This window comes from Equus caballus, chromosome 12, assembly GCF_041296265.1.
Source record: "Equus caballus isolate H_3958 breed thoroughbred chromosome 12, TB-T2T, whole genome shotgun sequence".
In the NCBI taxonomy this organism is placed as follows: Eukaryota; Metazoa; Chordata; class Mammalia; order Perissodactyla; family Equidae; genus Equus; species Equus caballus.
The window spans coordinates 18059218-18131306 of NC_091695.1; the positions used below are offsets into that span (position 1 = coordinate 18059218).

Genomic DNA, 72089 nt, shown 5'->3' on the forward strand with positions numbered 1-72089 from the left:
AATCTCTCTCTTCTCTGACACAGGATGGAGCCCCCCAGTCAGAGACCATAGGTCATCACAGAGAGGAAACAGGGCCTTCCCTGGAGGGAGGGAGAGGAGCTCCCCTGGACAGGGAACAAGCAAGGCCGGAGAGAAGGGGGACCATGCAGAAGGGCTGCCATGGGCTGGGACAGTGCCACAGCGGTTTAACTACACACACACACACACACACACACAGTTTTTACCCTCTGAGGTAATGGAAGTGTTACCTATCTTTATTACAGAAATGATTCCCAGTATTGATGTATCCTAAAGTATCACATTGTACTCCACAAGCTTAGACAATGTTATGTGTCCATTAAATCTCAATTGAGCTGGAACAATTTCTTAGAAAGGAGAAAAAGGCCACTTACAGAATGACAGAAGATATTTGCAAGTCACATTTCTGCTAAGGGGTGAACATCTAGAATATGTGAGAAACTCATGCAACCCAAAACCCGATGAAATAAATTTACCTCACTGAAAAATGGGCAAAGCAACTTGAACAGAGGATTCTCCAAAGAAGACAGGTCAGTGGCCAAAGTTTAGGAAAAGATGTTGAACGTCCATCACCCACCATAAACAAGTGCAAAACGAGATGTCACGTCACACCTGTTACCATGGCTCTCATCACACACTCACGCAAAAGATAGTGTTGGTGAGCATGTGAAGACATTGGAACCCTGGTGTATCCTGTCGTGCTAAAGGTAACATTGTGCAGCTGCTATAGGAAACTCTATGGAGATTCCCCAAAAGGATTCAACCTGGAAATAATATACACTCCACTAATTCCATTCTTAGGTATATATCCTCCAAATTCCAAGCAGGAACCTGAAGGGACACAGGCACTCCCATGTTCTTGGCAGTGTCATTCACAAGAGCCAAGCTGTAGAAACGACCTAAGTGTCTGTCCACGGATGAAGGGGTACAGAAACTGTGGCATACACTTACAAGGTGTAGCTGCCCCTGACGTAGGAAGGGTTAATAATCACTGGAAAAGGCTTGCCAAGAAACTGTGACCCGGAGGTGAGAAGGCCAGTTAGCCAATGACGGGTAAGACCTCCAGGAGGAGGCAACATAAGCCAGCCACCAGTCGCCCGGGGGCACAGATGGAGACACGATATCAGGAGCAGGAGGGGCCGTTGCCTAGGAGGACTTGCATGCTCCGAGATAAAATATAGGAGCACAGCAATAACATGATAATATCAAAACAGAGGCTGAGGGAGGGCTCCTTGAGAAATCACTAAGAATTCTTGGCATTCGCTAATTACATTGTTCAGAACATCTGTGTATGTTTAACAGATGTAAGCTATGTATATATTGAAACACTGGTTATAATAAACTCAGAGTGGCCGTCAGCCCTCTCCGCATCTATCCTAATGTGTACATTGGATTGCAACATCGACACAAGGCAATATTATTTCGCCCTTGTAAAGAAGGAAATTCTGCCATAGGACACGACATGGATGAATCCAGATGACATCATGTTAATGGAAGAAGACAGTGACAGAGGGACAAAGAATGCATGGTTCCACTTCTGAGGGCTATCTAAAACAATCAAACTCACAGAGGCAGAGACTACGACGGTGCTTGTCAGGGAGTGGTGGAGGAGAAAAAGGGTGAGCCACGTTTCCACGGCTCATACAGTACACAAAGTGTACTGAGGAAATCCTTTCATGACATGAACAACAGAACATTTTATAAAGCAGAAAGCTGCCTAACACTGTTGCCCTGCCCTGGCCCTGGTCTTGCCCTCCACTCTCCTCATATTTATATACTCAAAATATTTATACTTGAATCCAAATTTACAGAGTTATTCTAAAGACAGGATCACCCTAACCGGCGCAGTCACTTTGCACTGAACATGAATAATTCTCCCTGCCCTTTCCAATGTTTGAGGGGATGATTTCAATGGCTGCCTAGTGTTCCTTATCATGTCTCGTACATAACTAGCTGCTTCCATTGTCCCTGTCATCATCTTCCTCTATCAAACATCTCTGGATGGTGTCTGGAAGTGGAGTTCAATTGATCGCAGCTCTAGACAGCTTCCAAATCTAGAATGCTTCACGGAGCTTCTCGAGCACTTTCACTTTCTCCTTTGCACTTCGGGTGGCAGGCATTGACATCAAAACTCATCTCCCCCTCTACATTGGGAGCTCCTTCCAGGGAAAGATGCCTCTCCATCACTTCTGCCACCAACTCTTTGCACAGTGCCTGACATATGGGAAAACCTCAACAAAGATTCAAAACACACAACAAATCTAGACAGGTGACTCATTGTTGCAGAGAACTTCAACTGTCCATCAAAATCCATCCTCCACTTCTTGGGGCACGGGGCTGCATGCCGTGGTCCAGCCTCCGTGGTGGCTGATGACCACTTCTTTGCCGAGGGAAGAGAAAAGGAACTGACTGGTGCAGTTCTGGACCCGGCTGATAACATCCTCCTGCGTGAATTTCCTTCTGTTCTTTCCAATCATGCTGATGGATGCAGATAAGGATCATGTCCTAGGGAGGGAGAAGGCACACAATGGAAGAACGATGGGTTCCTGAAGGCCATGTGAAAGATTGTGGTCCCTCCAGTCGGAACACCCACCATGCACTGGTATCTGGGAAAATAGTGCTATGCTCCTGTAATTTGGGCTGTGTTTCAATAACTCATCACATGCCACCAAAAGTCTCAGTCACAGGACTAACTTTAGTTGTGATCCACCTAGCACATTCCAAATGATGGAAGTCTATTTGGCTCTAAGGACAGAGCCGGTCAGTGGTGGGATGGATCTTCGTTCCACACCTGTGCCCCAAGTACTCAAGAGCGCTGCTGCTGAAAAGACCCAACAAGCTCGTGCCCCCCAAATAAAGATCTGGAAGGGTAGCTGGACAAAACCACGAAATGAAAACCACAGGAATGAAAGGAGCAGATACCACCAGGAAAACAAGCCAATGCTGCTATGGAGCACCGGGTCCAGAAGGAGAGGGGCCTGGAAGGACTGCCACGAGGTGACATTCATATTTGCAGCAGCATGACAAGGAGCCAGCCCTACCTCAATCCAGGGCTCCGTAGCCTGTAGGAACGCCCAGCAGTGCACACTCTTGGAGGCACAAGTGAGGTTGGCCAGAGAGGAGGTTAGAGAGAAGGGCAGCATGGCTAGAAGGAGCTTGGCAGCAGAGTCAAGGAAGAAGGAGGGGAGAGGAGGGCAAGACCAGGACCAGGGGCAGGGCAACAGTGTTAGGCAGCTATCGTTATTGCTGTGTGACAACCTTTCCCCATCTTTACGGGCTTAACCAATGAACGTTGATTATGTGACAGTGGCACTGGACCAGGAATCCAGCAGTGCTCAGCTGGGAGCCTCTGCCAGATGATCTCAGGAAGTCAGGCTGTGCTCTGAACTGAGGCAGGATCTGCTTCCCTCCCCCTCTGAGTGCACTCTGGGTCCTGGAAGGACCCCTTGCAACTGGAGGCCTGAGTGCCCCTCTGTCGGTGGGTCTCCTTCAGGGCCAGGCCTCAGCAGCCTCTCTAGAGCACAACCCAGAACACACAGGCCTGTTCCCCAGAGTGAGGGATCAGAGAGAGAGAGAGAACAGCTGAGAGTGAGCAGGAGGAGAGCCCTGGACTGTTTGGGACCCAGTCTCAGAACTGGCTTCACATCACTCTGCCCTGTTCCACGGAGTAGAAGGGAATCACGAACTTCAGGCCACACTCAAGGGGAGTGGATTCCAGCAGCATGTGTAGACCGAGCAGAGGGGATCACAGGAGGCCATTGAGGGAGAAGGAGAAGATCTCACAGGCTCAATGCCCTGGACAGAATCACAGTCTAGTTCAAGGTGAAGCCAGGTGTAAACCCAGCTCGGCATCCTCAAGGATGGGGCCCTGGCTGCTCCCAGGCTTCTTCAGGGTGCTGTGAAAATGCGGTGCTGCTCTAACTGCAGTCAGACATGGAGAGGGCAGGAGGCTGAGACTGAGAAGTCGGCAGCCTGGTCGTGCATTTGGCAAGTTTCTGCCTGAGGATGAGCCCAGGGCAGGCGAACACTTGAGTGTTCCCCATCCATGTCATGCCTAGGGTGGAGGGAGCAGGGGCCACCTTTGCTGAGCTCATGCTTATGCACTTCTGAACTCAATCCCACACTGGAGAATTGGGAAACTGAGGCCCATAAACAGGTAAGCACTGGCCCACGGCACATGACAGACAAGAGTCCAAGCAGAAGGAAGTATTCTGATATTCTAGGGCAAGACTCGAACCCTTCCCATAGGCTTTGCGGTGGACAACAGAAACCATCAGTTCTTGGGAAGCTCTTGCCCATCCCTTCCTCTGTGGAAGCTGTTTCCTCCTGGGCATCCAGGACGTGAGCCGTGACACACACGTACACACAGAGACCTTAGATGGAAGGGCGGACTATGGGGTGGGCTCAGAAGAGAGGCAGACACAGGGGAGGAGAGGAGAGGAAGAAAAAAGCGGTTAGAGGCATTCCCTACATGGGACACCGCTCCTCCAATTTCACAGGTATTTTCCCACTCGGGCCTGAGGGCATCTCCAAGAACTATGGGCTAGGATAATCCCCCCCATGCAGACTGGAGGCAGAATGGCCCCGCGAGGCACCATGGCTTCTCCAGGATGAGAAACAGGGAAGAAGGAGCACTTGTGTCTGCGTCTGTCTCAAAGCTGGGACCCTGGCTGCACCCAGACCTTCTCGGAGGCCTGTGGAGACAGGTGGTTTGGGGATCCTGGGGACACATATGATACTGCATGGAAAAGGGGGTGAGCAGTGCCCTGTCCAGAAGACTGCTTGCATGGGTGGTATGAGAGGAGGTGGCTCAGATCACCATGGTTTCCAGGCAATGATGTAACCTTTTTCACAACAATGACCACAGTGCAGGGGCCTCCTGTAAACAGGCACCCAGATCCTCACACTCAGCTCACTTGGCTGGAGACAGCTGCTACAGAAAGATGTTTTCCTGCTGTATCCTGCCTTACCACGCCTATGGTCCCCAGAAGACCTGGAGCCAAAACCTTTTTACTCGTTTTAAAGGGTGGCTCACCTCTCATATGCCACACCTATGGCCGTTTGCCAGGAGGTCATCAAAGGTAACACGAGGGGGCCTACATCGAGCTATCCAGCTCAGGCCACTTCTGTGAGCCCCCACTGAACAGCCCCCACCTTCTCCCTTCCGTGGGGGAGATCCTCACTTGGTGGGAACTGCTGGGTGTACAGCTGATCACCTGGTGCTGCTGCCATCTTCACATCCCAGGCCAGGGCTGGCACCATGGAAAGGGGATTCCCAAGTTGCCTCTTAACTGCGCCAAGTTTCCTTCAATTCTTTTTCTGATGGGAGTAACCTTCGTTTATAGCATTATGTAGTTTCAGGGGTTCATCGTTATATTGAGATTTCTGTGTAGATGACATTGTGTTCACCACATAACGACTAATGACAATCCATCACCACACACATGTGCCTAATCACCCCTTTCACCCTCCTCCCTCTGCACTTCCTCTCTGGAACCCCCAATCCAATGCCTATCTTCTGTGATTGTTTGCTGCCGTCATCCCTGATTTATGAGAGTAGTCACAAGGCTATTGGACTTTCTCCCTCGGAATTATTTCACTAAGCATAATACCCTCCATGCCCATCCATGCTGTCACAGAAGGCCAGATCTCCTCCTTTCGGATGACTGAGTAGTATTGCATGGTGTATATATGCCACATTTTCCTCATGGGTAACTAGGTTGCTTCCAAGTCTTGGCTATTGTGAAATATGCTGCAAGTTACACAGGCATGCTGACATCTTTACCCATTCGTGTTTTCACATTCTTGAACACATACCCTGTGGTGGAATAGCTGGGTCATACGGTAGTTCCATTCTTAATTTTCAGAGGAATCTCCATCCTGTTTTTCACACTGGCTGCATGGGTATGCACTCCAACCAGCAGCGTAGGCAGGGTCCCTAGTCTCCACATCCTCTGCAACACATGTTTTGTCCTGTCTTGTTCATTAGAGCCATTCTGATGACTGTGACATGAGATCTCGTGGTAGTTTTGATTTCAACTTCCCTAAGAAGTGGTGAGATTGAACATCTTTTCATGCGCCTGTTGGCCATCTGTCTCTGTGGGTCTGGAGTGGAGAGAGTCACCAAGGTGTGAGTGCCCCCGAAGTCAGTCAGCCAGTGCTCTGAGGCTTCCTGCCTGGCTGCCGGGCACTGTCTCTACAGGTCATTCCTCAGGAGTTTGGAAAGAACAAGACACATCAGTCCTTCCTCTCCCTGACTCTACAGGAAGGGATGATGCGGCACCCGGCCGACACAAGCCAGCGCTGGGCCTGGGTGAGTGCAGGTGCTCAGTACACCCAGAACCCAGGGCCCCAGGACACCAAAGACAACACTAGGTCCTACAAGGCCCTGGTACCAGTCCTGCTCCAGAAGGAATCTGTCTCCCCATCTCTGCCCCCAACCTGCCCGCACTGCCCAGCTCCTGTCTTGGCCACATTCAAAGTCACTGTCACCATAACTCTACGAATCCCAGAAAAGAGACTTTTCTCCCATTTCACCTCATGTTTGGTCAAGGGGATCGTTGCATTTTTCTACACATTTTCCTCTTTCACCCCATCCCCAAGTGTCTATGATGACCTCATAATCCTTCCACACTTTCTCCATGTCTCACACAGCCTCATGATGGACAAGGATGCTTTTCCTCAAAAGGATGTGGGGCTCATTGGAACATGTGTGTTGCTCTGTCTTTTGCCCTCCTGAGGAACACCTGCCCATGGCCCCTCCAGGTCAGGGGCCGGGGCCTCACTGAGCTGCACGACATTTTGGATGGCAGACCGTGGAGGAGACTGATTCAGCCCTTCACTGCTGTGGGACCTCATGTTGTCTTTTCATCAGTGCTGCACTGAACGTCCTGCCTGTCCTCCTGTCCCAATCCATCCCACCGCAGGGAAAGCCCCCATCTTCTCCTCTCTGCAATGGGCTCTTTTGTCAGAAACCCCAGGGCTGATGCTCTTAACACACACAGGTGCTGTCAATTCTCCGCTAACACCTTGATCTGCTACTGGTACTGATACTAACACGTTCGTTCATTCCCCTGTCCGATTCTACCCACAAGACCAGAAGTTTTTCCTACTCTGGGCACTCCTGTCCCACCTCTTGCTAGAAGTCACTGGGAGCTTGAGGCATTGCTCTGACGGCCAGCCCCAAACCTCCTGGTGCCCAGGATGCTGTCTCTGACGCTGAGCCTCTCCTCTGTGCCACCCCAGGCTCTCGACACATCCACAGTGGACAAGAGATCGTTTCCCCGGCTGTGGACGGTTCACAACACTGCACTCGAGCATCTGGTGGCTCACCTTGTGCCCGCCTTCCTGCTGTGCGACACCACTTTTATCCACAGCTTCCTGTTGACATACACAGATGTGGCCACCACACAAGAGGTGCTAGATGAGTTCTTTAATAGGTGAGTGCCCTGCCCCTTCCCAGGACTCTGCGGCTCCAGCTACCTGCATGCTGGGAGTCTTGGGGAGATCCGCGCACCTCTCTGAGCCTCAGTTTGCTCCTCTGAATAATGGGGAGAACAGAGGAACAACCACCAAGGGCTATTGTAGGGACTCAATGAGCTCCTGCCTGGACAGCCCTTTCGAGAAGCTGAGCCCTATGAAAGGTCAGCTGGATCGGCCCTCCAGGGCTCTGTGCTAGGTAGGAGTCAGACAGTCACAAAAGACTCCTCAGGCAGCTGCCATCCAGTACAGCCAATGTGATGCCCTCCTGTCTCCTCTAGTTACAGATTCATCCTCTATTGCAGAATGGATGATGCACCCACCAGCCTATGGAAAAAGTGAGTGGGCACTGGATCAAGTGGGAGAGCCTCCCCTCTCCACACTGTGAGGGGAGTGAGGGGCCTGTGATCGGGTTGCTGGCAGGACCTGCCATCCCAACATCTTGTGATTCCTTCAGGCCGGCAGAGTTCTGATGGCTTCTCAAAGAAGAGAAGACAGCAGACCAGGAGAGCTCTGGAGGGGGCTGTGTGTGCTGTGGGAGCCCAGGGGGGAGTGGAGGAAGCTCCTACAGCACCCAGATGCATCCAATCCCCATCCCAGTCCCGCCTCCACTCCCCATCCTGGGACACAGAACAGGAGGTGTCTGAGCATCCTGCTCACTCATATCGTAGAACCTCCATGGTGGGGGCTCCGCTGTGTCCCAGCGAGCCCACTCCGTGCTCAGGGGCCAAATGACACCCTCCGTGTCAGCCCCTAGCAGGAGGGGAGCGTCACCCACATGGGTCACCTAGTGAATCAGGCAGCACAGAGGCACAGGAGCTAAAGGCTGAGGTGTTTGGAGGGCAGTAGGAAGCATGGGCGGGAGACAAAGGCTGCTGTTCTCTCATCGGTCAGATATTCACTGCACCCTACTGTGAGCCAATGTGTGCAAGAACAGAGCAGATGGCCCCACGCCCTTCCCTCCTGGACTGGCATCCCAGTGGGATGTGCCAGGAGACACTCGAGGACTGTGTCAGGCTTCCCTGAGGAAAAGGATGGGCGATCGCACCAGGGACCGAGTGCTCTCACTTCCCAAGGTGTTATCCCAGCCTCTTCTTGGAGACACGGCCTGTTCTGCCAAGCTGGCCAGGTTGTAGGTGCACAGAAAGTGGGACTGACCCCTGGTGGGCTGGAGTAGGAGGCACTGGAGCCCAGGCCCCCACAGAGGTACCTTGGGAGGGCAGTGTGGAAGGAGAGGCCAGTTCTCTGACTCCGCTGCCCACCTGTCTCTCCTCAGGGCCTTGGCCTTCATTCTTGGCACATGGATGGAATCCTATCCCCAGGACTTTTGCCAGCCCCCACACTTTCCCAGCTTGAGAAGGGTATTGGCCTTCCTCGTGTTCAGCATGCCAGGCTCGCAGGTGGAGCATCAAGTTCGCCTTCTGCTTTCACAGTTGCTGCACCCTGAGCCCAGCGAGGCAGGGAGTCAGGGTGAGCAGGACATGGGCTGTGTGTCACGGGCGTGTGTGGAGGCAATGTGGCCGGGCCGCTCAGCACAGAGCCTTCAGAGGCTGGGGTTAGGCTGGGAGCAATGAGCTGGCTCCCATCACAATTCCCACGGACTCCAGATATGGGAGACCTTCTGGAGGGTGGTTCGTGTACTGAATCTCCCTGATTGGTGAGCCGTTTCCCTTCAGTGGGAGGAACATGGAAAGACAGTCACGTTTGGTTTCCCTGTGTGTGTTTGTCCGTGTGTGTGTGTGTCTGTGTCTGTGTGTGTATGTGTGTGTGGCATGGTTACTTTGGGGTATCTTTTTTTCACCATTCACCCATGTTAATTCTTGATTGCAGTGACAGTACTTTATAACCTTACATAAATATCAAGTGTACAGCGTTATATATTTCGATTTCTGTGTAGATTACAGCAGGTCCCCCCCCCCAAAGACTAATTACAATCCGTCACCACACACATGTGCCTTGTCATGTGGATGTGGTTTTCTCTTCTTGGATCTGCAGCACCAGCTCCTGAGAAAGATCCCAACCCAGATGAACATCGCCCCCCTTCTCCAACTCTAGTGCCGACCACACCTCAGAGCCACAGATCGACGTCCAGTGCCGCAGCCGCCTCGAGTCTCAGCCCGGATTGCACTTCAAGCAATGGAAAGACCATTCACGTCCTCCCAGCAACGAGCCTCAGCCCCTGGACCGTGGCCCCACCACTGATTTCTGCCCCTTCCCCTTTACCGCCAGTTCATTAAAGTTCTATTTTGTCTTGCACATGCTTAATGCTTGCCTTTAATTTTTCTGTTCACTTCAACAGGATGTCATTCCTTGATCCTTTCCAAATGTCCATTTCCCTGGCCAGGAGGATGCTCACAGTGTTGCCCAACCGTCATCCTGACCTCATTCAAGAACACTGTCGTGGAAGGGAAGGCCTCTCCCTGTTTTTCTCTCAGTCCTCCTCCCTCCCACCCCATCCCTGGGGCCCGCTGAGCTTTCTGACTCTATGGACTTACCTCTGATGGGCTGTTCAGCTGAGCGGATGCATCCAAGATGTGGCCTTTTGTGTGTGGCTAAGTAATATTTGAGGAGTATGATTAATCACTTTTTAAATTCAAGAAAACAGTTTTTATTAGGGAGAAAAATTCCTGCTCCATCAAAGCTTATGTATGAAAAATGAAGCCCCCATGTTGACTATTGTCTTTATCTGGGGATAGGCACCACATTTAAAGGGTGACACGAGAGCTGGAAACCAAGAGGGGAATGTGTGAGGCCGGGAGACACCTTTCACATCGTTTCCCTTCCTGGATGGGCCACGGATCAGGTTATGCAATGAGCAAATTACAAAATATGATTATCGCATATTACACGCTTAGATTGATTAAAAATATCTTAAGGAATAAAATACCTTATCTACGTTTTTCAGAATTTGGATTGACGATTGTTTTTCATTTAGTAAAATAATGTTTTAATGTGAGTAAGGAAGAGGGTTCAATCCTCTGACTGGGAAATAAGTGCCCACAACAAGTGCCATCCATCTTTTCACTCTTCGCTCTACAGGGCAATGATCTTTGAGGACCCATGTGCCTGCATGTGTATAGGTGTGTGTGTTAAGCAGTGTGAGTGGGTTTGGCGGGCAGGAGCCCAGGGCTTTCCTATCCTTGGACCTGATGTCCCACAGAGGAACAGGGACACTCAGTCCTGTCCCCTTGTGTGTTCTCAGTGGCCACACATCACCTTCTACCAAGCAGCCCCAGCTTTGAAGGACTGCACCATCTCCAATTGTTCACTCCATAATTGTACTGGAATGTACATCTGTTTTTGTAGAACAGAGCCCTAGAAGCAGACATTCTGCCAACAACTGATACACCCATTTGGTGGGTTGGCTGCCATTTCCGATGTGTAGGCTTGCTTAACAAAATGAGAAACAAAAACCACATGATCATCTCAATAGATGCAGAGAAAGCATTCAACAAGATCCAACATCCATTTATGATAAAAACACTCAATAAAATAGATATAGAAGGAAAGTACCTCAACATAATAAAGGCCATATATGACAAACCAACAGCCAACATCATACTCAACGGACAAAAACTGAAACCCATCCCTTTCAGAACAGAAACAAGACAACGGTGCCCACTTTCACCACTCTTATTCAACATAGTAGTGGAGGTTTTTGCCAGAGCAATTCGGCAGGAAAAAGAAATAAAAGGAATCCAAATAGGCAATGAAGAAGTAAAACTCTCACTGTTTGCAGATGACATGATCTTATATATAGAAAACCCCAAAGAATCCATAGAAAAACTATTAGAAACAATCAACAACTACAGCAAAGTTGCAGGGTATAAAATCAACATACATAAATCAGTATCATTTCTGTATGCTAACAATGAACTAACAGAAAAAGATCTCAAGAACTCAATCCCATTCATGATCGCAACAAAAAGAATAAAATACCTTGGGAGAAATTTAACCAAAGAAGTGAAAGATCTATACAATGAAAACTACAAGACCTTCTTGAAAGAAATCGATGACAACATAAAGAGATAGAAAGACATTCCATGCACATGGATTGGAAGAATAAACATAGTTAAAATGTCCGTACTACCTAAAGCAATCGACAGATTCAATGCTATCCCAATCAGAATTCCAATGTCATTCTTTACAGAAATTGAACAAAGAATGCTAAAATTCATATGGGGCAACAAAAGACCCCTAATTGCTAAAGCAATCCTGAGAAAGAAGAACAAAGCTGGAGGCATCACAATCCCTGACTTCAAAACATACTACAAAGCTACAGTAATCAAAACAGCATGGTACTGGTACAAAAACAGATGCACAGATCAATGGAACAGAATTGAAAACCCAGAGATAAAACCACATATCTATGGACAGCTAATCTTTGACAAAGGAGCTGAGGGCCTACAATGGAGGAAAGAAAGTCTCTTCAGCAAATGGTGCTGGGAAAACTGGACAGCCACATGTAAAAGAATGAAAATCAACCATTCTTTTTCACCATTTACTAAAATAAACTCAAAATGGAGCAATGACCTAAAGATTAGGACTGAAACAGTAAGTCTTCTAGAAGAGAATATCGGCAGTACACTCTTTGACATCAGCTTCAAAAGAATCTTTGTGGACACCACAACCCCTCACATGAGGGAAACAATAGAAAGAATAAACAAATGGGACTTCATCAGACTAAAGAGCTTCTTCAAGGCAAGGGAAAACAGGATTGAAACAAAAAAACAGCCCACTAATTGGGAAAAAATATTCACAAGTTATTTATCTGACAAAGGGTTAATCTCCATAATATACAAAGAACTCACACAACTCAATGATAAAAAATCTAACAACCCAATTACAAAATGGGCAGGGGGCATGAACAGATATTTCTCCAAAGAAGATATACGGATGGCCAATAGACACATGAAAAGATGCTCATCATCACTAATCATCAGGGAAATGCAAATCAAAACTACACTAAGATATCACCTTACACCTGTTAGAATGGCAAAAATATCCAAAACCAAGAGTGACAAATGTTGGAGAGGCTGTGGAGAAAAGGGAACCCTCATACACTGTTCGTGGGAATGCAAACTGGTACAGCCACTATGGAAAACAGTATGGAGATTCCTCAAAAAGTTAAGAATAGAAATACCTTATGACCCAGCCATCCCACTACTGGGTATCTACCCTAAGAACCTGAAATCAGCAATTCCAAAAGTTCCATGCACCCCTATGTTCATTGCAGCATTATTCACAATAGCCAAGTCATGGAACCAACCTAAGTGCCCAGCAACTGATGATTGGATAAAGAAGATGTGGAAGACATATACAATGGAACACTACTCAGCCATAAAAAAGGACAAAATCGTCCCATTCACAACAAAATGGATAGACCTTGAGGGTATTATGTTGAGTGAAATAAGCCAGAGAGAGAAAGATGAACTCTGCATGACTCCCCTCATAGGTGGTAGCTAACATATAGACAAAGAGAATTGATTGGTGGTTGCCAGGGGAAAGGGGGGTGGGGGGAGGGCAATAGGGGTGAAGTGCTGTACCTACAACATGACTAATAATGATGTACAACTGTAATTTCACAAGGATGTTAACTTTCATAACCTTAATAAAAAAAACAAAAAATGTGGCAACAGTGAACAGAAACAACTGATTGAGCTAACAATCAGAGATAGAAAGGGAAATCAGGGAGGACAGCTCACAGAAGAAGTGATTGATTATATTGAAACCCTGAAAAGACAGTTTAATATCAGAACATGTGAGTAGCAAAGAACGTGCTGCTCCCCATGCACATGCTACAACTAGTAGCATGGCACAGAGTTGCTGTGACACAGAAACAGTGTAGAGCAGAGGGTTGCAATGGGCCACAAAGTGGTCATTGGGCATCACAGCAAATAGAATTGATTTAGTCACTACAAATGTGCAAAAGAAAAAGGATTGCACCATACATCTTGAAAATGGAATACTTTTGTCTTCTGCAAGTAGCTTCAGAGCATTGTGGGAACAATGATAGAAGAATAGTAGAAATCCACATAGAGGTGGCTGAGAAAAAAGTACACGGGGGTGTGTAGTTAGGGTTAATTTTGATGATCACAATCATTCCAAGATTCCCTATCACACTGAAGCTGCAAATGGCCAGAAATACCAAGAAGAGGAGAATTTGCAGTGCCGGGTAGTCTGAGAAGCCAAAGAGAGTAAGTATGACCCTACCAGTTATATTTATCTCTGCCAGAAACATGTTTCCTGATGGTAAGATCTGAAAGTCAGTCTTGGAAATAATACATTATGGAAAGCAATTGACAAATGAAGCATACTTCACTCTCCCCTGTGTATAGCATAAGGTGAAACAAAATAGATCTGTGTTATAATCCTGTTAGGTGTTATGTATCCAAGATAGGAATATCTAATGTTTCAGAAAAGAATTACTAGTTAATTTTACTTCCTCAAAACTTATAAAACTTAATTCTGTTCATGTTCTGAAATATGACTTTAAAGACTTACAAATGGAATAATATGAACTCAAGAAAATTAGGTGGTAACATGTAATCAAATCCTCATGTAAGACATTCTTATCGCATTGATTTTGTGCATTGCACAAAGAAAGGCCTAGAAAAATGAAAAGAAAATGTTTTTTATGTCCCACAATTACTAATGACAGGCAAAGCATCTAAAATAACTTCTATAGTTGGAATGAATTTTTATAAAAAGATGTGCATATATTGTGATATAAAGAAAGAATTCTCTGTATACTTAATCATATCCATATTTTAAATATCAGTTTAGCACTTTAATGGCCATTCCTATTTTGACTACATAAGTCAAATATCAAAGTAAATAATTACTTATGTTTTTCAACGAAGAATTTCTATTGAACTGCCTTTTTCTACAGGTAAGCACACAGAAGCCTGAATAAGTCATGACTTCTTCAGTGACAGATAGATATCAGATGATCAACCTACAGGTAGAACTCAGATTCTTAAATTCACAGCCATGTACCCATCACTCTATGCCAGGCTCTGACTTACATGATAAATTGAGATATTCACATTTTTATTTTGTAAAGACCACATTTTCACAATTTTTTGCTAATTCTTTTGACCATTTTAAAGACAATCTTCATACTATAAAACTGTGAAAACCAGTCCAATGAATGTGTTGAGGGCCACAGAGCTGTTCTGAAGATCAACGTCAAGATGAAATGTAGAGAATGGGAGTTAGAGAAACATCCTTGTTCAGGAATAAGTATGATAAGTACCCTTAAACATTGAGAAAGACTCTTCCCTTTTCCAGACCCTTCTTTCCTCTCTCTGTAAGATTCTAAGAATACTCGTTCTGTCTCCCATTACCTGCCAAGAATGTAGATGAGTGTTAAGATGTCTCCACACTCTAAAGACATTTATGATAAAGGAATTCTTAATACAGAGAGAATGGTGGGATTTATCAAATTGGTTACGAGGTAAAACCACCACTTAAATTTTAATCTCATATAGATAACGAATTTTTGCTACAAGTATGGACAGGCTCATACTAAAAAGTCATTCATTGTTTATCTGAAGTTCAAGCTAAATTTAGCATTCTGTATGTTTGTTTGCTAGATCTGGCAATCCTATATCCAGAACAACTCAGAATGTTATGGTCAGGAACACATCCCAGTTCTTCTGGAACTTTCCTCTTTTTGATACTGTAAATCAAAGATGCAAGGAATCCCTTCAACCATAATTCTTTATAATGAAGATTTTTCTCAGACTATCATTTCTGGTAAGGTCATCTCTGTTTCTGCAACTCTAGAACCAGATGGTTCCAGATATTCCATCACTAAAGGTGAGAGGCCCCAGATAACACAGAATTCTCAATGGCCCTGTTTGTTCAGATATCCAAGGATTTAAAAATCAATCAGAAGGCAACGTTTTCATGTCAATGATCAATATTATAAAATTATTTCTTAATTCCCTTTTTCAAGGTTTCTCAGCTAAGCACTATTGACATTTTTCCCTGGACTATTTTTTTGTGATGGGGAGCTACCCTCTGCATTGCACCATGTATAGCAGCATTTCTGGCTTCTATCCACTAGATGACAGTATCACCCTAATCCCCAGTCCCTCCGTTGTGACAATCAAAAATGTTTCCAGACATTCTCAAATGTCCCCTCGGGAACCGAGGATACATAATTGCCTGTAGTTGAGAACTACTGCTTTATTTTCTTGACTCTGGTAAATTTTCACATTTCTTCTGTTTGAATTCAACTTAAAACTAATATGCAAATTAAATATCATGGTTCCTTATCGGTGAAATGATGTTATTTTATGGATTAAACAATTTGCTTTATTTTTGAATCTGTGAAGTGTGGTATTTAAAACCTTCTTCCTTATCCTTTCTTCCCTTTTGTTCTCTTTTTTCCCTTGTGAGCCAGTATTCTTTTTTCACCGTCTAAAATCTTATTTAGAGTAAGTCCTGTTTATTATAGTTCTCCAGAAGGTTCATTTTATTTCTTTCAATTCTATTTTATTTAAATACCTCTTATTCTCCCTTGCACAGCATTTCCAAAAAAATCACAAAAGCTCACGGACATATAACTGAAAACCTTCAGGGCCCTTCTATTCCCCCACTTTCAGGAAACAGTTATTCCAGACACTGCTATGGAGGAGCTCAGCTAAGCCAGGTTCTCCAGACAAAGCTCTGTAAACAGAGGTACTTCCTGTTCCACATACTTAATGTTTACAGTTGGCTGAAAAGTTTCTCCAAATGATTTTTCCTATGAGGAACTGACTGAATCTAAGGCATCTCCTACATACCTCACATGAAAAAAGAATGTCCGTATTTTCTCTGAGCTACAAACCACCTGCTGGTGGAAAAGGCAGGCCCTCTCCTGCCTCTGGAGAGCTAGTCTATGGGAGTTGCTGACTCTTATATCTCCTTCCACTCCCTGTCCCACCAGGACTGTAGAGAAAATTACTTGCCTTATTCTCCAGAGGACTTAAGCAATTAAAATTAACGATTATTTTCTGATGTATTTCTGGTTTCCTGGAAAACCTGAAGAAAAACAACTTAAGCTTAAGAATCATTTTATATAAAAGTTAATTGAAAGTTTAAATGTCTTCTCTTCCTGTTGCATGATAATTCGCATAGTCTCCCCAAATTTTTGTATAACAAATCATAGCAGAAGTTATCTTTTTTATTTACTTGACAAATATTTTTCTCTTTTTTAGTACATTGTTTATTTTCTTCAATTTTTCTAGCTTTTTGAGGTATAATTGACAAATAAAAATTATATGTATTTAAGGAGTACAACCTGATGTTCTGATATACATATACATTGTGAAATAATCACCACAATCAAGCTAATTAACATATCCTTTACTTCAAATTACTATTATCTTCCTTTTTTGGTGAGACTACCTGGATTCTATCCTCTTAGCAAGTTTCAAGTATACAGTAAAATATTGTTAACTTTAATCACCGTGCTATCCATTAGATCTTCAGAATTTTTTCAGCTTGCATAACTGAAACTTTGTACCTCTTGACCAATATGTCTCCATTTCTCCCTCCTTAGCTGCTGACAACCACCATTCTACTTTCTGCTTCTACAAGTTTGTTTTAGATTGCACATACAAGTGAGATCTTGCAGTATTTGTCTTTCGAGAAATATTTCTTAAGTATCTACCGTGTCCCTGGTCTATGTAAGGCTTAACTGCTCCCAGTTACACTAAGTACACTGAAGGAGTGGGACCTGCTCAGGTCCCTCAATTATAATTAGAATAATTGTTATGATCCTGCTAATGGTATTAGGAGCAGAGGATCACCTCATATATATTGCTGATAGGACTAGAAATGGGAATTTGGTTTCTCACTGTCCCAAGACGTAGCTACATCTGGCTAGAACCAGCAGATTAGGGTTTCTAAAGTTATTGCAAACATCCTGGATACCGGATAAACAAATGTATTGTGTACTGTTCACAGTATGATAACATCTTTTCTTCTAATTTGTCATAAAGTTTTTATCCAGAAATCTGCAGTCCTTTAAAATACCACATTGCTGCAAAATTCTTTATCTGCCTCCTCTATCATTGGCATTTCTCTAGATCCTAGTTTTATCATTTCACACTTGTACTGTTCAATAGTCTCCAAGTTGGTCTTTAAGCCTATAGATTCACTCTCTTATATCTGTCTGCCACACTGCCACTAAAACAACTCTTTTCAAAGGAAGTCAACTTACATTTGGATATTTGTTTGACTATGCATAAAATATCTGTGGAGTATGTATTAGGCATTTTTCACATGGTAGCGAGAAAAAAAGTGGACCATGGAAATATATCACTTATTCTAAAAATAGATACATTAAATAAGCGTAAGCGAAATTAAAATAAGTAACTGAAAGTTATAATGAGCAAATCGTTCCCTGGATTGTAAATTTGAGTGACTCATAGTCACTTATAGGTGCATATCCAAGTTCCTAAAATTTCTTCCCAGATTTTCTCTACTAGACTTATCCTTGTCCACTTTCTGTACAAATTTGTCTGCATATGTAATTATATCTATCTATCTACCTCTATCTTTGTCTATCATCTATCTATCTGTATGCTGTTTTACATATCTGCACATTTGTACAATGTCTCATTCATCTAGATATCCTTAACTTACCACTTATCTCATTCATCAACAAAACACTGCTGAGTCATAAAACTTTCCAAAAACTGTTTCTAACTTCTCTAAACAAAAGTCATTATTCTTTGAAAGTCATAATTTCTGTGAGTAATCCTTTAATTATTCATTTTACTACCAATTGGATGTAGTTATGCGTTTATATATTTACACAGGTTTCTCTCCAGCTACAGTGTGGGTTCCAGGATGTCATGAACAATCTCTCTTTCATTTGTGTATCCTCCTCACATATTTCTATGTCTACTCATGAATAAATGCATACATATATATGTATTATTGAAGCAGATCACTTAGCTTTGTTTTCTTTACCTGAAATATTTGGATTAACTCTGATGCTCTTCACATCAGGAGTAAGAATGTGCTCACTGTTCAAGTCCATGTATTAATTGCTGCAGCCAAACATAGATCTCAATTTTATCTTCTAGTCTTCCGATCCTTCTTCTATACCACACTGACCTTTGGCCTTGTAGTGTAAGGATCAAATGGTCATGCACGGGAAAGCCTTGCTTTAGTTATGAAAATTAAATTTAAAATGTGTGATGCCATATGTACTCAATTGTTCATTTTGTTTTGTTTTCCCTAACAGAATTCTAGAGAAGAGCTCTAGCATTTGAATCCCTACTACATTTCATCTGTTTCTTAAGACATATTTTCACCCACTATAACATCTCTGAGTTTGGATTTATCTTACAATTAATGGTAAGAAATCATTGTCTCATAGTTGAACAAGTAAAGATTATTTCCTGGGTATACATTTAGTGATGGTGAATCTTATAATACTTGAACTATGAAATGGTAATGGACATAGAGATGAAGAGTGCATGGTGAGAAACATTTCACAGGTAGCATTTCTGAGAAACTTGGGAACAGTGTCCTCATCTATCCACTTGGGATAATCCTGTCAAATTTGAAAACAAAATGAGACTTATTCCTGTCGAAGTCTTATCTTTCAAAATAAAGTCTGGGGATGAGACTGAGGAGACAGAGTCTAGTGGATTTGCCTAAAATGACAGATAGTGACATAAGTAAAACCAGCAGTACAATAACTTGTAGTGTTTTTGTTGTTATTTGTCTGTTTGCTTGTTTGTTTTGCATATGCCTCAGCTAAATATCATCCCTTAGTGACCTAAGAAAATCAAAACAAACAGACAAATAAATCCTGACATAGACGTTATTAGCTTTAAATGTGTAAAGAATGTTCTGCTGTAGAGCAACAATATCCTGAACAGGCTCTAATTCCTCTATTTTCAAAAATGGTTCTGCTTAGAATCCATATACCAGCAAAGAATTAAACAAGTTGGTAGAGGAGAATTAACTTTCAGAATATGGTTCATTTTAGCCTTTAAATTATTTTCTCAGATCTTAAAATGGTTATTTGTTGAAATGTTAAATTCAATTTTTTAAAATTTCTGAACAATACATTTTTCTGTTTATTGAGTATTCTTTTCAAAAGCCATTTTTCATCTGATATGAGTAAATAGTCATATAATTGAGTTAATTTACTTCTTGGAGTGTGACTACTAAATAAATCAACTATTATAGCAAAACATTTGCAAGGAGCTCTGTATCTTGTTCCCATTAAATGTGATGTTTAATTTTTGTTGCTTTTTATGGACATCCTCCCATCACCAAGGATTCTTGTATACAGCTAAGGGCACAATGCAGTTCTGTCAATGTATTAATATGGCAGTGGCTAATCGATGAGAGATAGTATATTTGAGTCTTGCATAATACCAGCAGTCTCATAGACAAATTTTGTATTTTGAATGTTAAAAAGCATTATAAAATAATGTATCCTTATTCTTTACTAAAGAAGATGGAGTAAGGACTGTAGGATATTTTCCAGGGTCTGGTAGAAGTATCAATGCTAAGAACACAATTTATTAAAATATTTAATTTTTAATATTTAATAGACATATTACATTCATTACAAATTAGATATATTACATACAAGAGAGAAGAAAAGGATACTCAATAAATGGTGCTGTGACATTACTATATAGTTTGGGAAAGGGAGTTGGACAATACCTTTGTAAGCTTTCATTCATTCAGCAAACGTATGCAAAATAAATAAAAATCAATAAATTTAGTACTTATTAAAATTTAAGATAAAAATCATACAACGAAGAGATAAAATATAGAATGGAGCAGGATTCATTTTCACTACATTCTTTTTTAATTTGCTAATAATTGAGTATAACTACATAAAAAATGTAAACTAAATATCAAAAAGAATGCCAAATACATAAAATTAAAAGACATTAACAAATTGTGCAGATATTATCCTCTGAGGTTAATGTTTTTAAATGTAAAATGTCTTGCAAATTATTATGAAGAATATTAACACCCAATGGGAGTAGGAGCAAAGTGAACAGAAACCTCTTGGAGAAGAGTTTAAAAATCATTGAACATTAAATACATCTATTTTTCGAATTATTCTTTTTTTCTAGTCTGTCCCTAAATTTTAGTTTGACACAGAAATAAATTATCCTTTGAATAAATCATTATAATGTTTCCTGTCTAATATAAACATATTATTATAGAGAAGATGTTTCTTTTTACACTTTTTCTTGCTATTTTATGTGCTTTGACTAAATCATTTTATTTGACCCAAGACAAAACATAGAAGTAAAGTTTAATGCTGGATCTACATTTCTATGATTCAGTAATTCATATAATGGACTTCAGTTATTTACGACCATTCCTCACCCCCTTCACAAATACTGAAGGGTGCGTGTGAATAAGGATTGAAAGAAGAAATGTGGTTTAGACACATAGAGAAAAGGAGAAAAAGATCATTTCATCAACAGTAAAGATACAACCAAAAACATAAACAGGGGTTAGAAGTGCACTTATCTGTCACAGTAGTCATTTGATCCACAATATTGTAAAATAAGCATGAAGATAAAAATTGAAAGATAAAGTGAAACAATAGGCCTAAGTCAGAAATGTTGCCAGTCATAACAATGGTTATTAAATGATTGCAAGTATATATAAATATACTACATATAGTAAAACATATGAGAGAGACAGAGTGATGCAGAGAGAGACAGAGAGACAGAGACAGAGAGCTAGTTATATGCCAGGAATTACTCTAAGCTCATTGCACATGACAAGTAATATAATTTTTCTAAGATTTCTGTGAAATAATTATTACTAATGTCATCATTTTTCATCATAGTCTCTGAAATTCCAAAAACACTGGACATTGCAATGACAACAACAAAAAATAATAAAGAAAGCAAGAAATAGCAAACAGGATATGTACACATTCTGTGCATAATCTGACAAGGGTGTGTTCTTCATTGTAAAATAATAGGAATTCAACTTGGAATTGAATCATATTTTCCATAGTGAATATTGAAATAAAATGTGACTCTTGTGATTTCTTCATTAAGCTTATGAAGCTTTTACAGCAAACGATATGTGTATCTTGAGTCCATTAACCATACTCAATTAATTCATTTTGAATAAATAACAGCAAAGAAGTAATCTGTAAATTCCAAGATATGCTGAATCCTACCCTTGTACATGGAAGAGGCACACAGATAAGTGAATCAAAAAGACTCACTCATAACTACCTGCTGCTTGACTGTTACCTCCACTTCAACACTTCAACACTGAAGTCCATCGCTGTACCCTTTCACCAGTCTCCACTTTGGGACACTGAATCCTGTTAATAAAATATTCTCTAGGAAAATATTTTGGAGCCCACCACTTTTCTGAGAGCTTCTTTCACATCCTTGTTTCTCAAGCTATAGATCAGAGGATTCAGCATAGGGATCACTACAGTGTAGAACACCGTGGCTACTTTGTCAGTATCCATACTGTTGCCAGAACTGGGTCGGCAATAAATGAAAAGGATTGTTCCATGGAAGAGAAGGATGGCTGTGAGGTGGGAGGCACAGGTGGAAAAGGCTTTGCATCTTCCCTCTGCAGAGCGCATCCTCAGGATTGTGATAAGAATAAAGAAATAAGAGGTGAGAATGATCATGATGGTGATGATGTCATTGAAATTGGCCACAATGTATAGCAACAGTTCACTCATAGTGACATCAGAACAAGCAAGAACTAAGATAGGGGGCAGATCGCAAAAGAAGTGGTTAATCACATTTGACCTATAGGATGGGATCTCAAGAGCTAAACACAAGTGAATCAGTGAACACACAGTCCCCCAGAGGTAGCAGCAGGACACCAGCTCCACACAGAGATTGTTGGACATGGTGACGATGTACAGCAGTGGGTTACAGATGGCCACAAAATGGTCATAGGCCATCACAGACAGCAGGATGACCTCAGTTACCACACATGTGCAAAACAAGTAGAATTGCACAGCACACGCCAGGAAGGAAATGGCTTTGTCTTCATTTAAGATATTAGCTAGCATCTTGGGCAGAATGATTGTGGAGTAACAGAAATCCACAAAGGACAAGTGACTGAGGAAAAAGTACATGGGGGTGTGAAGTTGAGAGCTGACCTGAATCAGTGCAATCATGCCCAAGTTGCCCAAAACTGTGACTCCATAGATGAGAAGAAACAGCAGGAAGAGGAAGACTCTCAATTCAGGGACATCTGTTAATCCAAGGAGAATGAACTCTGCCACAGTGGTGCAGTTCTCCTTGGCCATGTCCCCACTTTATTGAGATGGGAGAACAATATTAGTAGTTATTCTCCATTGTATGATCCCAAATTCCATTTTGACTGTCTCCTAAAAAAGACATTAGGATAAGTAGGATAGTTAATTTTTTCAGCAAAGAAATAATACGTTGCTTTTGTGAAGTTTAGGAAAAGTTCAGGCATTGTAGCATACAAATGCATAGAGCTCACAGTTAAAATCACAGATCACACAAAAGCATTCACATCCATAAAAGCCTATACGATTCCTTAAACTAGTCCTATACAATTAAGAGCTTGAAACTGAGTCATTAATTATCTAATTAGCCATATTATTTTTTGAAACTAAAATCTCTATTTCCCTTTAATCAGTACTGGAAATATTGGGATCCTAGGAAATAATTTTTGTAATACATAGTACCCTTCTCTTTTTTCCACTGAAATGTTGAGAAATATGCTTATTTAAGATATGCTTATTTAAGTGTTAAGCCACCAGTGCTGATTATTTTTTCAATACGTTTTAGATGAAAACAGCAGCTTTTATACTCTATATTAGCATTTTTTCTATAAAATTAGCATAGTGATTTTGTTAATTATACAAGTCAATGTCAACCATTGTTCCTGGAATTGGTACCGTGGTTCAAACCTCCAGTAACTATGACTCCGAAGCCTTATAAAGACCTATTTGACAAATGAATCCCCTGCTTTAAATCTATTTGTAGAACTACTCGAAGATGTGAATATAAAATTATTAACACAAATGCTTGCTGCTGCATTGCAGCATTGTTTATGAAAATAAAACTTAGAAATAAAGTGTCAAACAAGAGGAAAATAACTCACGTTATGGTACTTATACATTATGGAAAAGTATGCAACTATTAAAATGATATTTTGAGGAACTTTTAATGAGCTGAAAAATGGCTATGATAAAATGGCAAGTTAAAAAACAGTAAGCCAGATTGTACAGGCAGAATATTGTATCTGTTTATATAAATTGCATTGTTTACTTAATCCTCACAACATCCATGACACAGAAGTATTTTGTTCCAATCAATTTTTTTTTTAAAAAAGCAATGTAGAAACTTGCCCGAGTTCTCACAAAATTTAAGATTTATGGAGTAGAATGGGGAAGGAGGGTGTGATTTTTTTTTAATAAAGGAAAGATACATTCAAGGCCTTTGACAAATAGAAAATGACAATAGATGGTGAGAACACTCTCATTTGTTCTCTCCTTCCTGACTGTTGGTAGACATGTACCTGACTGTGAGGCACTAGTTGGTAATCCCTGGAGGAAAGAGAATCTGTATGAAAACTCACTACAGCCAAGTATTTTCCTGATTCTTCAAATGATTTCAAAGAGTTGAAGGATGTATATATTAAGAAATCCCAGTTTGAAAACAAATAATTATTCTGATGACATGGTTTCTCTCTTCAACAGTCAATAAAAGTAAGTTATCTTTTTCTGAGTATAAACTTCTTCCTTTTTTCAAGCCTAAAGATGAAAACTCAGGTTGTTGATTACTTATGAAGCAGTGGTTCTTAACCAGGAGTTGTTTTGATTCCAGTGGGAAATTTGTCATTGCCTAGACACATTTTTGCTTGTCAAGATAAGGAGGGGCCCTGCTGACATCTAGTGGGTAGAGACTAAGGAGGCTGCTAAACACTATGATGTATGTGTCAGTCCTTGCCCCAGCCCCCACACACACCAATAGCACATGCAAACACCAAAATATTATCTGGCCCACACATCAATAGGACCAAGGTTGAGAAACCTACTATGAAGAGACATTTCAAAGTGCTTTGCACAAGGCCAAAATAGTTCCTCTCTTTTCTGCTTCCGAGGTGGTTCCATGTCTGTGTTCCCACATGAGCAGTCCTGAGGACAACTTACTACCACTCTCAGCATCAGAGTGACTGTCAGGAAAATCTCCATGCACTCTTTACCACGTTCCATAGAAGGAGTTAATGTGAGAAAGGAAAAAGAGGGAAGGAGAGAGAAATCAAGCATTCTTTCCAATTTCTTGACATTCTTTTCCCTCTTACACTAATACTATTACAAGATACTTGATTCTGCAGATTAAACTGTTCTCATTTTCCATTAAGCTTATTTTTCAATATAGAAATGGAAAATATTTTCATAAATGAGTGCTCAAAACACGGCACTTCTTAAAACACTCTCTAGTTAAGAGAAAGCTAAATACAGATTTTTAAAAATGTGTCTAATACCACTGCCTTCATTTACAATTTCTCCTTCTCTTACACAAGGCTATAACAAATTACCCCATAAGAAAAAAATAGCAAGCATCCAGATCCCAGAAAATGTCATTCATGTCCATTCCCAAAAACCAGAGTGTAGTCCAACTAACCAAACTGTGGGATAGATATTGCTTCCCCTATTTCTGAAGATGCTATGATGGAAAATGTTTTAGGCTTTATGTTTTTGTGTGGGTATCTCTGGGGCCCATATTTCTTAAGCTTCTCCAAATCATCATTGATCTCTGTGGGACATCAACATGATATCGAGAAAACTACAACTTGAGACTCAAACAATTAATGACTCCTATGAGATATAAACAGGGGAAAATACTATCACAACTTGGTACATATTATTATAATTTAACGTGATTACTTCCAGAGTTCATGATGAATTTCAGAGCCTTATATGATACATCCAAGCATTGCTCTGTGAGCCAGGGATCACATTGCCTTAGTGAAATATATGGATAGGTCTTATAAACTTTGCCTGTCTTATACTCAAAAACTCCTTCCTGGAGGGCATAAGGGCTGAAGCCACACCAGAGTTCTGACAAATACCAGAAAGGGGTGGGGATAATGAACTCTTTTACTGAAAATAATAATAATTTCTCACATTTATTGACCACTTCCTATATTCTCGTACTATCCTGAATACAACTATTAACAAATTTCATCTTTATAAAAATAAGTGAGCCTGGTATAGTTGTGTAACTTTATGAGTCAGGTGACTGAGGCATAGTCAGATCCAACTTGCCCAAAGTCACACGCAGAATCACTGATAGAATGAGACTAAATGCTGCATTTTATATTGTGCCACACATATGACCCTGTGAGGAAAAGCAAAGCTACTGAAGGGTGCTGAGATATCATACTCCTTATTCAATGACGGACACCATTAAATGGGATTGCCTCAAGGACCTCTCCCAGGTCTGCTCCTTTTCTGACCGTATAATGTCTTCCTAAACCAATGGGGTTCAAACTACTGTCTGGTGTTTGTGCTCTTGGATACACCAAACATTTCAAGAACTCCATGGATGTAATTAGTTACAGGTAATCACTTTTGAAATCCTCAACGACCTATACATATTTTCCTAAAATTGATCCATCTGATCATTTTCTGAGTTTGAAGAGTGTTTCCAGGTCTGTGTTCCAAGTAGCACTCTCACCATCCCATTTCTCACATTTTTCAAAACTAAGGCTTCCTCTTACTATTTGCATATTACTATGTGAATTGCCCCAATTAGAAAAATGAAAGCAAACTTCCAAAACATAAGGACAATTTGAAATACTGTTTTTCATGAATCCTGTAGTTTTCTTTAATGAAGACACTTCAAACCCATGGCATGACTTCTTGTCATGACTCTGAGATATAGTACATATTTCTTTTCATGGAAAATGATGGCATTAGACATGTATTTTAGCCAATACAGTGATGTTTTGAAATCAGATATATAGTAGATTGATGACACGAATTTTTAACATCTATTCTTTTTGTTCTTAGTGCACCATGAAAGTATTGTCACAAAATGCATCCTCCTGAAGGAGAGAGTCCCATGACAGAAAAACTAAAAGACTATCTATAAAGAATATCATTGGCAGTGATGTTTTATATCATCTCAGCAATGCACATACCGGAAAATTACTTTGTGCATCTATTTGTCTTAGACTTAAAGACATGGCAGGAGTTTTTAAAAACTGATTTAAATATACAAATTTTATTGAAATTGATTTCATGGTCATTATCCCTAAATTGAATAATATCAATATGAAGCTCTCAGTTTTTGATGAATTGTATTTAAAGCACATACAATAATACCAGTGTAGTAAAATATTGTATTGTAAGGCTCAATGAAATCAACAGTATGTTAAATTTTCTAAACTTCTTAATTCCATTGTTTTAATAAAGGTAACTCTAACTGGAAGAATAGCAGATATGCTTAATTGTTATATAAGACTTGGAAAGTCTTTGTGGTAACATTTTCAGAAATTAAGAAAATGGGTGGTTCTTTTTTTCTTTCTTTTTTATTTTTGAGGAAGACTAGCCCTGAGCTAATATCTGCTGCCAATCCTTCTCTTTCTGCTGAGGAAGACTGGCCCTGAGCTAACATCCATGACCATCTTCCTATACTTTATATGTGGGACGCCTGCCACAGCATGGCTTGGCAAGTGGTACATAGGTTAGCACCCAGGATCCAAACCAGCAAACCCCAGGCCACTGAAGCAGAACATGAGAACTTAACCGTTGAGCCACCTGGCTGGCCGTGAACATGGGTGGTTCTAATGATCGCATAACAAACCACTCCAAAACATATTAGTTAAAACCAATAGCTATTTATTGCACTGGTCAGTATTGCATGAGTCAGTAAGTTAGTTTCTGTTGATCTGATCCTGACATGGCTGATCTTGGCATGGTTAGCTATGTGTATGATATTAGCTTGGTGGGTTAGACGATCTGTGTTTCTCATTATCCAATATGCTAGCCTGTGCTTGTTCACAGAACAGCTTTTCTAAGGGACTATGAAAATTCCAGATTGTGAAAGATTCACAAGCCCTCTCAGAGGCTTGAAACTAATGCAGTGTCACTTCAGCTAGACAAAGCTAGGCACAAAAACAGCTTACATCCCAGGAGTGGAGAAAATGATTCTGCCATTTGATCAGAAGAGTTGAAAGGAGGCTTGGATATGGAAAGGACTAAAGAATTTGAACCAAGTTTTCTATGTCCCTGGGTAACAACTCCTTTTAAAAGATATAATTTCCAAAATTTTGACCCTTAGCAAAATTGGAAGACAATCTAATTTTGTTTAATGCATTATTGAAAAATATTTTCATGAAAGATCATTGTGACAAATTGTCACATAACTTGGATGGAGTTGAAAGAGTTGAGTGATATTCCTATTAAAGCACTATTTCTGGCAGAATTTCTAGTCTCATTTACATTTAATATGACCGAATAGTCTCAGTATTTTCATTTTTACAAAATGGAAATAGAAATGATTCTGAACCCTCTTGCTTTCTAAAATTAAGTGATGTCTTTCCAAGGATACATTAATTAATCAAAATAAATAATGCAGACATATACTCATAATATTAATCATATGAAGAAATATGTCCTAAAATATTTTTTAATTTTGATTAATTATATTTATCCAAATTTTCAATGCAATTATATTTTTAATTAGTGGTGCAATTATTATTGAATCATTACAAGGTTAACTCAATACAGAAAGAAAAACTTCTGATTTTCCCAAAAGCATCATGAAATAAAAAGTATGAATCTGATTAATAAAATTGTAATGTTCAGTGGGGAGAGTAGGATTGAATATAAGTTCAAGAGAAGGAAAGGCACAAAGCTTTTTCAGATATTATTTATGTATTTTAAACAGATTATGCTATGCACTGCAAATTACACTTTTTGCTGCTAAATTCATGATGAAATATTTTATATGTAAAATTAAATTCTTGAGAAGTACATGACCAAAAAATGTGAAGGCTACTAACGTAACTCATGTTCTACATAGAAGCTACAGAATCTACCATAAAGAATCTGAAATGTCACAAATTGAAAATGAAAACAATATGACTGTATGCTGGTATTTAGTGGAAATTGTACATCTGATGTGTCTGGAGTCTTGAATGATTGCATTAATTCCATCAACAATGGGCCAGGTCATTTAAATATCATATGCCGTGATTTCCTCAAAGTAAAAGCAAAATGGGTTGCGTTAGTTCTACCACAAAATGTGGTCATCCTTGTTCCAAGCAGGACAGAAGTAAAATAAAATTCCCTATAAAGAGGCATTAATTATCATGAATTCAATTTAAGATTAATATAAATAATTTTTTAATTTCAAAGAAAATTAGAAATTGTATAATTGCTAAATATGTATGAAACAAGAAATTTGTGAATACCTAGAGAAACAGAAGTCAATAGAAGAGAAAAGCATTCCTTCATCCGACATCCAATATCCAAAACACTGTTTCTTACATATTTTATCTTTCCGTACAATGGGGTTGTTTCATTGATTTCTTATCATATAATATATATGACTGCAACATTTTGATAATGATCATAAGTTTAAAATAATATGAACACTCCAAATAAGTGTTTTGAATCCATATAAAATTATCCCCCACCTTCGTTGTTCTGCCTTACCAAAACACACTTGGAAATTTATTTCTTCCATTATACTGATGACTAGTTTGGAATTTTATGTAGACACATTGAGTAAAGAGAAGCAAAAGGGTTTACAAGACATTCAAGCAAAAGTGAGTTATTGATGTTAGAGAAATCTAGTATTTTTTATTTACCAGGTGAAATAGGTCTTAATGCTAATGACTGCCTGGTTTTCACTTTATTTTGAATGAAGTTACGTAGCTGATTAATTTTCAACACTTGAGGCAACTCCAAACAGGATTTTTTTTTGAGGAAGATTGGCCCTGAGCTAACATCCGTGCCCATCTTCCTCTATGTTATATGTGGGACACCTACAGCATGGCTTGATAAGCAGTGCATAGGTCTGTACCAGGGATCCGAACCGGTGGATCCAGGCTGCTGAAGTGGAGAGCGCTAACTTAACTGCTATGCCACTGGGCGTACCCCACACTTTTTTTTAAGGTGGATGTTCAGTTGAGGATTCAGAGATTACACTGATGTTCAGAAAAAAGAATCATAAAGAACTGATCATGTTTTTGACGTGTTATAGGCAAAATGATAGCATAAAATACAGATTGGGTAGACACTCATCCTGCTTACTTTTTGCCTATAAAATTTTTTGAGATCCACTCTACTATTTCTCAGGCTCTGGTGGAGCCTATCACAGCTTATCCTCCTGCCATACAGGAGCTCCTTTGAAACACATTCAGAATACAGATCACATATTACCAACTTTCCATTCATTCCAAGTAACCTGTATACACAAAAATACACACACACACATGAATACACATACATGCATGCTATAAAGTATTCGCTCAATAAAAAAATTGTTGCATCATTGACTCAGTACTACATTTTGGTTTCCTTGATCTTACCATGCTTCTGTCTTCTCAACAAAGCTTGTTGAAATGTGTCTCCTAAAATTCTGTCTGTTCTGTTATCCAAGGACAAATTCAAACAATACCTATTTTATGAAGGAAGTTCTCTAAAGTCTTTAAACGGATTTGAAACTTTTCTTTCTCTCAAATTCTCTATGATATTTATTATTTTCTACCTTAGACAAAGGTCACTTTCTTCACTGCCCTACTGTCAACACTGGATTTTACATTCATTGAAGGATGAAAACTATTTGTATTTTAACTGCTATTGGTACTTTTGTGAGAGATATTCATATATTTATTGAAAGCATAGTGTACTACATGTATAATAAAGAGGATAAAATTGTTTATTGAGATTATACAAGGTTTTACACATGATATTCATATAGTCTTTTAATCTTCACAGTCAGGTTAAGAGCTATTTTATGTTATCTCAATTTTGTAGATGACAAATTCAACATGAGAGAGATGGCTGTCTTATTTTCCAGTAAGAGACAGAGCCAAGTTTAGTCTGTTTGAACCAAAATCCATGATCTTTCCATTATACAAGATTAACTCTTCATAATTGTAAAGGTTTCTTTAAAATCAACTTTTATGTGCAGTATTTATTTACATGTCAGGGACAAACTCTACTAAAATAATATTCCTTTTCTTTTTCTTTCTTGTTTTTTTTGAGGAAGATTTGCCCTGAGCTAACTACTGCCAGTCCTCCTCTTTTGGCTGAGGAAGACTGGCCCAGAGCTAACATCCGTGCCAATCTTCCTCTGCTTTATATGTGGGATGCCAACACAGCATGGCCTGCCAAGCAGTGCCATATCTGCAGCCGGGATCTGAACCTTCGAACCCCATGCCACCAAGAAGTGGAACATGCGCACTTACCCGCTGCACCACCAGGCCGATCCTAAAATAATATTCTTAATAAGGAAATAGTTTACTATCCACTATTTTGCTTACTGTAGCCTTGACATCCTTATTTCTCAGACTGTAGGTCAGAGGATTCAACATGGGGATCACCACGGTGTAAAACACAGATGCCACTTTGACTGTGCGCCTGGGGTTTTTGGAGTTGGGCACACAGTAGAGGAAGAGGATGGTGCCGTAGAAGATAGTAATGGTGGTCAGGTGTGAGGCACAGGTGGAGAAGGCTTTGCAGCGCCCACCGGCTGAACGCATTTTGAGGATGTTGACAATGATAAACACATAAGACATGAGAATGATGAGTAGTGTGCTGACCCCATTCAAGGTGGCAAAAATGAAAAGCAGCAATTGGTTGACACAAGTATCAGAGCAAGAGACGGACAGCAATGAGGAGAATTCACAGAAGAAATGATTAATTGTGTTGAAACCTTGAAATGATAACTTGATTGCGGAACATGTGAATATCAAGGAACAAGCTACTCCCCATGCATATGATCTGACCACTAGCATGGCACAGAGTTTCTAGGACATGACAACTGTGTAGAGCAGAGGGTTACAAATGGCCACAAAGCAATCATAGGCTATCACAGCTAATAAAAAGAATTCAGTTACTGCAAAGGTAGAACAGAAAAACAATTGTGCTACACGTCCTATAAATGAAATTGTTCTGTCTTCTACAACTAGGTTCACCAGGGTCTTGGGAGTAATGATGGAGGAATAGCAGAAATCCACAAATGAAAGGTGGCTGAGGAAAAAGCACATCGGGGTGTGTAGTTTGGGGTTAATTTTGATTATTACAATCATCCCAATATTCCCTACAACAGTGACACTGTAGATGGCCAGAAAAATCAAGAAGAGAGGGATTTGCAGTTCTGGGAAATCTGAGAAGCCCAAGAGAGTGAACGTGGCCCAAGTTTTATTTCTCTCTGACAGCAACATGGTTTCTGTTTGTTAGAGTCTGAATCAGTCCTGAAAACAAAAAGATTAAGGAGAGTGAGGATATAAGAAGCTTGGTTAACTACCCTTACCAAGACTGGAAAACAAAGCAAAATATCTTTCAGGATTTCTCTGTGTAATTTTTATTTACGACATGCTCAATGTCTAAACTTTTCAAACATGATAACCATTTAAAATTTTAAATTTTTCTTTAGGTAAAAACAATACAATTATTGAATTACTTTTTTAAGTTCTCAATGGTAATTTTTTAATATTTAAAAATAAGAATATGAAATTGAGAGATTTATAGTTATGTTATCAAATATTTTCATAACATTTTCAGCTCTCCTTGAACATTGTAAGTTCATAAAAGATAAGCCTAGCATAATGCAATGACTGATTAAGTCAGTCCTATAGTCAGTAACAAAAATGAGACATTTCTGAAAATATTAATTTTTGCATTGTATACTCACACTGTGACATTAAGAATGAACACCCCTAATACTTTACATCTGTGCCTTTATTGTTAATTCCATATAGCACTTTAATCTTTGCTTTTGTATCTGACTCAGTAAATCTGCTATCAAAATTAACCTTAATTAATTATTTTCAGAGTATGCCCTTCAGTTCAGGGAGTCAATCCTTCCTGAATACTTATGCAATAATAAAAATGGAGCTGATGATAAAGATAATGTAGTCTACTTCTTTATTGTGGAGGTGACAAAACAAAAAGCTGGAGAGTCTTGGCTTTCCCAATGAAATGCAAATAAGGACCAATCTACATACTATGACTAGATCCCAGATCCCCAGACTCCCAGCCCTGTATCCATTTTATTACACCAGACTCTGATCCATATTCTAGTCTAGATGCTAACATATTTCCTTTATTAAATCATCATACTTTTAATTGACAAACTAGAGACTCTAAACCTATGGGAAATAGTCCAAAGACAGCATACATGCCACAGAGTTGTACTAGAAAGCAACATCAAGATGAAATAGGAATGAGATTTAGGGAAATTTTCTCTCTCAGGAATAATGAACTATAGTAAAGACTCTGACTTAGAAACTGCCCCTTCCTAAGTCTCTGTCTTACTCTCTTTCTGTTCTCCCTTCAAGACATATAGGATATTCATTCTGTCCTATATTACGTATGAAGGGGAGAGATTATAAATTGAGGTAGTATTGCACTCTGAAGACATTTCATGAGGAAATAGTGATACAAGAGAATTATATTTCTCTAAACTGTTGCCAATACTTCTAAGATCTTACCATTCTGGAAAACTCTTTCTTTATCATTTGTGGTAAGATAATCTCTGGTCTCAGGACCCAAGAAATAGATTTCAGATGGCTCATCAATAAAATGTCAGATCATATGCAAAACTGAGACCCTCAATCGTCCTGTTTCTATACCCATAAATTTGAATATTAAAGACAACCTCAAAAGACAATCCATTGCAAAGCCAGACATTCTAATTATCAAGCTTAATACAATATTTAATTTAGCTAGGGCATTTAAGAATTCATTTTCGGCCAGCCAGCCATGTAGCCAAGTGGTTAAGTTCACGTGCTCTGCTTTGGTGGCCCAAGGTTTCACCTGTTCTGATCTTGGGTGCTGACATGACACCGCTCATCAGGTCATGCTGAGGCAGCGTCCCACAGAGTACAACCAGAAGGACCTTCAACTACAATATACAAGTATGTATTGGGGGCTTTGGGGAGGGAAAAAAAAAAGATTGGCAACAGATGTTAGCACTAGTGCCAATCTTTTTTGAAAAAAAGGAATTCACTTTAAACTAATATTATATATTTAATATAATGCCTCTTGTGTCCCAAATGCTATATAGAAAATATAACAGTTAAAATCTTCTTTCTTATAATTCTTTCCCCATTTTGTTGTAAGTTTTGCTCTCACAGGACAACTGTTTCCTGCTTTATAATCTTAATTAAAGCTGGTCTCTTTTAATTTTCACTAGACAGTCTATTCAATCTCTACTTGTTTCATTTTATTTAAACATTTTTGTATTCTAACTTGACTCCCCTTCAAAAATTTCACAGAATCAAGACAATGCACAGTCCCTCAAATTCTCAGAGCTCTTCTCTCCCCATCCACACCAGTAGCTGTTGTTCATGGGCTGTTAGTGAGGAGCTCAGCTGAGCCAGGCCCTCTAACGCAAAGCTCTGTAAATGGTCATCCTCTTCCTTGCATGTTCAGATATGTAATTTTTGACTAAACATTTTCAAGAACTGTCTAGATATAAAAGGCAAGTTCCATCCCTCATGTTGTTTTCTACATACCACACATTGAAATTAACATCAATCTTTCCACAGAATCTTAAAACAAATCTGCTGATGGCAAAGGAAGGTGCACTGCAGGTTGAGAGTGATGTATGCATTCTTATAGCTATAGTCACTACCTTTGGGACAGGAACCCTAGAGACCACCTATTGCCCCATTGTCTTGAGGTCATTAAGTAAACAGTTAAAATCAATGACTTTTCTCTGATGTAATTCTTGTGTACTAGAAAACCTGGAGCAACATGAGGGGCATTTTATTTATATGAAATGAAGTTTTATTTAGTCTCTTCCTCCAGCCCCCAATCACTTCCATACCTTCCTACAATTATCAAAACTATGTAATTATAGAAGTCATCATTATCTGGTATTAACTGATTGACTACTATATGCTGGGCACAACCCTCTTCCTCTATACCATCCATTCTTACCATATCAGACAAGTGTGAAGATCCATCTTTTAGGTCATCGTGATCCATAGAGAACTAAAGCAATGATATTTACAAAGTTAAATATTAATTTGGGAAAACCGTCTGTCCTGTTACTTTAAAGTCTCTGTCCTATTCTATTACTCTTTCTCCCCTCTACTTTCTCCAGCTAATCTGGCCACCTGGCTTTTGTTCCTCACTTTTTGTTTCTCAAAAAATATCACACACTCTTTCCTTATGGTCCTTTCTACCACTTTTTTTGTCTACCATGGAATGCTTTCCCTTAAGTTTTTGTTCAAATGCACCTTTTCAGTGAAAACTTCCATGAACATACTATTATACTCCAGGGGTTACTGCACTACCCAATTTAGTGTTTCAAGTATGTAACATGGTTCAAATATATGTTTAATCATTATTTATTACATTCTTTCATATTGTTTGTTTCCCCCTCCTAGAATAAAATGTCCAGGAAAGCAGAGAATATATTCACTGATATAGTCTAAGTGTCTAGAACGGTGACTAGCATAAAGTAAGTATACCATGAATCTTTATGGAATGATAAACATTACCTTTCAAGGAACTGGGAATAGAGCCAAACCTACCTGAACCATGAAGGGTTTAAGTCTGAGAAAAGAGATACTTCACAAAGAACAATAAGGATGCTTTAGATGTGATTATTGAAACTGGGCAGTCAAAATAAAAGAAAAACATGCCAAAACAAATGTGTACTCTGCTGAATTTTCTCTCTAGTCAGAAAGCAGGGAAAGAAGGTTGAGTACATAATAGGGATACATAATTGCTAATTTTTGTTTCCTTCATTCATTGATTCAATAAATATTTATTACAGGTTTACCCTGAGCTGGGTACTCTCTTAGGTATTGGGGAAAAAGACAAAGAACTACCCTTTGTCAACAAATTTATATGTAATTGGGGATACAAAAAAACAAAAAAATACATAATAATTTCCTGTAATTATAAATGGAAGAAATATAAAATTGAAGGTGTCATTTTAAACAGGGAGCTCAGCAAAGACCATAGTGAGGTGTTATTTGAATATCGACCATTATGAAGTGAGAGAGTAAATTATGCAAATACCTGGGGGAAGAGTGTTGAGTTTTTGCCAAAGGCAGCAGCAAATACTACTGATTTTCAAATCGACAATCAGGTTTGTTTTTTTTTTTAATGCATCTCAATAATTTGCAGTTTGTGGTGATATTTCATGCCTTCTAAATCCCTTTTGTAAAAATACAATGGGTTTTTCAGAATGACATTATTTATGACAGAAAGAAAAACAAGGACATCTATCTGGGACATTTATGGATGTCCTTTAAAGCTGTATTTATGCCACAGTGTTGTTATTTATTAGAACGATAACAAAATATGAGATGACATTAGTTGAGCACTTTTGCAGTACATTTTCATTAATAAACTACCATGAAATAAATTCAGGTCTGCAATATAAACTGAGATTGTAAATGTAAAAGAGGTTTATCAATGTAATTTTCAAACTTTAAGTCTTTTGAAGGCAGTCATGAAAACAAAAAGTACTTCAGCCAATGCTGCAAGTCTCAAAACAAGGAACTACAAGAACTGCTTTCTACACGGATATTTTTCCTGTCCCAAATGTATTTTTGGCCAAAAGTGCTGTGTGAAGCCCAGAAAACAGGACTATGTGTGGTGTTCTTTGTCCTGAAGGGTTGAGACATTTTAGGGACAGCAAGTCCATGACTTCCAGTCTTATAAATTTGAGTCAGTTAAAATATAATTATATGTTTAGGGTATTATATTTCTCTATCAATCCACTTGCTAACAGAACTAAGTCATTAAAAGGAATTTATAAAAAATGTAAACTGATAAAATAAACATTCAAATAAACACTCATGTCAAAATTACACCTAATAAAAATAATAATGTATTCTTAAATAATTTAATACCAAACTCATGTTTAAATTTCCCCAATTGCTTCAAAGATATATTTTTATAGTTAGTTTGATTCAAAAATCAAAAAAAATCCTTGCTATAACTAAGCTTTTTCTATTATGTAACATTATGTTCTATTATGTACCGTTCCTCATGTGTTTGCACACGTGTATGAGTTTGTACACATATGTGTGTTTGGGTAACTTTTTGGAAAACATGGACCGTTTGTAGAATGCTGCAAGTTCTGTATTTAGCTTATTGCTTTGTCATTTGACTTGTTCCTGCACCAATGTTTGTAAATTGATACTCACATCAAGATTTATTACTTCAGTTTCACTCTGCTTCTTTTAAGCAAGAATTCTTCATAGGTGGTTCTGACTACTTCTGGTTGCACCAAATTGTAAGGTACATGTTAATTAGTTCTCCAAATTTTAGTGCCACTTAGTCTGATCTGTGGATTCAGGTAGCGTCAGCTTGATTACTTCCTTTTAACAGTTCTTATCAACTTTTCACTTAATGATTTTACTATCTATTGAAAGCATTTCCTTGATCCATTTTTTACTGGGAGCTCTAAAGTTGTGATTTATCAACTCAATCCTTTTATCTGCTCTTATTTCTCCTGAATTTCCCCTCATAAACTATTAGGTAATCCTGATATAAAGTTCATAAAGGAAATCCAGTATAAATATTTGTCTTCTTTATTTACCAGTTTTCAAAGTAATGATTTGATCCCCCAGCAAAGTGCATTTAATAGTAACCAGTGACATTATTTTTTGTGTTGTTGGCATCTGGATTTAAATGTTTACATTTAAACATATTTCATGCCTTTAAATTAATTGCAATCAACATTCATTTTTATGTTAATTGTAAGCCAGTGGGAACCATTTCAAACTGCCTTCTATGTCTCTTTGAAATGATTCAACTAGCTGTTAAAAACATTCTTGCTTTCTGGAAAATTAAGTTGCTTAAGGGTCATAACATTTTCTACTTCAGCCTTCAAATCATTTGTTTTTCCAAAAAGTTCTGGTTCTGTTTAGAGATCAAAGATTTCCCTTTAGAGAAAATTTTGGGAATAGGGATGTTCATTGCTACCAGGTTGTCACTATGAGTGACACTATTTTTAAGAGAAAAAGTGTTTCAAACTAAATTTCTATTTCAAATTAAGATGAAAAGTTTTTTGCATATCTTCTCTTCCTTTAGAGCTGTAACTCTTCTTTTATGTTTGCAACTTTAGTTTCAACGATATTTCAATAGTTACTTATTTAATTTATAGTAAATAAACATTACACAATGAGGATATATTCTCAAAACGCTGTGTTTAAAGTCTTTTATAGAAACACTGTGTGACCATGTGTCCAACATTATAGATTTGTTTGTTGTTGTTTTAAATTTTAGAGATTTTTTGTTTACTTTTTGAGATAAATATGTCTTTTAAACTATGTAAAATATTACATTCCCCCAAATCAAAGCTAAATTATAACTTATATTCCTAAAAGTTTTCTTTCATCTCTTCCTATCTTTATTAGTTTTTGTTTTATCTTTCCCTCTTCTCTCACACAATTTATCACACTACAAGAAATTTCTGTCTTACCTTTATTCACATAAGAAAATCTCCTGTAGGGCACTCCATTGCAATATATAGAAAGATTCCTTTTTCCATTTTCATAGCTGTATACTTCTTTATTCTGACCCATAGTTTAATCAACAACCCTCATATTGGACTTTATCCAGTCTATGGATGTTATAAATAATGCTTGGGAATATGTGATTTATACATAGTTTTGTTACTCTATCTTTGGAATAGATTCTTAGAACTGTGAATGCATTGAAAGAAGATAAATGCATTGAATCTAGATTGTTTCAGGTAGCATGGACATTTTAGCTATCTTTATTCTTCTAATCCATATGCATGGAATGTCTTTCCATTTCTTTGTGTCATCATTAATTTCTTTCAGCAAAGTCTTGTAGTTTTCATTGTATAGGTCTCTCACTTCCTTGGTTAAATTTATTCCAGGATATTTTATTATTTTTGTTGTGATTGTAAATGGGATTGTGTTCTTGACTTTTTCTGTTAGCTCATTATTAGAATATAGAAATACAGCTGATTTTTGTAAGTTGATTTTGTACCCTGAAACTTTGCTGTAATTGTTGATTACATCGAATAGCTTTCTGATAGATATTTTAGGGTTTTCTATATATAAAATTATGTCATCTGCAAACAGCAAGAGTTTCAATTCTTCATTGCCTGATTGGATTCCTTTTATTTCTTTTTCTTTCCTAATTCCTCTGGCCAAAACCTCCAGTACTATGTTGAATAAGAGTGGTAAGAGTGGGCACCCTTGTCTTGTTCCTTTGCTCAGAGGGACGACTTTCAGTTTTCCCCCATTGAGTATGATTTGGCTGTGGGTTTCTCGTACATGGTCTTTATTATGTTGACGTACTTTCCTTCTATAAACAATTTATTGAGAATTTTTATCAGAAATGGATGTTGGATCTTGTCAAATGCTTTCTCTGCATCTATTGAGATGATCATGTGGTTTTTGTTCTTCATTTTGTTAATATGGTGTATCACATTGATTCATTAGCAGATGTTCCTGCAAATCAGAACCATCCCTGTGTCCCTGGTATAAATAGAACTTGATCACGGTGTATGATCTATTTTAATATATTGCTGTCTTCCATTTGCCAGTGTTCTGTTGAGGATTTTTGCATCTATGTTCATCAGTGATATTGGCCTGTAATTTTCCTTCTTTGTGTTGTCCTTGTCTGTCTTTGATATCAGGGTAATGTTGGCCTCATAGAATGTCTTAGGAAGTGTTCCATCTTTTTCAATTTTCTGTAATAGTTTGAGAAAGATAAGTAGGAAATCTCCTTTGAATGTTTGATAGAATTATCCAGAGAAGACATCTGGGTCTTGGAGTTTTATTTTGGGAGGTATTTGATTACTGTTTCGATCTCTTTAGTTGTGATGGATCTATTCAGATTCTCTATTTCTTCTTGATTCACTTTGGGGTCCTGATCAGAATCTAAAAATTTATCCATTTCTTCTACGTTAACCAATTTGTTGGCATATAATTTTTCATAGTATTCTCTTATAATATTTTATATTTCTGTGGTACTCATTGTAATTTTGTTTGTGATCTTGAAGATCGAGCTCTTTGTTTCTGTGTTTTGCTCTGACCCCTACATTGGCCAGAAGATTATTTTAGTGACTGCTGCATTCAATGAAATAAATAGCCTAGTGATTATTCTTACTTCTAACTGCAATTCTGGGTGAACAAACCCCCAGCTTCCTTAAACTCCCGCAGCTCTACTGTAGTCCCATAAGGGGAAGTGAGTCCCAGTGGGACCATGGGAGCAGGTGGTAACAACCCTGAGCCCTAGCTTGATCACTCCTTTGTCCAGTGGGAAAATCCACAGTCCCACCACAGCTCCAGGGAGAGACTCAGCTCAGTGTTAGTGGAGAAGCCCTGCCCACCAAGCACAAAGGTTGGTGTGCCCTAGGAACAGATGTGGAATATCTGCAGCACATAGGAAAGTGCCCTCAGTTGCCACAAATGTCCACAGTATTACAGCATCCCCAAAGGGGCAGTACAACTGGCAAGACTGTGGGAGCAGGTGGAGACAATGCTGAGTCCCTGTGTGGTTATTCTCTTGACCAGTGGGAGAGTCCAGGATCCCACCATGGTCACAGGGAGTGGCACAGGCACAGACTCAGTGGGGAAGCCCCACCTATCAAGCACAACAGCTGTTTCAAAAGATACTACACTTTTGGGGCTGGCCCCGTGGCCGAGTGGTTAAGTTTGCATGCTCCGCTGCAGGCGGCCCAGTGTTTCGTTGGTTTGAATCCTGGGCACGGACATGGCACTGCTCATTAAACCACACTGAGGCAGCGTCCCACATGCCACAACTAGAAGGACCCACAACAAAGAATATATAACTATGTACTGGGGGGCTTTGGGGAGAAAAAGGAAAAAATAAAATCTTTAAAAAAAAAGATACTAGACTTTTTACATGATCACTATGCACAAAGTTTTCATTGTTTTATCATTCTTTTTTTTTACTTTAAACTGTTGTCAAGCACATTAGGAATACTCTTCATAAGTTCTGATAATTGAATAACATCCAAGATTTTTTTCTTATTGGCAAAATCACAATAGGATTTTGAACTTCCAGCTGAACTATAATGTTAAGATAGGATTGCAGGGACAAGAAAGCAAAACAAAATAATTTTTAAGCAGAAGATAGTCTGAGCCAATGTAGTAATAGGGATGCTCATGTTCCTATCAACTAGAAGTAGAGTTTATGCAGGTAGCAGTAAAAGATAAGGTTGGAGGATCCGAAGAGCCAAATTGTGAACAGAATGCAGTTGGGGTCAGTGTAGTTGAACTCTTTAATAGGATCCCATGCCAACAGAACAAGTAAGGAATGATGAAGAAGTTGTGGTTGTCAAAAGGTATAGATATTGTGAATGAAATTGATCCCATTCTAATATTATGATATATTGACTCCATAAATAGATTATGTAGACAGAAAGAGGCAACTCCTGTTTTCATTTTAATTTGGAACGAAGCATTGTGTCCTGGATAGCATCTCATTGCGTGAGCCAGTGGTTCCCAATAACTATTAATAACTGTGTAGGTACCCTGCAGTGTCAAGTAAATAGCAGTGAAAAGTATATATTGCAATAAAGCATCTAATAAACCAATTAATGTCCTCAAGATTTCTGGAATACAGAAGAAAAGTAAAAGGAGACTCTGACCAATGTCTTCAAATATTTCAAGGCTAAAATGTGAAAGAATGGCTGGTCTTGTTTACTGTGTATTCAAGAAAGAGAATTAATTCCATTAAATTACAAACCACAGGAAAACCAATTTCAGAATTAAGAAAAAGAACTTTCTCTCCAGAGTGTCCAAAAATAGAATAGTATGAATGATTCTTAGCATCCCTTTGTTGCTCAGTTTTACTAATAGGATATAAGAAGAGGTTATAAAGATAAAAACTTTAATGTAAGTAAAAGGAACGGGGAGGTTCTTGAGGAAGAATGTAGACAAACAATAAAACTCCTTAGGCTGACCTCGTGGTGCAGCGGTTAAGTGCGCATGTTCTGCTTTGGTGGCCAGGGGTTCACTGGTTCAGATCCCAGGTGTGGATATGGCACTGCTTGGCAAGCCATGCTGTGGTAGGGATCCCACATATAAAACAGAGGAAGATGGGCAAGGATGTTAGCTCAGGGCCAGTCTTCCTTAGCAAAAAGAGGAGGATTGGCAGCAGTTAGCTTAGGGCTAGTCTTCCTCAATAAAACAAAAAACTCTACGATGTTTCTCTGCATTTCCCATATTCTGTGACTAATCCTCATATTCATAGGAGCTCTAGCTAAGATCACTTCATTTTGGGCATTCCCAAATATTCTGTTGTTTTTAAATTATTTTTATGTTTCTCAGATCTCAGAAATTAGAAGTATCTCATGGATTGGTTTAACCCCCTTTCAAAAAAAGTGACTCTTACACTAATTAAGTAGCATGCTCTAACCTTCCTAACCAAAAGGGATTTGGTTCAATGTAAGACTTATTAATTCTTTCCTTCAAATGAGGATACCATTCATGCAAGCATATATAAGTATGTAAGTATAGCATACAATAAGAAGAAATTCAATTCAAAATAGCCTCCCAAATCCAGTATGATATATACATATATAGCTAGAGATAGAGATATATAGATATTAGTATAGATGTAGATAGGTAGATAGAGATATAGATAGCTTTGATAATGGAAAGTATAAACTGTATGCCCATGACTAGCGCTCTGTGTGTAGTATAACTCTCAATTAATGTGATTACAGGCAATTTTCTTCATCTTTCTCTGATCTAAGTTGAGTCTACAATCTGGCACATATTTCAGAAAAGATTAAAGAGTTAAGGTACACTTGATATTGAATCTCTTAAATCTCAGTTTAGTATTATTTGTTATTAGAAAAGAGGTAATTTTTTTCTTAAGCTTATTCTAATTTGACATAAAGAGAAAGAAATATTGGTTTCACTTACTTCCAACATTGCCAGTTCAGCTTTCATCTATTTGTAATCTCATTATCAGCCAAATTATATAGGAATTGGCAGAATTTTTTCATAAGGTCCAGTACTACAAAAATCCCTCTGCAAATAGTAGCAAAGTATGAATTTCTTTCCTTTACAAGTGGTACAAATGCAATAACCACTAGATGGCAGAGTGATACCATAATTTAAATCAAGACACTAAAATCACAGTGTATTAATTTCTCTAAAGAGTAACAGAGAAAAGGAATAGAAAACAAGATGTTCACAGTATGAATATACCTTGAAGATCGTTTATTCCATCCTCTTTCTTTCAGGGATAAGGGAATATATGTGCAAAGATGATAAATTACCTAACAATTCAAGCATCAACTCACCTTTTATTTTTATCTTGTTTTTCTGTTTATTAATTTTAAACTAGGAGTAATGTGTTGGCTCTTGGTTGCTTACACATCACACAGTTTGAGTAATAAAGAGCATTAACAGTTCATTCCAACTCATTTATAATAAGTAAATACACAAATAAAAGGGATCATCAATATATACAGATATTAGTATAAAGACAAAAATACAAACCTTCCTTAAAAGATGAGCAAAAAACCCAAAATGGTGAAAAGTCATTTCTCTAGATATATACACACCTATGAGCATTACATATCCGTATAAATATACATGCATGTGTATGATGTAAAATATCTTATACGTGACAAAATATTACAGAACTGAAACAGAACATACTGATTATATTAATAAATTTAATGACATACTTAAATTCAACACTGTGCTATATACATGAGAAATTCATAAACAAGGAGATTCAGTAAAGTTAAAATTGAAGAATAAGTTAGTGATCCCTAAATTAATTTCATTGTCACAGAAAATATTCTGAATGATTTCAGTCCTTCGATCTTTGTTGTGGTTTGCTTTATGATCCAGCAAATAGTCAATTGTAGTAAATTTTCTATGTGCACTGAAAAACATATGTATGCTGTTTTTGTTGGTAGTCATATTCTTTGAAAGTTAACTAGTCAAATATTTCAATTATGTAATTCACAACTTCTATATTCTTAGATATTGTATTGCTTGTTTATTCATCAATGGGAGAAGTACGTTAAATTCTGCCATGGCAATGAAGGACTTATCTATTTCTTCTTATAGCTCTGGATCTTTTCTTTACCTGTTTTGAAGATCTATTATCAAGTGTATGGATATTTGAATTGTAATTTCTTCTTAGTTGGTAGAGCTCTATAACATTTAGAAATAATCCTCTTTATATTTAGCAATTTTATTTTACTTAAAATATAGTATGTCTTATATTATTATAGCTGCATGAGTTTCTCTAGAGAGACTTAGCTCTTTGTCTCATTTCATAATGTTTAAAGTAGATAAACACATGCATAAGATACTACTCAGAAATTTACCCAGGTCTATACCCCAAGGAAATATTTATGTTCATCAAACAATATAGCAAGATTCTTCGTAATGCCACTATCTGTAATACCTGCAAAGTAAAAAACAAAAACAAAAAAACTTAAAAAGCCATCAACATTTTTACTTTTATAATTTGGGATATATTCAAAGAAATTTGCAAACAAGATGAATAGATGTTATAAATATAATGCTGAGCATAAGAAACTAGATACAAAAATATTCTGTATAGTTTTATAGTTAAAAACATAAAATATTGATGTTATAATTTATATAGTAATTTTATTTGAATTAGAGAAGGTTGGTAAATGAAAATGATCAAGCGTGCCTTGAGTTTTGTTAAAGTCCTTCTTCTTGGTCTCTATGCTAGTTACAGAGCTGTGCTGATTTTGTAAAAACACATGCTGGTTTTCATGCACTTTTTTGTATGCATGTTAAAACTAAAAAAAAAATTACAATTTGATAAAGTATAAGAAAAAAGGAAATAAAATGATGTCAAAATCATGACATGTGACAAAGGAAAATGCAGACCATAAAGTTTTAAATGTAGTAAAAGAAACAAACACTATATTACAAAAGCTAGAATCCACAATGAAGATATAGCAGTTATTAATATTTATATATCTAATGACAAAGCAATGATTTCCATAAACCAAAAACTATAAGAGATGAGAGGAGAAATAACAGAGACTCTCAATTCAAGACAAAAGAAAAATAAAAAACAGTGGCCTACTGGTTAAGTTTGCATGCTCCAATTCCTTGGCCCACTGCTCACCTGTTTGAAATGTGGGTGTAGACCTACACACCACTCATCCAAGCCATGCTAGTGGTGGCATCCCACACAGAAGAACTAGAAGGACTTACAACTATAATATACCACTATGTACTGGGGCTTTGAGGAGAAAATAAATAGAGGAAGATTGGCAACAGGTATTAGCTTAGGACCAATCTTCTTCACACACACAAAAAAAGAGAGAAATAAAGAAAAGAAAAAGAAATGACATTTAGTAACTAAAGTTATAATCCCAAATAACACAATCGCATATATATCATGGAACTCCAGTAATAAGACATACAATTTTTTTCAACTGCACATGAACATTCATAAAAACTGACTATATTTTAAACCAAGAGTAACCACAATAAATCCAACAAAAAATAAAATGTAAATAACATTCCCTGAATACTAATAGATACAATGTAAATAGCTAAAAATGTAAATAGCATTCCCTGAATACTAATAAATCCAAATATAAACTAATAACAATGTTTATCAAACAATAAGGCATTCCATTTGAAAATGTAAAAGCACGCCATTAGAAAATAACAAAGGAAAAATATAGACCGCGACTGCAAAATTACTATATGAGATATATACTAGGCAAGTTTCAGAAGAAATTTTATGGAAATGCATATTGATATTATTAAACCCATTAAATGAAAATAAATAAACACTCCATTCCGAAGGTCGAAAAGAAGGTCTTAAGATAATAACACCTAAAATTCCATCTTCCCTCTCATCCTCCCAAAACCCATTCAGACCAGATAAAGCAAATGAACTTCCCACACTTTTTGCATCACTGTAAGGAAGATAATCTTATGAAGTTGAAGATGCCTATAAGTAGAGAAATATTTATCAAAAGTAAAAAAAAACTATCTCTGGCCCTCCAATTACCATAATTCTATGAGTGACCAGTGAAGAAGTCTGAAGAAATGGTTTAGAAAAGAGAAAAGGGAAGTGGAGATACTGTTAGTAATATAAAACAGATAAAATCAATAAGAAAATTCCTCTTACATAACCAATAATTAAAAACACCTCCAAAGTCTGATAGAGGACAGCATTGGATACAGGAAAAAACATAGCAATTATATAGGATTTGAGGTGAAAAACTCAATGAAAAATATTTCTAAGGGAAAGTAGGGAAGGAAAACAAGGACAGCATCCTTTAGAGTTGTAATGGTTAAGAGAAAAGGAAGTATGTAAGTGTCATTTTTAAACTACACACACACTACACTTCACTATACTGTCAGAAGAAAGCAATAAAGCCTCTTAAACCAGAAATCTTGTAAACCGAAAAGACCCCTCAACTTAGTGCACAAAGTTAATAAAAATGTCTATATCCATACACTGTTTCTATAAGGGGGGTGAGGGACACAAAATAAGAGTCAAAATGTTTTTAAAAATCCCCAAAATAGTATACACAAAATAAGCAGAAGGAAACTATAACATAACATTTTTAATTGAACTAAATATCCTTAAATAGTACCTTAGAAATATTAAAAATATGCCTTGAATAAAAACTTCAAAAAAATACAAGCTAAATAGAAAAAAGAGATTATACCTAAAGAGAGTTGACTGATCTCAATAAAGAAATTGAAGAAAAAATAATAGGAAAACATCCATGAAATCATATTTGGTTCTTTGGATAGATCAATACAATTAGTAAATGCCCAGCTTTTGTATCAAAAGAAAAAGAAAACATTACCAACATCAATATTTAAAAAGGATATCCTGGGGCTGGTCCTGTGGCCAAGTGGTTAAGTTCGCGTGCTCTGCTTCCTTGCCCTGGGGTTTCACTGGTTCAGATCCTGGACATGGATATGGCAATGCTCATCAGGCCATTTTGAGGCGGCATCCCACATGCCACAACTAGAAGGACCCACAACTAAAATATACAACTACATACTGGGGGCAGTTAGGGAGAAAAAGCAAAAAGAAAAGAGAAAAAGAAATTTTTTAAAAAAATAAAAAAGATATCCTATAGATATTAGAAAGATAATAAGCAAATACTATAAATAATTTTGTCATTTTTTTATCATATACCTCATATTTATCTTTCTCTTTAGATTTGCCAGGACTTTTCTTATTATGCTAAAACAATGTAACACATACGTGAAATAAAATGGAAAGCTTTCTGATACTGTCTCATACATTTATTTTTAAATATACTATTATAAAAGGCTTAGTGAATTCAATTGCAAAAATTTTATTTCAGATTTTTGCATATCTGTTCGCAAGAGAAATTAATCACATTTGTAAAATATTATCTTTAAAATTTGCTACTTAGAATAGATATGCAGATTTCATTCTTTTCCTATATTCTGGGAAATCTAAAGACTTTTACAGAATTCATTTAGAGCTGTCAGTTCCCAGCATTTAACAAAATACCACTCTCCATTCCTCTTGTAAAGTAAAGTAGAGAGAGAAGCCAATTATCATTCTTATTCATGAAAATGAAATGAACAAATATCTCAAATCAAGTTTTCTATTTCTTCTTGTGCATACCTTGATGTATTAAAATGGCTGAGCAGGCACTCCCAGCTTTCCTGCTCCTCCAGAATCACAAAAAAAGAAAAAAGCAAATACTGCCAGAACAAACTATCAGAAAACTGGAAAACAACCAAAGATGTACAGCAACCAAGGTGATGATAAAACAAAACAAAAAATAAAAAGTAACTTAAAAGAGGTAGCAAATTTTTGCGGCATTTTTACTTGCCCTTGGCCACCCTCTCCCTGGTGTGGTTGCAGTATTGAAATGGTAGCCTGCATTCCCAGTGTGGGATTCAGAACTCTCGTTCTGGAGGGAGCAGAAACAATCATATTTGCAAATTATTGTGTATGTCTATTCTTATCTGTCTGGAGGCTACGTGAAAGACTGATACAAAGTATCTCTTCTTCCATCTAACACAGAAATCTCAGGTGGGAATAACAATGGGTATTGCGTGAAAACACTGCAAGATGAATAAGAATCTACTGATGCTTAAGTTCCAGAAGAAAATACAGAGCAGAGTTTATTCGGGAAATTAGGACATTCAAAAGCACGTCTGAATATGGGGGAATTAGGAAGATATGTTCATGTTCAGGGAGAGATATATGCTCAGAAAGAACTTGAGAAGACCCTAGGCTTTCATCTTTGGCAGATCCCTAGGCTCAGTATAAGCCTGGCTGATTGTTGAAAGAGTGTCCCAGCCCTTAGCCAATCTGCAAAGCCTGGAGGACAACTTCATGCTGTCTACAAGAGACTCACTTTAGACCCACAGAAACAAATAGATTGAAAGTGAAATGATGGAGAAAGATATACTTTGCAGAGAATAAGCAAAAGAGAGCAGGTTTGGAAGTACTAATATGAGACAAAATAGACTTCAAGTCAAAAATGGCTACAAGAGAAAAAGAAGGACATTATATATTGATAAAAGGTTCAGTTTGTCAAGAAGCTATAACAATTATAAATATATATGTATATGTATATATATATGAGCCCTGTTAAATTTTAAAGATCTTAGTGACTTTATTCCATGATTCCTGTATCAGGCAACATCCAGTCTAGCAGATAGAAATGAGCTCTGAAGAACTATACAAAATGAAAGACTTTTATTGGCAGAAGGGAGCAGGAACAAGGAAGTTATACTAGGCATAAAAACAGATTGGTTGCCGCAAGGTTACTTTCCTTTAGGGGATGGCAGGAATCTATCATGCAGATTACCTGACTAGTGATGATCAGACAATTCCTGATTGACCGACTTCAGATTCCACTTTTGGAAGAGCCAAAACTATAATTAAGTCAAGTTTTGGTTTGGTAATGTTGGAATTAGCATAACTGACTCCATTTTGGACCTGCTGTCTTGTTTTTAACAGTCTCAAAGTATATAAAGGAAAAATTGAGAGAATTGAAGACAGACATAGAGAGTTCTACAATAATATCTGGAGAATTCAATATACCACTCTCAATAATGTATAAAACATCTAGACAGAAGATCAATAGTGCAATAGAGACCTTAAACAACACTTAAAATAACTAGGCCTGATAGACATATATAAAACATTCCACCCAACCAAAGCAGAATGCACATTCTTACCTAGTGCACAAGGAACATTATCCAGGATAGACCAAATTTTAGGCCACAGAACAAGCCTCAGTATACTTAAAAAGATTAAAACCATACAAAGCATCTTTTTTTTAATTTTTTTATTGAGTTAATGATAGGTTACAATCTTGTGAAATTTCAATTGTATATTAATGTTTGTCAGTCATGTTGTAGGAGCACCACTTCACCCTTTGTGCCCACCCCCCACCCAACCTTTCCCCTGGTACCCACTAAACTGTTCATAGTCCATAATTTTAAATTCCTCGTATGAGTGGAGTCATACACAGATTATCCTTCTCTCACTGGCTTATTTCACTTAACATAATTCCCTCAAGGTCTATCCATGTTATTGCAAATGGAATGATTTTGTTCTGTTTTACAGCTGAGTAGTATTCCACTGTATATGTGTACCACATCTTCTTTATCCATTCGTCTGTTGCTGGGCACTTAGGTTGCTTCCATGTCTTGGCTATTGTAAATAATGCTGCAATAAACATTGGGGTGCATAGGACTTTTGGGATTGCTGACTTCAAGCTCTTTGGATAAATACCCAGTAGTGGGATGGCTGGATCGTATGGTAGTTCTATTTTTAATTTTTTGAGGAATCTCCATACTGTTTTCCATAGTGGCTGCACCAGTTTGCATTCCCACCAGCAGTGTATGAGGGTTCCTTTTTCTCCGCAACCTGTCCAACATTTGTTACTATTAGTTTTAGATATTTTTGTCATTCTAACGGGTGTAAGGTGATATCTTAGTGTAGTTTTGATTTGCATTTCCCTGATGATCAGCGATGATGAGCATGTTTTCATGTGCCTATTGGCCATCAGTATATCTTCTTTGGAGAAATGTCTGTTCATGTCTCCAGCCCATTTTTTGATTGGGTTGTTTGATGTTTTGTTGTTGAGTTGTGAGAGTTCATTATATATTATTGCTATTAAGCCTTTGTCAGATATATGACTTGCAAATATTTTTTTCCCAGTTAGTGGGTTGTTTTTTTGTTTCAATCCTGTTTTCACTTGCCTTGGAGAAGCTCTTTAGTCTGATGAAGTCCCATTTGTTTATTCTTTCTATTGTTTCCCTTCTCTGAGAAGGCATGGTGTCCAAAAAGATCCTTTTAATACTGATGTCAAAGAGTGTACTGCCTACGTTTTCTTCCAGAAGCCTTATGGTTTCAGGTCTCACCTTTAGGTCTTTGATCCATTTAGAGTTTATTTTGGTGAATGGTGAAAAAGAATGGTCAATTTTCATTCTTTTTCATGTGGCTTTCCAGTTTTCCCAGCACCATTTGTTGAAAAGACTTTCTTTTCTCCATTGTATGCCCTCACCTCCTTTGTCAAAGATAAGCTGTCCATAGATGTGTGGTTTTATTTCTGGGCTTTCAATTCTGTTCCATTGATCTGTGCACCTGTTTTTGTAGCAGTACCATGCTGTTTTGATTACTGTAGCTTTGTAGTATGTTTGGAAGTCAGGGATTGTCATGCCTCCCGTTTTGTTCTTTTTTCTCAGGATTGCTTTAGCAATTCGGGGTCTTTTGTTGCCCCATATGAATTTTAGGATTCTTTGTTCTAATTCTGTAAAGAATGTCATTGGGATTCTGATTGGGATGGCGTCGAATCTGCAGATTGCTTTAGGTAGAACGGGCATTTTAACTATGTTTATTCTTCCAATCCAAGTACATGGGATGTCTTTCCATCTCCTTATGTCGTCATCCAATTCTCTCAGAAAGGCCATGTAATTTTCATTATATATGTTCTTCACTTCCTTAGTTAAATTTCTCCCAAGGTATTTTATTCTTTTTGTTGTGATTGTGAATGGTATTGTGTTCTTGAGTTCTTTTTCTGTTGGTTCATTACTGGAGTATAGAAATGCTATTGATTTATGCCAATTGATTTTATACCCTGCGACTTTGCTGTAGTTGTTGATTACTTCTAAGAGTTTTCCAATGGATTCTTTGGGGTTTTCTATATATAAGATCGTGTTGTCTGCAAACAGTGAGAGTTTCACTTCTTCCCTCCCTATTTGGATTCCTTTTATTCCTTTTTCTTGCCTGATTGCTCTGGCCAGGATCTCCAGTACTATGTTAAATAAGATTGTGATAGAGGGCATCCTTGTCTCGTTCCTGTTTTCAGGGGGATGGTGTTCAGTATTTCCCCATTGAGTATGATGTTGGCTATGGGTTTGTCATATATGGCCTTTATTATGTTGAGGTAGTTTCCTTCTTTGCCCATTTTGTTCAGAGTTTTTATCATAAATGGCTGTTGGATCTTGTCAAATGCTTTCTCTGCATCTATTGAGATGATCATGTGGTTTTTATTCCTCAGTTTGTTGATGTGGTGTATCACGTTGATTGATTTGCAGATGTTGAACCATCCCTGTGTCCCTGGTATGAATCCCAACTGATCATGATGTATGATCCTTTTGATGAATTGCTGAATTCTGCTTGCCAAAATTTTGTTTAGAATTTTTGCATCTATGTTCATCAGTGATATTGGCCTGTAGTTCTCTTTTTTCGTGGTGTCCTTGTCAGGTTTTGGTATCAGCGTGATGTTGGCCTCATAGGATGTGTTAAGAAGTGTTCCATCTTCCCTAATTTTTTGGAATAGCTTGAAAAGGATAGGTATTAAATCCTCTCTGAAAGTTTGGTAGAATTCCCCAGGAAAGCCATCTGGTCCTGGGGTTTTATTCTTTGGGATGTTTTTGATTGCTGTTTCAATCTCTTTCCTTGTGATTAGTCTATTCAAATAGTCTGCCTCTTCTTGAGTGAGATTGTAGGAGTCCAAGAATTTATCCATTTCCTCTAGGTTATCCATTCTGTTGGCATATAGTTTTTTTGTAGTATTCTCTTATAATCTGTTGTATTTCTGCAGAGTCTGTTGTTATTTCTCCTTGCTCATTTCTGATTTTGTTTATTTGAGCTTTCTCCATTTTTTTCTTTGTAAATCTGGCTAGTGGTTTGTCAATTTTATTTATCTTCTCAAAAAAACAGCTCTTTGTCTCATTGATTCTTTCTACTGCCTTTTTCGTTTCAATAGTATTTATTTCTGCTCTGATTTTTATTATTTCTCTCCTTCTGCTGACTTTGGGCTTCATTTGTTCTTTTTTTCTCTAGTTCAGTTAGGTGTGCTTTAAGGTTGCTTGTTTGGGATTTTTCTTGTCTGTTAAGATGTGCCTGTATTGTGATGAATTTTCCTCTTAATACAGCTTTTCTGTATCCCATATGAGTTGGTATGGCATGCTATCATTTTCATTTGTTTCCAGGTATTTTTTTAATTTCTTCTTTAATTTCTTCAAGGATCCATTGCTTGTTCAGTAGTGTGTCATTTAGTCTCCACATCTTTGTGCCTATCTCAGCTTTTTTCTTGAAATTAATTTCTAGCCTCATAGCATTCTGATCGGAGAAGATGCTTGTTATTATTTCAATTTTTTTAAATTTGTAGAGGCTTGCCTTGTTTCCCAACATATGGTCTATCCTTGAGAATGTTCCATGTGCACTTGAGAAGAATGTGTATTCAGCTCTTTCAGGGTGAAGTGATCTATATATGTCTATTAAGTCCAATTGTTTTAGTTTTTCATTTAGCTCCACTATTTCCTTGTTTATTTTCTGTCTGGATGATCTGTCCATTGATGTGAGTGGGGTGTTGAGGTCCCCTACTATTATTGTCTTGTTTTTAACATCTTCCTTTAGGTCCGTTAATAGTTGCTTTATGAATCTTGGTGCTCCTGTGTTGGGTGCATAGATATTTATAAGCATTATTTCTTCTTGATGAAGTGTCCCTTTGATCATTATATATTGTCCCTCTGTGTCTCTCTTTACCTGTCTTATTTTGAAATCCACTTGGTCTGTTATAAGAATTGCAACACCTGCCTTTTTTTTCCTTGCTATTTGCTTGAAGTATTGTCCCCCACCCCTTCACCCTGAGTCTGTGTCTGTCCTTGGGGCTGAGGTGTGTTTCCTGGAGGCAACAAATTGTTGGATCTTGTTCTTTAATCCATTTTGCCACTCTGTGTCTTTTTATTGGAGAGTTCCATCCGTTCACATTGAGAGTGATTATTGATGCATGTGGACTTAATGCTGTCAATCTGTCGCTCATTATCTTGTTTTCCTGCGTTTCTTTTCCTGTTTGCTTTAAACTACCCATTTAATACAGCAATTTCTTATGCTAGGTTTCTTAGATTTTTCCTTATTTATGATTTGTGACTCTGTTCTGTACTGTATTTTAGCGTCTACCTTGAAGTTTGTATTTAGAATCTCGTGTATAATATAGTGTATTCTCTGGTGGTCTCTTACTTCCTTGACCAATACTGATTTAGAACCTTTGCTCTTCCCCTCCTAAATAATTATTTTCATTTTTTATTCCAACTCGTCTTATTAATTTGTAGTCCGAGTGCTAAGATCATCCTTGTTTTGGTAGTTTCCTTACCTTTACCCTAATGCTATAGTTGAATATTTGCTATCCTGTTCTGGTTCTATCCATCAGTCTCCCTAGTCTGTGGCTTGTGTCCCCTTTCTCCCTTTTTTCTTTTTTCAGGTATGAGAGCCTTCTTGAGGATTTCTTGTAATGGAGGGCTTTTGGTTACAAATTCCCTTAACTTTTGTTTGTCTGGAAAAGATTTAATTTCTCCCTCATATCTGAAGGAAATTCTTGCTGGATAGAGTATTCTTGGCTGAAGATTTTTATCTTTTAAAGCTTTGAATATGTCACTCCATTCTCTCCTAGCTTGTAGGGTTTCTGTAGAGAAATCTGCTGACAGTCTGATAGGGGCTCCTTTATAGGTTATTCTCTTTTTATTTCTTACATCCCTGAGTATTTTTTCCTTATCATTCCTATGTGCCAACTTTACTATTATGTGCCTTGCGGTGGGTCTTTTTACATTGACAAATCTAGGAGATCTAAAACCCTCCTCTACACACATTTCTCCGTTGATCCCTAGATTTGGGAAGTTCTCTTCAATAATTTCATTAAGTACACTTTCTACTCCATTTTCCTTTTCCATATTCTCGGGAATTCCTATGATCCTTATGTTCTTACTCCTCATTGAATCCATTATCTCTTGGAGATTTTCCTCATTTTTTTTAATTCTTAGTTCTCTTTCTTCCTCTGTCTGGAGCCATTCAGCCTGTCTATCTTCAATTATGTTAATTTTCTCTTCTATGGTGTCTACACAGGCATTCAGGGAATCCGTATTCTGTTTTATCTGTTCCATTGTGTTTTACATCTCAAGTAATTCTGTTTGATTCTTCTTTATGATTTCAAACTCTTTTGTGAAGTAACTCCAGAACTCAGCTTGTTTCTCTATCTTTCTCTCTACCTCATTGAGTTTTTCGATTATAGCTCCTGTGAACTCATTATCACTTAGTTTACCTAATTCCAAGTCCACAAGACTTAATTCTATGTTTTTATTGTTTTCCTTCTGGTCTGGGGCTTTTATAAATTGCTGGATGGTAGAAGAGTGATTTTTTCACATGGTGGTAGAATTCGGTTGCAGTTACAGCCTTTCGCCACTAGATGGGGGTTGAGAGCCACGTGTTATGAGCTCTCCAACTTGAGGCAAGATGGCTGCGCCCACTGGATTTGCCAGGAGGGAGGGGCTGTTACTCACACGCGCTGGTCTGGGTTCAGATCAGTTCTGTTTTCTGGTCTCCCAAGGCCCTTGGTTTATGGGGTCCCCACGGACGGAAGCTTTCCCCCAGTCAGCGGGTTTCCACTGAACCAGGGCAGGAGTCCTGGATGATCTGCCAGCCACGGGGCCCCTCCCCCGCTCCTTCCCGACCCCCGCCGCAGCAATCACAGACTCTAGGGGAGGGAGTGACGGTCTCTCCTACCATTCCAGTGCCTCCGAGGCTGTAAGTAGGGTTTATGATCTCTGCCTTCTTGGTATTGTAGGTCTCTAATCAGCCGGCATTATGTTTATTCTCTGAAATTCAGTTCTTCCAATCTTTTGTTGTATTTTGGAGGGGAGAGAACCCCAGGTCAGCTCACCCCACCATTTTGCTCTGCTCCTTCCCCATCCATACAAAGCATCTTATCCAGCCACAATGAACTGAAGCTAGAAATCACTGACAGAAGGAAAACTCGAAAATTTTCAAATAAGTTGAAATTAAACAGTACATTCTTAAACAACCAAAGGGCTGAAAAGAAATCACAAGAACAATTAGAAAATTCCTAGAGACAAATTAAAATAACACAACGTATCAAAACTTATGAGACACAGTAAAGACAGTGCTCAGAGAGAAATGAATAGCAGTAAAAGTTTATGTTAAAAAATAAACAGGATCTTGGACCAGCCCCAGTGGCCTAGTGGTTAAGTTCACTGTGCTCTGCATGAATGGTCTGGTTCGTTTCCTGGGTGCAAGCCTACACCACTCATGTGTCAGTGGCTGTGCTGTGACCATGGCTCACATACAAAAAAGAAAAGAGGAAGATTGTCAGCCAACATTAATTCAGGGCAAATCTTCCTCAGTAAATAAATAAATAAATAGAATAAAATAAAAATGATCTCAAGTCAATAATCTAAGTTTAAGCCTTGAGGAATTAAACAAATAAATAGAGCAAGCTAAACTCAACGCTACCAGAAGGAAAAACATTAAGATTAGAGAGGACAAAATTTAAGTAATGAATAGGAAAAACACAGAGAATAAAACCAACAGTTGGTTTTTGAAAAGATCCACAAAATTCACAGACCTTGGGTAGACTGACAAAATGTAGACAAAAATAACTAAAATAAGAAATGAAAGAAGGTACACTACCAAGACCCTACAGCAATAAAAGGATTATAAGAGAATGCAGTTAACAAGTGTACAGCAACAAATTATATAACCTAGAGAAAATGGGCAAAGTCCTATAAACAAACCAATTGCTTAAACTGACTCAAGAAGGCTTAGAAAATCTGAGAAGACCCATGACAAGTAGAGATTGAATTAGCAACAAGAATCTCTCAACAAAGAAAAGTCCACAATCATATAATTTCATTCATGAATTCCACCAAGCTCTTTCAAAAAAATCAAAAGGGACACTTTCTATCTCATCCTAGGAAGCCAGAATTACTCTGATACCAAAGTCAAATGAATACATCACTAGAAAAGAAAATTATAGGCCAATATTCCTTATGAATATGATGCAAAAATTGTCAACAAAATACCAGCAACCAAATTCAATAACATATAAAAAGGATTATATGTCAAGACCAAGTGTGATATATCCCAGGAATTCAAGGGTGGTTCAATATAAGAAAATTAATCAAGGAATGTACACATTAATAGAACTAAGGAGAGACCCCATCACTATCTAAATTGTCATAGAAAATGCATTTGACAAAATCCAGTAACATTTGATTATTAAAAAATCTTAGAAAACCAGATACAGAAGGGAAATTACACAATATAATACAGGGCATTGATAAAAAGCCCAGTCCTTACATCATACTCAATGATGAATGACTGAACGTGTTTCACCTAAAATCAGGAAGAAGATAAGGATGCCCACATTCACAACTCCCATTCAACATTGTGCTGGAGACTCTCACCAGAACAATTAGAAAAGAAAAGAAAGAAAAAAAGCATCCAAATTTAAAAGGAAGTAGTAAAACTTCTTTACTCAATGATGACATTCTCCTATACATAGAAAATCCTAAATATCCACAAGAAAGTTACCAAAGCCAATAAACACATTCAGTAAAGTTGCAGGGTACAAAATCAACATGCAAAAATCAGTTATGTTTCTCTACACCAGCAGCAAGCAATCCAGAAAATAAAAGAAAGCAATTTACATAACATCAAAAAAGGTAACATTCCTAGGGATAAATTTCACCAAAGAGGTGTAAGACTTGTACATTGAAAACTACGAAACATTACTGACAAAAGTTAAGAAATATTTAAATAAAGGGAAAGATACCCACTTATTCCACGGTTCAGGAATTGGATGACTTGATATTTATACAATGGCAATACTGCCTAGTGATCTACAATTGTACAGGAGTCTCTATCAAAATTTCAAAAGTCTTTTTTTCTAAAAAAATAGTCAAATAGCTCCTCAATTGTATGTGAAATTTCAAGGGGTCTCAAATAACTAAGGTAATCTTTGAAAAGAATCAAAGTTTGAGGACTCACACTCCTTAAGTTCAAAACTTACTATAAAGTACTGTGATCAAAACAACGTGATATGACATAAGGTTAGATATACAGACCAGTGGAGTAGATATTTGAGACCTGAAAAAATTCCATAAATCTATGACATTAATTTTTAACAAGGGTAACAGGTGAATTCAATAAGTAAAGACTAGTCTCTTCAACAAACAATACTGGGACAACTATATTTCCCCATGAAAAAGAATGAGATTGTATCCTTACATCACATTATATACAATAGTGAACACAAAATAGATCAATGATCTAAATGCAAAAACTAAAACTGTAAAACTCTTAGAAGAAAACACAGGGGTGAATCTTCATTGTCCTGAATATGGCAATGGATTCTCAGATAAAATAAAAGCATGAGCTACAAAAGCAAAAAATAATCAAGCTGGACTCCATAAAAATTAAAAACTTCTGTATGTCAAAGGATATTATCAAGAAAGTAAAAACAGTCCACAGGCTCTTTGAAAATATTTGTGAATTACATATCTGATAGGTGATTAATATCCAGAATATATACAGAACTACTATAACTCAACAACAAAAACATAAACAGCCCAGTTAAAAATTGGGTAAAAGATCTCGTCAAGATGGCGCTGTGAGCAGACGTTGAACTCGCCTCCTCCCATGAACACAACCAGGTTACAACAATTTTGGGAAGAATCACCCTGTATTGAAAACTGAAAACTGGATAAAAAGAACCCCCACGACAAGGGACAGTCCTGACGAAAGTAGAAGAGGCAGTAACTCTGGCAGGAGAGGAAAAAAGCCACCTTTGGGAGCAGCTGAGCTTCTCAGCTGGCCAGGTGGGAGCCACCCTAAGGTACGCAGCCCTCCCTGGAGGAGTAAGGTCTGGAGCAGGGGAAATACTGCTATAACCATCCTTCAGACTCAGCCCAACTGAGGGGGGGGTCTTACTGTCTGGCTTTGCTGGCTATTAACTGCAGTGAGGATACCCCAGAAAAGCCATCGGGCCGAAAGCTAAAAACATCCGGGTCTTAAAGGGCCCACATACAAACTCACTCATTGCAGCAACCTAAAATCACCAGAGAGAAGGCTGACTGTCCTTTGTTGAAACAAGACTCACCTGGTGGGCTCTGGGGGCATTTGGCGAGAGGAGGATGCTCTGCTGAGACTGAGACATTGGTGGGAACCCTTGTTCTGAGCTGGTCCAGGCGTGCTGATACAGACACCTGTGGGGGCCATTGAGGTGCATCCCTTGGGCTGTTAGCCCAGGGATCTGCCACACCCACTAGAGCACAGATTTAATCCAGTTCATCCAGGGCAGGCAACCCACCCTAGGGACAGGTCCCACCTAACAGCAAGCCCTCAGGCTACTTTTCAGCCTGCATTGACTGAGTGCCTTGATCCTCTACAGTCAGGCAAGGGTGTCTGCCTCTGTGGGGCAGGGCTTGTGTGAGGACCAAATGAACTGTGGGGGTCATTGGGGCAGAGGTGGGGGCCTCTGCAGTGTGGTGTTGGGGTATGCTCCAGGGGGTTGAGAAGAGTGCACAGACCAGGACTGTGTTGACAGTGTATGTGGTCCAGTGGGGGGTGAGGTTTATCAGTGGCAGAAGACTTGTGCTTCACAAATAGCCATAAAAAGGATCAGCCTCACCTTCCAAAGCCTGAGACAACTGCATGCCTCCATGCCAAGGGCTAGCCCCACTCAGCTGCACTCCTAAGAGAACTGACAACAGCCTTGTTGGCCTCAGGCCTATCACAACTGTACGCCCCTGAGCCTAGCAACTAGCTACACTGGGTACCAACCCAATTAAGAGGACAATTGCAATAAGAGTGTGATAATAGACTTTGTAGCCAACAGTGCTGAGGCCCCTCCAAATCGGATTTATAAATAGCTGGCCAGGGAAGGAAAGATCAGACTCCCTGTGTACCTTCAGTGGGAGCAACCATGCCACAGCAGAAGAATACAAGTAGCCAACAAAGGGGTCACTCCTGGTTCTTATGGCCTGGTGACGAGAGGGAAGAAGAATGCTGGGCTTCATAAGACATCTTATACATAAGGCCACTTCTCCAAGATCAGGAGACATAGCCGACCCACCTAGAACAAAGAAAATAGCACAAAGAAAGAGGCATAATGAGGAGCCAAAGGAATACTTTCCAAGCAAGGGAACACTACAAAACACCAGAAAAAGAACTAAGTGAAACAGAAACTAGCGACCTCCTTGACAAATAATTCAAACAAAATATAATGAGGATACTCACAGATATGCAGAGAAGAATGGATGAACACAGTGAGCACATCAGCAAAGAATTGGAAGATATACAAAAGAACCAATCAGAAATGAAAAATACAATGCTCGAAGTGAGAAATTCACTAGAGGGACTCAATAGCAGAGTAGAGGAAGCAGAGGAACGGATCCGGGAGCTAGACAAAAGATTGGAGGAAATCACAAAAGCAGAACAGAAAAGAGAAAAAAGAATTAGACAGAATGAGAACAGTGTAAGGGAACTCTGGGACAATATCAAGCGTGCTAACATTCAGATTATAGGGGTCCCAGAAGGAGAAGAGAGAGACAAAGGGGCAGAAAATTTATTTGTCAAAATAGAGGAAAATTTTCCTCACCTGAGGAAGGAAACAGACATCCAAGTTCAGGATGCACAGAGAGCTCCAAACAAGAGAAGCCCAAAGAGGCCCACACCAAGACATATTATAATCAAAATGTCTAAAATTAAAGACAAAGAGAGAATCCTAAAAGCAGCAAGAGAAAGGCCACAAGTGACATATAAAAGGAAGCCCATCAGGCTGTCAGTGGACTTCTCAGTCAAGACCCTACAGGCGAGAAGACAATGGCACGACATATTTGAAGTGCTAAAAGGAAAAAACCTACAACCAAGAATACTCTATCCATCAAGGCTGTCATTCAGAATGGAAGGAGAGATAAAGAGCTTCCCAGACAAGCAAAAATTAAAGGAGTTTATCACTAAGAAACCAGTTCTACAAGAAATGCTGAAGGGGCTTATTTAAGTGGGAAAGCAATGACCACAAATAGAGATAAAAGAAAAAAATTACCAAAAAAACCCCAAAACAACAACAAGAAAAAATAGGCAATAAAATCACTTGTAAGGTAAAAGTATAGTAAAGGCAACAGATCAACTACCTGTGAAGATACTAAGAAGGTTAAAAGACAAATGTACTAAAATTACCTATTTCAGTGATAAGAGGGTAATGGGTAGACACACACTAAACAAAAGACTATATATGATGTGAAAAACATATAATGTGGGAGGAGGGGAGTGAAAAAGTAGAGCTTTTAGAAAGAGGTCGAGCTAAAGAGTCTATCTAGTCAATATAGGCTGTTATATGCATAGTATGTTACATAGGATCCTCATGGTAACCACAAACCAGAAACCTATAACAAGAAGGAAAAAAAGTAAGACAAAAGCAATCAAACATATTACTAAAGATAGCCATCAAACCACAAGTAAAGGGAACAAGAAAAAGAAAGGAACTGAGAACTACTAAAACACCCCCCCCAAAAAAGAAAAAGTGACAATATGGCAATAAATACATATTTATCAATAGCTACTTTAAATGTCAATGGACTAAATGCTCCAATCAAATGCCATAGGGTGGCCAACTGGATAAAATAACAAGATCCATGTATATGCTGCATACAAGAGACACATCTAGAACTACAGACACTCACAAACTGAAAGTGAAAGGATGGAAAAAGATATTCCATGCAAATGGCAAAGAAAAGAAAGCGGGGGTAGCAATACTTCTATCAGACAAAATAGACTTTAAATCAAAAACTGTAATAAGAGACAAAGAAGGGCACTACATAATGATAAAGGGAACAATCCAACAAGAAAATATAACACTTGTAAATATCTACGCACCCAACATAGGAGCACCTAAATATATAAAGTGATTATTAACAGACATAATTGGAGAAATAGACAGTAACAGAATAATATTAGGGGACATTAACACTCCACTTACACCAATGGATAGATCATCCAAACAGAAGATCAATGAGGAAACACTGGCCTTAAAGGACACATTATACCAGATGGACTTAGTAGATATATACAGAACATTCCATTAAAAAACCACAGAATATTCTTTTCAAATGCCCATGGAACATTCTCCAGGATTGATCACATATCAGGCCACAAAACAAGTCTCAATAAATTTAAGGAGATTGAAATCATACCATGCATCTTTTCTGACCACAAAGGTATGAAACTGGAAATCAACTACAGAAAGAAAACCAGAAAAAGCACAAAAATGTGGAGATTGAACAAAATGCTACTGAACAATGATTGGGTCAATGAAGAAATCAAAGAAGAAATAAAAAATTTCGTGGAGACAAATGAAAATGAAAACACGACATGCCAAAATCTGTGGGATACAGCAAAAGTGGTTCTATGAGGGAAGTTTATAGCAATTCAGGCCTACCTCAACAAAGAAGAAAAATCCCAAATAGACAATCTAAAAGTGCACCTAAAGGTACTGGAAAAAGAACAACAACAACAAAGCCCAAAATCAGCAGAAGGAAGGAAATAATAAAAATCAGAGCAGAGGGGCTGGCCCTGTGGCCTAGTGGTTAAGTTCGCGCACTCTGCTGCAGGTGGCCCAGTGTTTCATTGGTTTGAATCCTGGGCGTGGACATGGCACTGCTCATCAAACCACGCTGAGGCGGCGTCCCACATGCCACAACTAGAAGGACCCACAACGAAGAATATACAACTATGTACTGGAGGCTTTGGGGAGAAAAAGGAAAAAAATAAAATCTTTAATAAAAAAAATGCTTTAAAAAAAATCAGAGCAGAAATAAACGAAATAGAGACTAAAAAAAACAATAGAAAAAATTAATGACACCAAGCGCTGGTTCTTTGAAAAGATAAACAAAATTGACAAACCCTTAGCTAGACTCACCAAGAAAAAAAGAAAGAAGGTTCAAATAAATAAAATCAGAAATGAAAGAGGAGACATTACAATGGACACCTCAGAAATAGAAAAGATAATGAAAGAATACTATGAAAATCTATACGCCAACAAATTGCATAATCTAGAAGAAATGGATAAATTGTTAGAAACATACTGCCTTCCAAAACTGGACCAAGAAGATGTAGAAAATTTGAATAGACCGATCACCAGTAAGGAGATCCAAACAGCAATTAAAAACCTCCCAAAAAATAAAAGTCCAGGACCAGATGGCTTCCCTGATGAATTCTACCAAACATTCAAAGAAGACTTAATACCTATCTTTGTCAAACTCTTCCAAAAAATTGAAGAGGAGAGAAGGCTTCCTAACTCCTTCTATGAAGCAAACATTATCGTGATACCAAAACCAGACAAGGACAACACAAAAAAAGAAAATTACAGGCCAATATCACTGATAAACATAGATGCAAAAATCCTCAACAAAAATACTAGCAAATCGAATACAACAATACATTAAAAAGATCATACACCATAATCAAGTGGGTTTCATTCCAGGGACACAGGGATGGTTCAACATCCACAAATCTATCACCGTGATACACCACATAAACAAAATGAAGAATAAAAATCACATGATCATCTCAATAGATGCAGAGAAAGCATTTGACAAGATACAGCATCCATTTGTGATAAAAACTCTAAATAAATTGGGTATAGAAGGAAAATACCTCAACATAATAAAGGCCATGTATGACAAACCCACAGCAATTATCATTGTCAATGGAGAAAAACTGAAAGCTATCCCTCTAAGAACAGGAACCAGACAAGGATGCCCACTGTCACCACTCTTATTTAACACAGTATTGGAAGTCCTAGCCAGAGCAATCAGGCAAGAAAAAGAAATAAAAGGGATCCACATTGGAAAAGAAGAAGTGAAACTGTCACTCTTTGTAGATGGCATGATTTTATATCTAGAAAACCCTAAAGAGTCCACTAAAAAACTTTTAGAAATAATAAAGGAATACAGTCAAGTTGCGGGATACAAAATCAATGTACAAAAATCGGTTGCATTTCTATACACAAACAACGAAGTAGCAGAAAGAGTAATTAAGAATACAATCCCATTTACAATTGCAACAAAAAGAATAAAATACCTAGGAATAAACTTAACGAAAGAGGTGAAAGATCTGTACAACGAAAACTATAAAACATTGTTGAAAGAAATCGAAGAAGACACAAAGAAATGGAAAGATATTCCATGCTCTTGGAATGGGAGAATAAACATTGTTAAAATGTCCATACTTCCTAAAGCAATCTATAGATTCAACGCAATCCCTATCAAAGTTCCAACAACATTGTTTACAGAAATAGAACAAAGAATCCTAAAATTTATATGGAACAACAAAAGACCCTGAATAGCCAAAGGATTCCTGAGAAAAAAGAACAAAGCTGGAGGTATCACACTCCCCGATTTCAAATTTTACTACAAAGCCATAGTAACCAAAACAGCATGGTATGGGCACAAAAACAGACACACAGATCAATGGAACAAAATTGAGAGCCCAGAAGTAAACCCACACCTTTATGGACAGAGTATTCGACAAGGGAGCCAAGAGCATACAATGGAGAAAGGAGAATCTCTTCAATAAATGGTGTATGGAAAACTGGACAGCCACATGCAAAAGAATGAAAGTAGACCATTCCCTTACACCATGCACAAAAATCAAGTCAAAATGGATTAAAGACTTGAATGTAAGACCCGAAACCATGAGACTTCTAGAAGAAAACATAGGCAGTACGCTCTATGACATTGGTCTGAGCAGCGTATTTTCAAGTCCCATGTCTGACTGGGCAAGGAAACAAAAGAAAAAATGAACAAATGGGACTACATCAAACTAAAGTTTCTGCACAGCAAAGGAAACCATCAACAAAACGAAAAGACAACCTAACAATTGGGAGAAGATATTTGCAAGCCACACATCAGATAAGGGGTTAATATCCAAAATATGCAAAGAACTCATACAGCTCAACAGCAAAAAAGCCAACAATCCAATTGAAAAATGGGCAAAGGATCTGAGCAGAGATTTCTACAAAGAAGATATACAGATGGCCAACAGGCATATGAAAAGATGCTCAAAATCATTAGCTATCAGGGAAATGCAAATCAAAACTACAATGGGGTATCACCTCACTCTAGTCAGAATGGCTATGATTAACAAGATAGGAAACAACAAATGTTGGAGAGGGTGCAGAGAGAAGGGAAGCCTTGTTCACTGCTGGTGGGAGTGCAAACTGGTGCAGCCACTATGAAAAGCAATATGGAGTATCCTCAGAAAATTAAGGATAGATCTACCATATGATCCAGCTATTTCACTGCTGGTTACTTATCCAAAGAACTTGAAAACACAAAGGCATAAAGATACCTGCACCCCTATGTTCATTGTGGCATTATACACAATAAAGAAGATGTGGTATGTATACACGATGGACTACTACTCAGCCATAAGAAATGACAAAATCCAGCCATTTGTGACAACGTGGATGGACCTTGAGGGTATTATGTTGAGTGAAATAAGTCAGAGGGAGAAAGTCAAATACCATATGATCTCACTCATAAGTAGAAGATAAAAACGACAAAAAAAAACACATAGCATCAGAGATTGGACTGGTGGTTACCATTGGGGAAGGGAGGAGGGGGGAGGGCAAAAGGGGTGATTAGGATCACATGTGAGGGGTTGCACTATAATTAGTGTTCGGGTGGTGAACATGATGTAATGTATACAGAATTCGAAATATGATCTACATCTGAAAAAAATAAAAATTAAAAAAAACTGGGTAAAATATTTGAGTAGACATTTCTCCAGAGAATATATATAAATGGTCAATAAGCACATGAAACGTTGTCCACCATCATTGTTCATTAGAGAAAGCAGATCAAAACCACTATGAGAAACCACTTCACACTAACTAGGATTCCAAAAGTAATAATAACAATGGAAACAACAAGTATTAGCCAGGGTGCCTAGAATTTGGAACACTTGTGCAGTGCATGTGGGAATGGAAACTGGTAAGCCACTGTAAAATAGTTTGATGGTTTCTCAAAAATCTATACACACAATTACCATGTACCCCCACTAGTTATATACCTAAAATGATTGAAATTAGGGATTCAGATAGATATTTGCACAACAATGTTCTTGATAGCATTATTCCCAATAGCCAAAAGATGGAAAGAACCCCAGTGTCCATCAAGAGAGTATGGATAATCAAATGTCATATATGCACACAATAGAAAACTTTTCATCCATAAAAAGAAGTGAAAATTTTGACACATGGATAACCCTTGCAAATATTATGCTAGATGAAATAAGCCAGACACAAAAGAAGAAATATTGTGATTCCATTTATATTTGAAATCCAGAATAGGCAAATTCATAGAGACAGAGTAGATTAGAGGATATCAGTGGCAGAGGGAAGAGGAGAAAGAAAGTTACTACTTAATGGGTACAGAATTTCTGTTTGGGATGGTGAAAAAGTTTTGGAAATTTATAGTGGTGATGGTTGCACAATATTGTACATGTAATTAATGCCACTGAATTATGCTTTCAAAGTTGTTAAAATGCCAAGTTTTACATGTAAGCAAATTTGGAAAATGTAGTCCATGGAGTTTGAAGAAAATGCTATCAGAGAAGATTAGGTTATTGGGAAATCAGTTATGAGCTAAAAAGAAATAATCACAATAAAGTGTGGGAATATCTTCCATCACAGGGATAAAGTGCATAAGGGGATTGCCTGGATGAATTTTTGACAGAAACATCACCAGCCAAGGACACTGAGAAGGAAAGGACAGCAGATAAATTTTTTAAAAAGTTTTTATTAGACAATAGGAGATGCATGATGGAGTGTTCAGTATTCTCCACAAATTGTAAATTGAGGCAACATTAATGGTTTTCTTTTACCTGAAACTGAAACTTTTCTTTCTACTTCTTTTCTTTCTGAGATGTGAATATTATTACCTTTCTTTCCAGGTCATCAGAGTTTCCTCATAACTATTTCCATATTAAAGTGGATCTGATTTGATCTTGTTTCCATATACACATAGGAAAAATATGACTTGATCGATATACTTATTTTTAGATCTTTAAATAAAGTTGAAGGAAAATAAAGGTCAGCTTCACCGTGGTCAAATTATCCCAAATGGGAATTACCAAACTCAGAGTTACCACAATAAATGTGTGCAAGTTAAACATCTCCCAGGTCAAACTGTTTGGAAATCACACAGGAACCATGTATTGTCTCTGGTTTTATTTTTCCCAGAGAATGTAATAAATGTGCTGTTTAAGGAGAGATAAACTGCAGTTGCCAACATAAATACTGAAGATACCAGTTTCTTCTTTTGAAAATTAAAATGAAACTGGGAAAAGAGTCTTTAATTTGCTATAGAAAAAACCTGGATGCCTTACCTTAAAGTGTAGGTAACTTCTATCTTCAGAGTTCCTCAGAATTGTTTGCACAGTGAGATTTATTAATGTATCTTCATTGAATGTGTTTGTTGATTCTGAGTAGGGTAGTCATGAATCATTGCACGTTCCTTAGATTTAAGCCAAACGACTGGTGAGTTGGACACATATTGTTTTACGTAATCAACTCACAATTAACCACTGTTTTTAGGTCAATGAAAATATAATGTTAGAACTTATGATTAAAGTAGCAGTTTAATGATTATTTGTGCCTTGACTGCTGCTTATTGGGAAATTTTAACCATAATTTACATACAATAATCTGTTGAATCTATTGCTCCATCTACCTGGTAATATAGAGCTTCTCTTGTGCTTACACATATTCTATACAATCCATAAATGATAGTTTACCATTTCTGTGTCAATTGCATAAAGGAATTCAAAGCATGAGAGTAATGATCTTTTTTCATGACGAGGAAATTCATGGGAAATAAATAAAGCAGAAAGTTACTGACTTGTTTTTCAATGAAAGATTGGAGAAAATCTGACAAAGACAGCTCAGGAAATACAGAATGTGTCAAATTACTCTGTTCTTACTTCTTGTTAATTGTCTGAATGTATCATAGTTTATGTTTCTAATTTCTGTGTTTAAACATTACCTTTCTTATTACAATTCATCCAGATCTGAGCTCTCTGTTAAAATAGGAAATTAATGATTATCTGAATAGCCCCCCAGGATTGGTGAAATGGTAGAGAAAAAATCATAGTCAGGTTTATTTCTGTACTTTTGGGGGGCCATCAAGGGAGGAGATCACCAGGGTGTTAAGGAAAGTGACCTGAGTTTTAACAAGACTACACTCAAAAGTCTGATCTCCACAGTAATCAACGGACTAAGAAAGGGGGAAGAATAAAGGGTAGGTTTACGTGACCACTGAATGATTTTTGGTAAGAAACATGACGCTGGTATAAATCAAGACTATTCTATATGGCTCTCTCTGTATCTCTATCATTCTGAAGTAAATCTCTTCCATACATGATGAAACAATCATAATGATGATATTTGATTAAAATGAAATTTCATTTCATTCTTTCAAACATTGAAAGTAAATTTACTTATTAATTTTTCAAATACATACTGATTACTTAAAATGATCAAAATTTGGTGTGGAGTTATAGAGAAGAAAGAAATGGAATTAATATTTTAATACTTGAGACCAGATGCTATCTAATTCATTAAAATATGAATGTATTATCTAATTCATCAAACCCGTCACTGTTCATAATTTAATTATCTAGTCACAGTCTTACTGTGGGAGAACCCAATGACTATCTTACTAAATGAGAATTTCAGTGAAGCTTTAGTCATCTCAGGCTTTACCCCATCTGCACAATACCTGGTACAGAGTAGGCATTAATTAATTAGATTTTTCCCAAATCAACAGAAGATGGATTTTATTTTCTTTACTTGAGAGATAAAAATTGAAGTTCAGAAAGTTCACATAACTTTTCCAAAAATCAGACACCCACCATCCAACATAGATCTGAGAGGCATAAAATTTTGTTTAGTTTTACATTTCCCTTATGTGCAGTGTAGGGAGAAGATGAGGGACTGGCCGTAACCCTCCCCGAGGTAAGATTCCCTTAGAGATAAGCTAAAACATTTAAAATTCTGAGAAAAATAAATAATATGAAGCAAAATGTTCTAAATTCCAAAAGACAGAATATTTGAGTAAACGTTGTATGGTTGGCTGCTGTAGTTTGTGTAATCTGTCTGGAACTAGTAGGAGTTGAACTGACTGATAGCAGTGAACAGGCCTGATTAGGAATGGCAAAATGTCCAGTTCCACTGTTGCAGAGAGTCATTAGGAATTCCAGAGAAGAACATTTAAATTTATCTATAGACACTGGATATTTCTGTGTACCTGATTGCATCATGAGAACAATGTTTAACATGTTTAAAGTAGCAGGCCATGAAGGATGCAAAGAAAGGGAGAGAGCCTTGAGAGTCTGCTTCTTTCTGGGAGGAAGGCCACTTTGTCATTGTGTCATCAGATCAGCTGACCTTAAAGGAGAGAAGAGTTAAAATAACCTGAAGCTGTAGTTGTAAATTTATTCTGATGTGTTTAGAACAAAGGTAACCAGCCATTAATACTCAGCTGCTGATTCCTCTTCAGTTATGTCAGAGTCACAGACTGGTCAGGCACAGAAGAGGTCCTTAAAGATCTAATTTTAACTCCCATAGTTTACTTATGGTTAAGCTGAAATACATAAAAGAGATGCAGCATATTAAAAATAATTGTTAAGTAGTATAGCGAGATGGAGGAGATATTTTTCTTCTTGTTTTCCAAATAGTGCCATATTTTAAAGGGTATCTACTCATAAGATGATATTATTATCTATGTTTTAAAAATCCTAAACGTTATATGTAACAACAAAAGACCCCGAATAGCCAAAGGATTCCTGAGAAAAAAGAACAAAGCTGGAGGTATCACACTCCCTGATTTCAAAATATACTACAAAGCCATAGTAACCAAAACAGCATGGTACTGGCACAAAAACAGACACACAGATCAATGGAACAGAATCGAGAGCCCAGAAATAAACCCACACATTTATGGACAGCTAATATTCGAAAAGGGAGCCAAGAGCATACGATGGAGAAAGGAGAGTCTGTTCAATAAATGGTGCTGGGAAAACAAGAGCCACATGCGAAAGAATGAAAGTAGACCATTCCCTTACAACATGCACAAAAATCAACTCAAAATGGATTAGACTTGAATTAAGACCTGAAACCATGAGACTTCTAGAAGAAAACGTAGGCAGTACACTCTTTGACATCAGTCTTAGCAGCATATTTTCAAGTACCATGTCTGACCAGGCAAGGGAAATAAAAGAAAAAGTGAACAAATGGGACTACCTCAAACTAAAAAGTTTCTGCACAGCAAAGGAAACCATCAACAAAACGAAAAGACAACCTAACAATTGGGAGAAGATATTTGCAAATCATATATCAGATACGGGGTTAATATCCAAAATATACAAATAACTCATACAGCTCAACAACAAAAAAACCAACAATCCAGAACAGACATTTCTACAAAGAAGATATACAGATGGCCAAGAGGCATATGAAAAGATGCTCAACATCATTAGCTATCAGGGAAATGCAAATCAAAACTACGAGGTATCACCTCACTCTGGTCAGAATGGCTATAATTAACAAGATAGGAAACAACAAATGTTGGAGAGGGTGTGGAGAGAAGGGAACCCTCGTAAACTGCTGGTGGGAGTGCAAACTGGTGCAGCCACTATGGAAGGCAGTATGGAGTATCCTCAGAAAATTAAAAATAGATCTACCATATGATCCAGCTATCCCACTGCTGGGGATTTATCCAAAGAACTTGAAAATGCAAAGGCATAAAAACACTTGTACCCCTATGTTCATTGCAGCATTATACACAATAGCCAAGACTTGGAAGCGGCCTAGGTGCCCATCAAGGGATGAATAGATAAAGAAGATGTGCTATTTATGCACGATGGAATACTACTCAGCCCTAAGAAATGATGAAATCCAGCCATTTGTGACAACGTGGATGGACCTTGAGGATATTATGCTGAGGGAAATAAGTCAGAGGGAGAAAGTCAAATACTGTATAATCTCACTCATAAGTAGAAGATAAAAACAATGACAATCAAACACATAGCATTGGAGACTGGATTGGTGGTTACCATGGGGGAAGGGGGGAGGGCAAAAGGGGCGATTAGGCTCACATGTGAGGGGATGGACTATAATTAGTTTTTGGATGGTGAACATGATGTAATCTATACAGAATTTGAAATATATTATGATGTACATCCTAAAGCTATGTAACGTTATAATCCAATGTTACTGCAATTAAAAAAATTTAAAAAGTAAAAACATGAAAATATGAAATGATTCTTGTCGATAATATAAGAGTTGTATTTTCTTATCTTTAGATAGAAATACTTGAAAGTAGGAGAAATGATCATTTCAAGTGATTCAGAAACGTAGATTATAGTTTTGAGTAACATACTACATAGATTTTTGTATTTTAAAAAGTAAATTAAGTGAAAGCTCTTTTTCACATGTTTCATTCCTCTTTTCTGATCAACTAGATTGGCTAGACTTATGTGATTACAACTTTTTATGGAATTTTGTGATTTTTCTAAAATATGCAAGTATTTCTGAAACAAAATAATCTAGATTTAAAAAGTTCTTATTTTGCTGATAATTCTTAATCATTCCGTTTATTTTCCAGTTTCAGTCTGAAAACACATTCTTAAAAAAATGACACTTACATTGTCTTTTTCAAATGTGATTTGATCTGTTATTTGATAAAAAATCTCACAGAGGCACTATGGGTCTGATCAAGCAGGAGTTTTAGGCTAATTGTGAGGAAAAGAAGGTAAGAAAACTTAATAGATCAGCTCATGCAGCAAGTTAAATGTGAAGTAAAGACTAGACTGTAACTAAAATTTAACATACTTATTTTCATTAAATCAGAAGAATATAATTTTTCCTCTAGAGTAGAGCAATAAATTCTTCTAAATTATTATGGATAATTTTCATCCTAAAACGCAATTGCTAATTGAGAAGAGAAGAGGTGATGTGATTTAATGGAATGGTTGAAAGATTTAGTGGAATATTTCTCAATAGTTCTTCTTTAGTCCATCTATGATGCTGAAATTCTAATAGTATGCTATTTGTTTATCCTAAGGTCTAATAGTTATTATTACAGAGACATTAATAGAGTTAGTTCTACATTATAACAGTGACAAAGAGAAGGAAGTAAAAATAATGGGAATGAAAGAAAGGGAAGCCAGCCTGAGATGCTAAGACTTGTAATATGGAAACTGAAAGGAGCACACACTTTCAGGATGGCTGATTAGGAAGAGTTGAATAATTTGTGTACATCAATTCAAAAGAAGCTAATTTGTGCAAGTGGGTAAGGCATTGAATAAGTCTGTAAAATCCAAGCTAAACCTACTATTATTATCCTCAACTGCCTTGATTAACGTCAAATACATTTTAGGTGATAATATTTTGAAAAATAGAAATAATCATACTTCTCTTGTTATCTGTTTGGTTGACTATGAAATATAACTCTTTTTTTCCAAATGAACTATATTTGTAAATTAAGCACAAGAGAAATATAACTAATTATGGCTGTTGACAAATGCCTCATGATTCCAAATACATTTGTTTAGTTTTCTATGTATCATCTTTTTATATAGAACATATGGCAGGACATTTTTCACATATAACATTATCCATATATTATGCTTCTTGTATTTGCATTTTTTGTATTTTCACTCAATGTTTCATTTATCTGTGTATTTTCTCAATAATAGGGAGAACAGCAAAGAGATAGCTGCTTTTTTGTTTGTTTCTTCAAAGGTACCATTTCTGTAATTCTATGGGCGTAATATCCATTATGTTTGATAATACATGTTAATAAGATTCTTACTTACATACACTGCATTTTATAGCATTTAGTCTTTATGTCAGGTACCTAAGATGTTTACCAGTAATTAATATTTTCAAGAATAGAACAAAACTACCTCCAGGAAATCCTTCCTAAATAAAAATTAATTTTCTATATTCTTCAACATTTGGATCCTTTCCATTATAATTTGCCCCATGCCAAGGAATGATATG

The 72089-nt window shown here is 37.7% G+C and overlaps 2 protein-coding genes and 2 pseudogenes across 4 annotated transcripts; 1 reads left to right on the forward strand and 3 right to left on the reverse strand.

The window, feature by feature from the left end:
• The first annotated feature begins 4891 nt into the window (after positions 1-4891).
• On the forward strand, positions 4892-9753 carry LOC138915123 (ral guanine nucleotide dissociation stimulator-like). 3 transcript variants are annotated; one of them, XM_070229617.1, is made up of 7 exons: positions 4892-5099; positions 6221-6331; positions 7264-7457; positions 7779-7835; positions 8392-8629; positions 8774-8967; positions 9493-9753. In XM_070229617.1, the coding sequence occupies exons 1-6, from the start codon at positions 4962-4964 to the stop codon at positions 8942-8944; spliced, it is 909 nt and encodes a 302-aa protein (XP_070085718.1). In that variant the 5' UTR covers positions 4892-4961; the 3' UTR covers positions 8945-8967; positions 9493-9753. The 3 variants fall into 3 exon arrangements, with proteins under 3 accessions (XP_070085718.1, XP_070085719.1, XP_070085717.1); XM_070229618.1 differs by having other exon boundaries at positions 8392-8626; XM_070229616.1 differs by lacking the exon at positions 8392-8629.
• Positions 12892-13738, reverse strand: OR5CT2P (olfactory receptor family 5 subfamily CT member 2, pseudogene; annotated as a pseudogene).
• OR5L1E (olfactory receptor family 5 subfamily L member 1E) lies at positions 21851-22786 on the reverse strand. Its single transcript, NM_001391846.1, is given in 1 exon segment — positions 21851-22786. A coding segment is annotated over 1 exon segment (936 nt).
• OR5D132CP (olfactory receptor family 5 subfamily D member 132C, pseudogene) lies at positions 30979-31920 on the reverse strand (annotated as a pseudogene).

Excerpts from the sequence above, each read along its gene's own strand:
- LOC138915123 (XM_070229616.1), top strand. The coding sequence starts at position 4,962 with ATGTTTTCCTGCTGTATCCTGCCTTACCACGCCTATGGTCCCCAGAAG. Across the intron at positions 6,332-7,263 it reads CAAGCCAGCGCTGGGCCTGG|GCTCTCGACACATCCACAGT; the intron begins GTGAGTGCAGGT and ends GTGCCACCCCAG. Across the intron at positions 7,458-7,778 it reads CTAGATGAGTTCTTTAATAG|TTACAGATTCATCCTCTATT; the intron begins GTGAGTGCCCTG and ends TGTCTCCTCTAG.